Source organism: Camarhynchus parvulus, chromosome 1A, assembly GCF_901933205.1.
Source record: "Camarhynchus parvulus chromosome 1A, STF_HiC, whole genome shotgun sequence".
NCBI classification, from domain to species: domain Eukaryota; kingdom Metazoa; phylum Chordata; class Aves; order Passeriformes; family Thraupidae; genus Camarhynchus; species Camarhynchus parvulus.
The window spans coordinates 70451413-70512360 of NC_044586.1; the positions used below are offsets into that span (position 1 = coordinate 70451413).

At 64.2% G+C, this 60948-nt stretch overlaps 5 protein-coding genes across 5 annotated transcripts in view; 2 read left to right on the plus strand and 3 right to left on the minus strand.

The window, feature by feature from the left end:
- The window catches only part of IMPDH1 (inosine monophosphate dehydrogenase 1), a 10565-nt gene extending 7478 nt beyond the window's left edge, over window positions 1-3087 (minus strand). Inside the window, exons 1-5 of the mRNA XM_030960879.1 lie at window positions 3039-3087; window positions 1671-1766; window positions 1236-1284; window positions 805-906; window positions 311-385 (exon numbers count right to left, since the gene is read on the minus strand). Coding sequence (XP_030816739.1) covers window positions 311-385; window positions 805-906; window positions 1236-1284; window positions 1671-1766; window positions 3039-3058 — 342 coding nt within the window. The 5' untranslated portion in view covers window positions 3059-3087. The remainder of the gene's footprint in view (window positions 1-310; window positions 386-804; window positions 907-1235; window positions 1285-1670; window positions 1767-3038) is intronic.
- A 4197-nt stretch (window positions 3088-7284) lies between these two features.
- Window positions 7285-14923, minus strand: LOC115910623 (cadherin-related family member 5-like). The gene is made up of 13 exons (XM_030960880.1): window positions 14863-14923; window positions 13622-13710; window positions 13445-13555; window positions 12535-12705; window positions 12358-12448; window positions 11266-11372; window positions 10780-10980; window positions 9953-10087; window positions 9594-9672; window positions 8867-9063; window positions 8234-8254; window positions 7660-7729; window positions 7285-7475 (listed from the first exon to the last, which is right to left on the minus strand). The coding sequence occupies exons 2-13, from the start codon at window positions 13643-13645 to the stop codon at window positions 7285-7287; spliced, it is 1398 nt and encodes a 465-aa protein (XP_030816740.1). The 5' UTR covers window positions 13646-13710; window positions 14863-14923.
- Window positions 14924-25828: 10905 nt separating this feature from the next.
- TNPO3 (transportin 3) lies at window positions 25829-52942 on the plus strand. The gene is made up of 23 exons (XM_030960789.1): window positions 25829-26034; window positions 33140-33340; window positions 33927-34000; window positions 34646-34802; window positions 36583-36726; window positions 38748-38923; window positions 39500-39638; window positions 40609-40755; window positions 44290-44397; window positions 44788-44879; window positions 46338-46481; window positions 46544-46734; window positions 47817-47908; window positions 48425-48501; window positions 48721-48781; window positions 49243-49383; window positions 49856-49972; window positions 50411-50505; window positions 50635-50791; window positions 51105-51272; window positions 51403-51515; window positions 52088-52178; window positions 52255-52942. Exons 1-22 carry the CDS (start codon window positions 25909-25911, stop codon window positions 52146-52148), a joined length of 2781 nt encoding a protein of 926 aa, XP_030816649.1. The 5' UTR covers window positions 25829-25908; the 3' UTR covers window positions 52149-52178; window positions 52255-52942.
- A 224-nt stretch (window positions 52943-53166) lies between these two features.
- Window positions 53167-56731, minus strand: IRF5 (interferon regulatory factor 5). The gene is made up of 8 exons (XM_030960881.1): window positions 56561-56731; window positions 55957-56143; window positions 55520-55572; window positions 55397-55427; window positions 55040-55321; window positions 53995-54384; window positions 53589-53707; window positions 53167-53518 (listed from the first exon to the last, which is right to left on the minus strand). The coding sequence occupies exons 1-8, from the start codon at window positions 56729-56731 to the stop codon at window positions 53285-53287; spliced, it is 1467 nt and encodes a 488-aa protein (XP_030816741.1). The 3' UTR covers window positions 53167-53284.
- On the plus strand, window positions 56730-60585 carry LOC115910625. The gene is made up of 4 exons (XM_030960882.1): window positions 56730-56868; window positions 58247-58400; window positions 59828-59948; window positions 60150-60585. Exons 1-4 carry the CDS (start codon window positions 56730-56732, stop codon window positions 60408-60410), a joined length of 675 nt encoding a protein of 224 aa, XP_030816742.1. The 3' UTR covers window positions 60411-60585.
- The last annotated feature ends 363 nt before the right edge of the window (window positions 60586-60948 follow it).

The following is a 60948-nucleotide window of genomic DNA, read 5'->3' on the forward strand; positions in this document are numbered from 1 at the left end:
CAGGGGCATGGGGACATGGCACAGAGTCACCGGGGGCATGGGGACACAGGACAATGTCACCCAGGACACAGGGATATGGGACAGTGTCGCCCGGGAGCACGGGGACATGGCACAGTGTCACCGGGAGGGCTCAGGAAAATGAGACAGTGGCACCTGGGGGGCACAGGGACACGGGACAGCGTCACCCAGGGTCACGGTGGGCTCAGGGACACGGAGGGGACTCCCACCGTGGGTGCTGATGGCCACCAGCCCAGCAGGCGGCCAGCCCACCCCGGGGGACACCGGGGCCACGCCAGGGTCCCCTGCTCACCTTGACCTTGCGCACCTCGCTGGCCTGGAACTCGGGGGTGCAGTTGTGGTGGATGATGCCGATGCCGCCGTTCAGCTGGGGGGCACGGGGGGCACGGGGGGCACGGGGGGCCGTGGGTTCCTGGGCACCCCCGGCCGGGCACCCCCTGCAGCCGTGAGCCCCGTCTGCCCTCGCACCCCTCGGGGACTGTGCCCCCCCTTCCAGCTCCCCCGGGTGTCCCCCCAGTGTCCCCCCAGTGTGACAGAGCTCCCCCAGACCCCCTCCACAACCCCTGGATCCCCCCGGATGCCCCCAAGATGCCTCCACCCATGTGGGTGCACCCCCACCCCTGGGGACAGCCATGTCCCCCTTGGTGACCGTGACCCCCCCATTGTCCCTCCAGTGTCCCCCCTGTCCCCCCCAGTGTCCCCCCTCACTCACGGCCATGGCGATGGCCATGTCCCCCTCGGTGACCGTGTCCCCCATTGTCCCCCCCAGTGTCCCCCCTCACTCACGGCCATGGCGATGGCCATGTCCCCCTCGGTGACCGTGTCCATGGGGGATGACACCAGCGGTGTTTTCAGGGTGATGGTTCTGGTCAGCGCCGATGTCAGGTCCTGGGGGAGGGGAGCACCCCTAAAATCCTGACCCCTCCCTGAGAATGGGGGCCCCCGACTCCACCTGCCCCCCCTGCCCTCCCAGCACCCCCAAAGCACGGGGGCCCTGCCCCCTGCCCATCCCTTGAGGGCTGGGGTGAGCCCCCACACCCCAACCCTGCAGGGACCCCAAGGGCACCCCCAGCCCCATTGGGGGGCAGGAGGGGATGGGGGCACAGGGGGGTCACTGAGGGGGTCCTGAGCTGGGGGAGCGACCCCGGTGGGGAGAACATGGCGGGGGGGTCCAAGGGGGATCTCGGGGGGCACAGAGGGTCCCGGGGGTCACTCACCACCTCGTCGGCCGTGAAGTCGATGTAGCCAGGGAGGATGAGGAAGTCACTGTGGGGGGACACAGGGCTGGGACCCCCCTGCGACCCCAAACTGACCCAGACCCACCGGGGGGGGGGCACCCGAGGTCTGGGGAGGCACCGAGGGAGGGGGATGCGAGAGTTGGGGGGTCAGTGGGTTCCTGGGGGAGTCTGGAGGGGTTTCTGGGGTTCCTGGGGGGTCTGGAGGGGTTTCTGGGGTTCCTGAGGTGTTGGCAGTGGGGGTGCAGGGGGGGTCTGGGATCCCTGGTGGGTTCCTGGGGGGTTCCTGGGGGATCTTTGTGGGGTTTCCCGGGGGGCTCTGGGGGTGCCGGGCTGTGCTGGGGGGGTCTGGAGGCGCCTGTGAGGGTCGGGCAGTGCCGAGGGGGGTCGGGGGTTTTGGGGTGGGGTCACCCGCACTTGTAGGTGAGGCCATCGGCGCAGGCGAAGAGCTGCTGGGCCGTGAGCCCGTCCTCGGGCACGTAGCCGGCACCGCTGATCAGCTGCTGCGCCATGCTGGGGACGGGGGAAGCTGGCACCGGCACCGGGACCCGCACCGGGACCCGCACCGGGACCCGCACACCGGGACCCGCACACCGGCACCGGCACCGGGACCAGCACCGGGACCCGCACACCGGGACCCGCACACCGGGACTGGCACCGGGACCGGCCCCAGGACCCGCACACCGGGGCCTCCCCGGCACCCCCGACCAGCCCAGGAGCCTCCCGGGACTGGGACAGATTCCCCCCTTCCCCAGGACTGGGACTCGCCCCGGATCCCCCCTCACGCCGGGACAGGGACCCCCACCATGACCGGGACCCCCACCCGCAGCACGACCGTCCCCACCCGGGGCCGGGACCCCCGAACCGCACCGGGATCCCCCCCCAGACCCCCCGCAAAGCAGGAACCGGACCCCCACCCGCACCGGGGCTGGCCGGGCTGGGCGGAGCTGAGGGGGGTCCCGGTCTCGGGGGGTCACGGGGGGTTCATGGGGGGGAGTCCGTGAGGGGGTCACGGAGGGGTCACACTTTCGAGGGGGTTCCTCGGGGGGTCCCCGGGAGGTTCCTGTTGGGTCCCGGGGGTCCCCGTGGGGCTGTCCCGATCCCGTGGGGGTCCCGGTGGGGCTGTCCCGTTCCCGTGGGGGTCCCCGTGGGGCTGTCCCGATCCCGTGGGGGTCCCGGTGGGGCTGTCCCGTTCCCGTGGGGGTCCCCGTGGGGCTGTCCCGATCCCGTGCCAATCCCGCGCGTTGCGCTCCCGCAGCGGCTCCGGCGCGGGGCGTGGCCATGGGCGTGGCCGGGGGTGTGGCCGGGGGGGCGTGGCCAGGGCCGTGACCGGCCGCCGCAGCCCCCCCGCTCCCAGCCTGCCCAGCGCCTCCAGCGCGCCGGGAGCGGCCCCAGCGCTCCCAGTGACCCCCAGCGCTCCCAGTGACCCCCCCCAGCGTTCCCAGTGACCCCTCCCGCAGCCCGGGGACCCCCCCATCCCCCAGCAGCCCCTCCCGCATCCCCCGGTAGCGCCCAGTACCCCCCAGCCCCCCCCCACCGCCGGTGCCCCACACCCCCGGTGACGCCCCCGGTGTCCCCTCGCCGCTGCTCCCTCCCGCCCCAGTAACGCCCCAGTCCCTCCCCGTGCCCCCAGTACAGCCCTGCCCTCCCCCTGTGCCCCCCATGTGCCCCCGGTGCCGCCGCCCCGGTCCCGGGGTGCCCCCGGCGCGCCCCCGCAGCGCCCCAGCGGCTCCCAGTGCCCCCAGTGCCCCCAGTGCCCCCCAGTAACCCCAGTAACCCCAGTACCTGGGCTCCCCCTCGCCCATGGCGCTGAGCGCCGCCGGGGGCGGGGCCTCGGGACCACGCCCCGGGACCACGCCCTCGGCCCCGCCCATCCCGGCCCCGCCCCCCGAGCTCCGGGGACACCCCTGAACCCCGGGATGGGGCACCCCCGCTCTGGGGGTCGGGGCAGCCCTGGGCGCCCCTCTATCTGTGGGTACACCCCGCTTTGGGGGGAAATCCTTTATTTTGGGGGCTCCCGTGTTTGGGGCGCGCCCCTCTGTTTGGAGTACCCCCTCTTTTGGGTACACTGCCTTTCTTGGGGAGCAATCTCCTGTTGAGGGTGCCCACCGTGTTTGGGGCGCCCCCCTGATTTCGGGGTGCCTCCCCTTTGGGGCCACGCTGCTCCGCTTTGGGCGTCCCTCGGGGTCCCCCTGCCCCGGGCGGCTCTGGGGACAGCCCGCGCCCCCCGGGGCTGCTCGTGCGGCCCTAACGAGCCCCGGGGGACGGGGCGGCAAAGCAGCCGCACCTGCGAGCACCTGGGTGAGCTCCTGTGAGCTCCTGTGAGCACCTGCGAGCACCTGGGTGAGCACCTGTGTGCACCTGTGTGAGCACCTGTGTGAGCACCTGTGTGCACCTGTGTGAGCACCTGTGTGAGCACCTGTGAGCTCCTGTGAGCTCCTGTGAGCACCTGTGAGCACCCGTGAGCACCTGTGTGAGCACCTGTGAGCTCCTGTGAGCACCTGCGAGCACCTGTGAGCACCTGTGTGCACCTGTGTGAGCACCTGTGAGCTCCTGTGAGCACCTGTGAGCACCTGTGAGCTCCTGTGAGCACCTGTGAGCACCTGTGAGCACCTGTGAGCTCCTGTGAGCACCTGTGAGCACCTGTGTGCACCTGTGTGAGCACCTGTGAGCTCCTGTGTGCAGTGATGTGACACTGTGAGCACCTGTGAGCTCCTGTGAGCACCTGTGAGCACCTGTGAGCACCTGTGTGAGCACCTGTGTGCACCTGTGTGAGCACCTGTGAGCTCCTGTGAGCACCTGTGAGCACCTGTGAGCACCTGTGTGCACCTGTGTGAGCACCTGTGAGCTCCTGTGTGCACCTGTGAGCTCCTGTGAGCACCTGTGAGCACCTGTGCGCACCTGTGTGAGCACCTGTGAGCACCTGTGAGCTCCTGTGAGCTCCTGTGAGCACCTGTGAGCACCTGTGAGCACCTGTGTGCACCTGTGTGAGCACCTGTGAGCTCCTGTGAGCACCTGTGAGCACCTGTGTGCACCTGTGTGCACCTGTGTGCACCTGGGTGAGCTCCTGTGAGCACCTGTGTGCACCTGGGTGAGCTCCTGTGAGCTCCTGAGATCACCTGCGCTCACCCGTGTGTGCACTTGTGCTCACCTGTGTGCCCTGCCCTCACCTGTGTGCCCTGTCCACCCCCCTCAGCGCTCACCCCCCCTGTCCGGGGGTCACCCCCATGCACTCCCGGGGGTCGGTGCCCCCCAAAGTGGGTGCGGGACCCCGCACTGCGCCCCCCGCAGGCAGGGCCGGGCACGGCAGGGCAGGGGGGGCACAGCGCCCCCCCCGGCCAGGACAGCGCTCCCCGCCCCCTCCAAGGTGACCCCCCCGTGTCCCCAGGTGACCGCCCCAGCGCAGGGACCCGCGGGGGGCGAACAGAGCCCACCCGAGGCACGGCCACGGCACGGACCCCCCCACAATGACACACTCATACTGACCCCATACTGACCCCCCCACAATGAGCCCCCCACACTGACCCCCCCACAATGACACACTCATACTGACCCCATACTGACCCCCCCACACTCACCCCCCCACAATGACACACTCATACTGACCCCATACTGACCCCCCCACACTGACCCCCACACTGACCCCCACAATGACACACCCATACTGACCCACACTGACCCCTCCTCACTGACCCTACACTGACCCCCCCACACTGACCCCATCCAACTGACCCATCCCACATTGACCCCCCACACTGACGCCCCGTCACGGAACTTTCCCCCAGCACTGCCCCCCCATCCCAGCACTGCCCCCCCATCCCAGCACTGCCCCCCCATCCCGGCACTAACCCCCCCCATCCCAGCACTGCCCCCCACCCCCCCCATCCCAGCACTGCCCCCCCCATCCCGGCACTAACCCCCCCATCCCGGCACTGCCCCCCATCACGGCACCCCCCACCAGCACGCCCCCCCTCACCCCAGAGCCCCACCCCCGTGCCCCCTTACCTGCCCTCCCCCTGTCCCGCGGGGGTCACCCCGCCCTCGGGGGGCTCTGGGGGCGCTTCCATGGCGGGAGGGTCCCGGGGGTCCCGCTGGTGCCGGGGGGGTCCGTGGGTGCCGCTGCCGGCGGGACCCGGTGCCGTGGGAGGGGGGACGGGGGGGGCGGCACCGACCCCTCGGCTCCGCCCGCCCCGCGGGGTTCGGTCGCGATACGGGGGAAACTGAGGCACGGGCGGAGCGGGGTCCGCCCCACGCTCGCGGGGAGGTCACGGGGGGGGTCACACAGGGGGGTCACACAGGGGGGTCACACAGGGGGTCACACACAGGGGGTTCCCCCGTGCCCACTCTCCGCCCTCCCGCGCCCCACGGGGTGGGGGTCGCGCTCCCAGCCCCCGAGCGGCGCAGGGGGACACGCGATGGTCGCGGGGGGCTCGGGGGGCGCAGCCTGCGCCCCCCCCCCGCCCCCCCGGGCCATTTGCAGCCGCGGCAGCTGCCGGGGATTAACGCGGCCGGGATTACGGGGGGATTGGGGGGCGAGGGGCGGGGGAGGGGCAGGAAGGTAATGGGGGGGCGGCGCTGCTCCGCCCAGCGCTCCCAGTATGGACCAGTATAACCCAGTATAACCCGGCTGTCCGAGTGGGTCCCAGTGCAGCGCACAGGGCTCCCAGTACATCCCAGTACATCCCAGGGCTCTCAGAGCACCCAGCACGTCCCAGTATGTCCCAGTATGTCCCAGTACACACCAGTTTGCCGCGCTCCCAGCGCTCCCCGTGCTCCCAGTGCCCCCAGCGCCCCCAGCGCCCCCAGCGCCCCCAGCGCCCCCAGCGCGCCCCGCTGTCCCCGCAGCCCCCGCGCTGCCGGTGGCGGTGTCGCCGCGCGGTGCCACCCGCCGGAGGTGACCCGCGGTGCCGGTGACCCCGCGGATTAGCGGCAAACTCCCGCTCAAGCCTCTTAGCGGGGGCCGCCCACGGCCGCGGGGTCACGCGTGGGGGAAGGGCACCCCGGGGACCCCCACGGCACCCAGATGACCCTCGGGGACCCCCGGGGCACACCAGGGCCCCCGCGGTACCCAAACCCCGCGGGGCACAGGGACCCCACGGCGCCCTGGTGGCACTGGGGGACGCCCAGGGGACACTCGGCCCCCCGGGCCCCATCACCCTCCCCACGCGGGGCAGGGGGACCCACACCCCGCATGGGGCAGCGCGGGCAGCGCCGCTTAAGAGACGCGGCGCCTTTAAGGGGCGTGGTCATGGAAAAACTGCCCCTAGGGGCGGGGCCAAGGGAACGCGGGAAACGCCCAAATGCGAGCGGGGACGGGGGGAGCGTGACAACCCCCCGGGATAGCCCAGTGACCCCCAGTGACACCCAGCGACCCCCAGTGTCACCGCCAGTGCATCCCAGTGACACCCAGCGACCCCCCCCCAGTGTCAGCGCCAGTGACACGCAGAGCACCCCAGTGACCCCCAGAGTCCATCCCAGTGCATCCCAGTGAGCCCAGTGACCCCCTCAGTGTCTCCGAGTCCCAACCAGTCCGTCCCAGCGCTGCCCAGTTCCCAGTCACACCCCGTCCATCCCAGTCCATCCCAGCCACACCCCGTCCATCCCAGTCCCACCCAGTCCATGCCAGTCCATCCCAGTCACACCCAGTCCATCCCAGTCACACCCAGTCCATGCCAGTCCATCCCAGTCCCACCCAGTCCATCCCAGTCACACCCAGTCCATGCCGGTCCATCCCAGGGCTGCCCAGTCACACCCAGTCACACGCAGTCACACCCAGTCCATCCCAGTCCCACCCAGTCCATGCCAGTCCATCCCAGTCACACCCAGTCACACGCAGTCACACCCAGTCACACGCAGTCCATCCCAGTCCATCCCAGTCACACGCAGTCACACGCAGTCACACCCAGTCACACCCAGTTCATCCCAGTCCATCCCAGCGCTGCCCAGTCCATGCCGGTCCATTCCAGTCCATGCCAGTCCATGCCAGTTCCCGCAGTGTTTCCAGCTGTTTATTGAGCCCCATCGCGGCCCCTCAGCACTCGATGGAGTCCTCGAGCAGCTGCAGCAGCGGGGGCGCCGCTCGGGGGTCGCCGCCCGCCGCCTCCTCCAGGCTCTCCTCGCTCAGCTCCTCCAGCGCGGGCAGCGCCCCCGGCGCCCCCCGCCGCCGCCCCCCGGCCTCGGGGCTGCCCCCGCCCTCCGCGGGCCCCCGGCACCTCCCCGGGGCTGGGGGGCGCGGGGGCGCCGGGGCTGCCGCGGGGGCCGGGGGGGACCCCGCCGGGGAGCCCGCCCCCGGGCTCGCCCCCGCGGGCCGTCCCCGCCCACGGAGTTGGCCTGGGCTTTGGGGGGCGCCGGGGGCCGGGGGCGGCGGCGGCGGCGGCGGCGGCGGCGGCGGCGGGGGGCACCTCGCCCACCTCGCTGTAGCCCTCGTTGGGGTAGTAGAGCCGGGGGGGGCTCGGGGGGGACTTGCCGGCCTGCACCTGCGGGGGGACACAGGGGACAGAGGGGTCAGGGGGGCACCCCCACACCCGACACCCCCCCACGGGACCCCCCCGCGCGGGGGACCCTCCGTGGGAGCCCCCCGGCACCCCCGCCGCCCCATGGGGACCCCCAGTGCTCCAAACCCTGCCCAGATCGGGGACCCCCCGTGGGACCCCCGGGCACCTCGAACACCCCAGCACCGGGACCCCCCCATGGGGCCTCCCCCAGCACCGGGACCCTCACCCGCCCCCCAGTCCCGACCATGGGACCCCCCAGCACCCGGGACCCCCCTGGGAGCTCCCATCACCCCCACTCCCCCCGGCAGGATCAGCACGGGATCCCCCCCCATGGGACCCCCCAGCACCCCGACCCCCCCATGGGACCCCTCCTGATGGGACCCCCCTGGCACAGGGGACCCCGCATCCCCCTTTGGGGGGGCTCGGAGCAGGGTGACCCTCCTCCCCAGCAGTTTTTGGGGGTCCCCTCCCTCGCCCCCCACTCACCGGCTGGAACCACCTCAGGCTCTGTGGGGGGGAACGGGGGGGTCAGCTGGGAAACTGAGGCACGGGGGGGGGCTCCCTCCTTCCCGCAGCCCCTTCCAGCCCCCCCAGGCCTGGGAACCGCCTTCCTAGGGCCCCCCCAAACCAGCAGAGCCCCCATCCCACAGCCCCCCAGACCCAGAGCCCACCCCTTCCTTCCCAGCCCCTCAAAAAGGGGACCCCCTTCCCCCCCCCCCGGAGGGTCCCCGGTCCCGCAGCGCCCCCCTTGACCCGGGGACCCCTCCCTGACCCCAGACCCGGGGGTGGGATGCGGGTGCGGGAGGTTTGGGGGTCTGGAGCGGTTTGGGGGTGCGGGGGGGAATGGGGGAGCATTGAGGGTTCGGGGAGGGGGTTGGAGGGGCTCTGGGCGGTCAGGGGGCAGGTCGGGGGTGCAGGAGGGTCTCGGGGGGCTCCGGGGGTCAGGTCGGGGGTGCAGGAGGGTCTTGGGGGGCTCTAGGGTCTCGGGGGGCTCCGGGGGCAGGTCAGGGGGTGCAGGAGGGTCTCGGGGGGCTCCGGGGGCGCGGGGGTCAGGTCGGGGGTGCAGGAGGGTCTCGGGGGGGAGCAGGTGGGGGGTGCCCGGGGGCTGGGGGCCCCTACCACGTTGGGGTGCTTCTCGATGGCGAGCGCCGCCCGGTCCGCCGTGCGCTGCTGCCGCCGCCGCCGCCGCCGGGCCCGCAGCGCCAGGAGCGCCAGCAGGAGCAGCGCCCCGAGCAGGAGCAGCGCCCCCGCGCCCCCCGCCAGCGCCCCCGCCGGCACCCCCCGCCCGGCCGCCGGCTCCGACGGGTCCCGCGGGGCTGCGGCACAGGGGACGCGTCAGCGACGGGGGACAAACCCCGGGGGGACAGCGATAGGGGGCGGGCGGGACAAACCGCGGCACGGCCCGGGGGGCTCCGGGGGGGACACATCACATCCCGGGGGCGGAGGGGATCCCATCCCGGGGGGAACCCCATCACGGCATGGGGGCGGCCTGGGGACCCCGACACTGTGGGGAGATTGGGGAAAATCCATCCCTGGGGTTCACAGTGCTGGCTCTGGGGAGACCCCATTAACAGGGGGACACAGTGCTGGGGGCTCCTCTTCACCGGGAGGGGCTCTGGGGAGACCCCATTAACAGGGAGACACAGTGCTCGGGGGTCCCTCTTCACTGGGCAGGGCTCTGGGGAGACCCCATCACTGGGGGCAGGGGGTCTCTGGGGAGTGCCCAGTGCCGTGGGGCAGGGTGTCCCCGTAAAGGGTCCCTGGGGGGTGTCCCAGTGCCGTGGGGATGGGGATGGTCACAGAGGGGTCCCTGGGGGGTTTCTGGGGGGGTCCCCCTCCTCCGTACCTGCCTGCCCGGGCCACAGCACCTCCAGCTCCACCGTCGTGTTCGAGGTCTCGCCCGACTCCTCATCCCGCGCCAGCACCTGAGGGGGAAGGGGCAGCGAGGGGACAGGGGGACGTGGTGAGGACAGGGGGTACGCAGGACATGGCTGTGGCACCGGGGGGACACACAAGGGCACATGGAGGTGCCCCCAAGCCTCAGTGTCCCCTCTCTGGTGCCACCCAGCCCTTGGCGCCCCTCTGGTACCCACAGCCTCCAGCCCCACCGTGCCCACCCAGTGCCCCCCAATCCTCCTGTACCCCCATGCCCCCCCATCCTCCCCAGCCTCTCCCCATGCCCCCCAGGCACCCCTGCCCCCTCACCTGCAGGCTGTAGCTCTGCCCGGGCTGCAGCTGATCCGCCTGGGCCACCAGGAGCCCGTTGGGCATCACCTGGAACAGCTGCTGGCTCTGGTTGGTGCCGTGGCCCAGGGTGTAGCGCACCTGGGGATTCAGCCCCTGCGGGCCGGGGGCTCAGCTCCTGCCTGCATCCCCCCGGGCAGGTACCTGATCCCTGCCCACACCTCTACCTGTGCTCCCTACCTGTGCTCCCTACCTGTGATCCCTACCTGTGATCCCTACCTGTATTCTCTACCTGCATCCCTACCTGTGACCCCTACCTGTGATCCCTACCTGCATCCCTACCTGTGCTCCCTACCTGCATTCCCTACCTGCATTCCTACCCGTGATCCCTACCCGTGATCCCTACCTGTGATCCCTACCTGTGATCCCTACCTGCATTCCTACCCGTGATCCCTACCTGTGATCCCTACCTGCATTCCTACCTGTGATCCCTACCTGTGCTCCCTACCTGCATCCCTACTTCTGATCCCCACCTGCATTCCTACCTGCATCCCTACCTGTGACCCCTACCTGCATCCCTATCCACCCCCCACCTGTCCCTCTGCCCACATTCCCTTCCTGCACCTGCCCTCACCTGCATCCCCACCTGCATCCCTGCCTGTATCCCACCTTCATCCTTTCATCCCTACCTCCCTGACTGCATCCTACCTGCCTCCCTACCTTCATCCCACCTGCATCCATCCCTGCCTTCATCCCTACCTGCACCACTCCCCGTGCCCCCCCCTACCTGCGCTCCCTGCTCACACCTTGCCTGCAGCCCCCCCTGCCCGTGCCCCCCGCCCGCTCACCTCGGGGAAGTCGGGGTCGTGTGCGCGCAGGGCGAGCACCTGCCCGCCGAAGGTGAGCAGCAGGGCGGCGCGGCGCGGGGCCGCGGGCACGAACGCGCGGTAGCGGGCGCGGGGGAAGCGCGGCGGGTGCCGGTTCGGGGCCAGCACCCGCACCAGCGCCCGCGCCACCGCGTACTTGGAGGGGTCGTTCACCTGCGAGGCCTGGGGGCACGGGGGGCACGGGGTGGGGAGGGACACACGGGACACTCAGGTGGCACCCACTGCCACCAGCTTCCTGCACCCACGGGCGCTGCCCGGAGCACCCCGGGCAGCTCCCACCATCCCGGAGACCCCATCTCCCTGCGGAGCCCCCAGCCCAGGCCCCCCATCTCCCCGGGTACCCCCCACCATCCCAGCCCCCCCATCTCCTCCTATCCCAGCCCCCCATCTCCCCCATCTCCCCCCATCTGCCCCGTGCCCCCCATCTGCCCCGTGCCCCCCACCCACCATGACGCTGAGGCAGATCTCGGGGGTCTGCCGGCTGCTCTCCACCGCCCGCAGCAGCGTGATGGCCCCGGTGACGTTGTCGATGTGGAACCTGCTGCTCTCCTGACCTGGGGGGGCGCAGAGATGGGGACCCCCGAGATCCCCCCGCCCCCCGGACCCCCGCAGCCTCCTGCCCCGGGGCACTGTGGGAAACTCCCCCTGGGGCAGCCCTGATGTCCCCCCCCCATCCATTCCTGGGCCTTCACGGCGAGGGGGACCCCCCTCATTTTGAAGGTGGGGGACACGTACGGGGAGGGCGTTATTAACCCTTTGAACCCCGGTGTGGAGGAGGTTTAACCCCTCTGGTGCTGGAGCACCCTTGGGTGCCCCAGGGGCTGACCCCACCCCCCCGCGGCGGAGGGGGGATTAGGGCCCCCCCAGCTCAATCCCTTTATTCAATTTGCCCCGGTGGATCTGGCAATTGGATTGTGCTCACTTGGACCCCCGGCACAGGGACCCCTGGCAGGGACACCCCCCTCACCACAGACCCCCCTTCACCACAGACCCCTTCACCACAACCCCCCTTCACCACAGACCCCCCCCATTCACCACAGACCCCCCCCTTCACCACAGACCCCCCTTCACCACAGACCCCCCCCTTCACCACAGACCCCCCTTCACCACAGACCCCCCTCACCACAGACCCCCCCTTCACCACAGCACCCCCTTCACCACAGACCCCCTCACCACAGACCCCCCCTTCACCACAGATCCCCCTCACCACAGACCCCCCCCTTCACCACAGACTCCCCTCACCACAGGCCCCCCCACGGTACAGGGACCCCGGCAGTTCCAGGGACTGGGGGGCGCAGGGCGGCCCTGGGACCCATCCCGGGCACCATGGCCACCTCTGCCCCCCGTGTCCCCACCCACCACACATCCCTGTCCCCATGTCCCGGCCCACGCGTGTCCCTGCTGTGGTGTCCCTGTGTTCCTGCCCACGCGTCTGTGCTTACCTGTGTCCCCGTGTCCCCCACTCCCTGCCCCACTGTGTCTGTGTGTCCCTGACCGCCGCGTCCCCCCGTGTCCCCCCGTGTCCCCCGTGTCCCCTACCTGCCAGCAGGGAGTAGGTGATGGCCGCCCGCAGCCCCCTGTCCCCGTCCTCGGCATAGACGGCGCCGGGGCTGAAGCTCAGGGGACCGCCCTGGGGACAAGGAGGGACAGGAGGTGTCCGGCTGAGCCCCGCGAGCCCCCCCTGACCCCGCGGTGTCCCAGGGCCCCGTGTCGCACCTGGAGCTGTCCCTCGGTGACGTTGGCGGTGTACACGGGGCTGGTGCAGACCGGGGGGCCGTGGGGGGCGCGGGGGGTGCAGGGCAGGAACTGGGGGTACTGGTCATCCCCGTCCAGCACATTGACCCGCACCCGCGCCGAGGCGTTGAACCGCTCCCGGGTGTTCATCTCCTGCGGGAAAAACGGGGCACGGGCCCCCAAAACCTGCTGGGGGGGCGCACAGAGGCACAGGGACCCCCGCGGCACGGGGACACCCTAGGGGTCATGGGAGCCCCCAGGGAACGGGGACCTCGCTGCACGGAGACCCCACAGGCACAGGGACCCCCGTGGGACAGGGACCCTCGTGGGACAGGGACCCCCGTGTAAAGGGGATCTGGAGGGACAGGAGCCCCAGCCCCAGGCAGGAGTCGGGGTCCCTGGGGGTCCCTGGGGGCCCGTGGGGGTGCCGGGGGGGCCGGGGGGGGCGAGGGGCGGGGCGCCGGAGGGGGGAGGGGGCGCAGGTGGCCCATTAAGGAAATGAGGGGGATTGAGGGCAGGTGACGGGATCACGTCACCCCCAATTAGCGGGGCCGGCGGGGACGGGCGGCGGGCGGGGGCGGGCGGGCAGGCTGGGGGACCCCCTGTGCCGCCCACCCGCGGCACGGCTGCGGGACCTGACCCCGAGAGGTGCGGGGGGCACGGGGACCCCAGACCCGCGGGCGGGGGCTCTGCGGGGCTCAGCGGGGCTGGGGTCCTGAGGGTGGGCAGGGGTCCCGCAGGCGGGGGTCTCGTATCAGGGTCCTGCACCGGGGTCCCACAGGTGGGGGGCGCACAGAGGGGACCCCACGTCCGGGTGCCTCGGGTGAGGGTCCCGCGGCCATGGGGAGGGACGGGGGCCCGCAGCAGGGTCCCGGGGCGGGCGGGGTCTCACCACGGCGGTCACGACCACCTCGAGGTGCCGCCGGCTCTCGAAGTCGAGGGCCCGCGCCAGCACCACGCGGCCGCTGTTCGGGAGGTCGATGCGGAAGAAGCGGGCGTCGGGCTGGGGGGGGTCGGTCAGGCCGGCAGATGGCCCCGGCCCCCCCGCGCCCCCCCCCCCCCGGCTCACCGAGGCCGGCTCGATGACGTACATGAGCGCGTGTCCCCGTCCGCGTCCTCGGCCTGGGCGCTGAACACCACCGAGTGCACCGGAGCCAGCTGCATACAGAGCCCACACCCCTACGGGGCCAGCGGACAGACCACAGCCCATACAGAGCCCACAGCCCGTACAGAGCCCACAGCCCGGACAGAGCCCACAGCCCATACAGAGCCCACAGCCCATACAGAGCCCACAGCCCATACAGAGCCCACAGCCCATACAGAGCCCACAGCCCCGCCCACACCCCATACAGAGCCCACAGCCCGACAGAGCCCACAGCCCATACAGAGCCCACACCCCATACAGAGCCCACAGCCCCTACAGAGCCCACAGCCCGGACAGAGCCCACAGCCCATACAGAGCCCACAGCCCGTACAGAGCCCACAGCCCGGACAGAGCCCACACATACAGAGCCCACACCCACAGAGCCCACAGCCCATACAGAGCCCACAGCCCGGACAGAGCCCACAGCCCAGACAGGCCCCACAGCTCCTACAGAGCCCACAGCCCATACAGAGCCCACAGCCCGGACAGAGCCCACACCCCATACAGAGCCCACAGCCCGGACAGGGCCCACAGCCCTACAGAGCCCCCAGGCCGGACAGAGCCCACAGCCCATACAGAGCCCACAGCCCAGACAGAGCCCACAGGCGGACAGAGCCCACACCCCATACAGAGCCCACAGCCCGGACAGAGCCCACAGCCCAGACAGGCCCCACACCCCTAAACACCCCCTACACCCCTAAACACCCACTATGGGCCCCAAATACACCCCGCATCCCCAAACACACCTGAGCTGCCTTGTCGGGGTCGCCGGGGGTCCCCCAACACACCCAGCACCCACAAACACCCCCAATATCCCCATTCCTGCATTTGGGTGTCCCCATCCCTCCTGGGCACGCACCTGGCACAAACTGTCCCTGTGGCTGTGCCCATCACTGTGCCCATGACCCTGACTGTCCCTGTCCCCATGCCTGTCCCCATCCCTGTCCCATCCCTGTCCCCATGCCTGTCCCTGTCCCCATCCCTGTCCCCATCCCTGTCCCATCCCTGTCCCCATGCCTGTCCCTGTCCCATGCCTGTCCCCACACCTGTCCCCACACCTGTCCCCAGTCCATGCACATGGCCATCCCCATCCTGGTGCCCACCCCCATCACCCTGACCATGCACAGGACATGTCACCCCCTGTCCCCAGCGTGTGGCCCTGTCACCTCGCTGACGTTGTGGGTGAGCACAGTGGCCCCCTGGAAGTGGGGCCGGTTGTCGTTCTCGTTGAGGACCTGGACGATGATGCGGAACTCGACCTGCCAGGGCCATGGGCAGGGACACAGGCAGTGACCAGGGTGGCACTGGGCCCCCAGAGCCCCCCGGGTCCCCACCGCGTGTGGCCCTACCGGGGAGGAGCCATCCTCAGCGCACGTCAGGGCCACCATCAGCACCGGGGACTCCAGCTCCTGTGGGACCGGGGACACGGGGTGACATGGGGTGACAGGGGGTGACAGGGGGGCTGCCCCACGGGGACATGCTGACGTCCCCAGCCAAACAGGAGGGTCCCATGGGGTGGGGCAGCATGATCTGGGAGAGGGGCTGCGGGAGGGATGGACACAGCACGGAGGGAGCGTGAAGGGATGGACACGGGATGGACATGGGAGTATGGGATGGACACGGGATGGACATGGGATGGACATGGGATGGGCACGGATGGACATGAGAGTATGGGATGGACATAGGAATGGACACAGGATGGACATGGGATGGGCATGAGAGTGTGGGATGGACATGGGATGGACACAGGATGGACATGGGATGGGCACGGGATGGACACAAGACGGATGGAGCACGGATACAGGATGGACAGAAGAAGGAGGATGAATGGAACATGGACAGAAGATGGCAGACCGCAGGATAGATGGAGGATGGATGACAGACACAGGATGGACGCAGGTGGGTGAGGGATGGAGGATGGATACAGGATGGGCACATGATGGGCACAGGATGGGCACAGGATGAATGGAGGACGGACGCAGAAGGATGCAGGATGGACAGATGGACACAGGATGGACACAGAAGGATGCAGGATGGATAGATGGACACAGGATGGGCACAGGATCAGTGGAGGATGGACACGGAAGGATGCAGGATGGAGGGATGGATGGTGGAGGTAGATGGACACGGGTGGGTGGAGGATGGACGCAGGGTGGATGGGGGTGGATCCAGGACAGACAGTGGACACAGGACGGACACAGACAGACACCCGACGGCCACAGGACGGCTGGAGCGGGACAGGGGCCCGGGGTGTCCCCGCGGTGTCACCTCACGGTCCAGCGCCCGCCCTGCCGACACGTTGAGCCGCACGCTGCGCCCGTCCAGGTAGAACCAGGCGGCGTCGGCGCCCACCAGGCAGAGCTGGAGGCCGGCGCCGCCCCCCGCGCCCCCCGCGTCCCCCGGCGCGGGCAGCCGCGCCACCAGGCTGCCGTGCGCGCTGTTCTCCGCGATCTCCGTGAACAGGTTCCCGAAGCCGCTGCAGCCGTCGCCCCGGGCTGCCGGGGGTGGCACACGGGTGTCCGTGGGGGGTGGCCCCACGGGTCCCCGTGTCCCAGCCCCTGGCCCCCTCTCCAGGTCCTGCCCTACCCGGTCCCTGCTGACCCCCCCGGGATCCCTCGTGTCCCCGCCCCGGTCCCCCCCTATCCCCAGCATTGCCACCTCCGCCCTCGGTCCCCCCGTGTCCCCAGCAGCCAAGCCCCCCTCCCTGGCCCCCAGAGTGGTCGCTCGTGTGTCCCCCAGGGTGCCCAGCCCGAGTCTCGGTCCCCAGGAGACCGGCGGGCCATCAACCCCAGTGTCCTGCACCCGGGTGACATCTTTGTCTCCCCCCAAGGTCCCCTGTGTCCCCGTGCCCTCGGGTCCCACCTCTCACGGCTGCCACTCCCAGGGTCCCCTCCCAGGGTCCCCAGCGGGTCCCTCCCCGCCGCGGTGTCCCCCTCAGGTGTCCCCAGGTGCTCACCTGTGGCCAGGTGCAGCGCCAGGCAGGCGGCCAGGAGCGCCGGGCAGGACGCGGCCGCCATGGGGACACGGGCACCTCGGGGGGCGCCTGCGGCGGGGGAGGGAGGAGCGGGGCTGCCACCCCCGGCCCCGCCGCAGCGTGCCCCCGGCCGGACAGCCCCGGTGACAGCGCTGACACCACCCCGGGGTCCCCTTTCCCGGGGCCCTGTGCCCGTGTCCTCATCCCTGTCCCCCTGCCCTCTCCCGGGGTCCCCAGCGCCGTCACCGCTCCGGGCTCCCGTTCCCCTGGCACTCTGGTGCTCGGCTCTCTCTGCCCGTGTCACCCACCCGGGCCGCCGTCCCCTTCCCCAGGAGCCCAGGGCGCTGTCCCTGTCCCCGGTGCGTGTCCCCAGGGTGTCCCTGTCCCCAGTCCGGGGTCTGCAGGGGGACCCCCGGCGCTGCCCGCGCTCGGCAATGGCAGCCATATGGTGCCCCCCCACCCCCAATTAGCGGCAGGTAATTAATTAGGGCGAGGAAGGGGGGGCGCTCCCCGTCTGCCCCCCCGGCCACCCCCGGCCCCGCGGTGCGGGGTCCCCCGCGCTGCTCCCCGGGACCCTCTCCCTGCTGGGGGCACAGGAGGGGCCGGGGGGTTCCCGTTCGCACCGTGCGCTCCCCGGGTGTCCCCCCGCCCGTGTGCCACCCCCGCCAGGGCCCCCCGTGTCCGGGACCCCCCCCAGCCCGGGACCCCTCCCGGGGGTCACGGCCCCCCCAGCCCCGCCCCCCGCAGCCCCCGGCCCCCCCGGCCCCCGCCCCCCCGTACCTGCCCGGCGCCGCCGCCCCCGGCGCTGCTGCCCCGGCCCGGCGGCACGGGGGGGGCGGGACCGGGCCGGGCCGCGCCGGGGGCGGGGCTGACCCGGGACTGCGGGGCTGAGCCGGGACTGCGGCGGGGCGTCGAGTCCGGCCCGGCCTGGGCCCACCCGGGAGGGGTCTGCACCGCCTGGGCACCGCCCGGGCATCACCTGTATCACCTGGGCACCACCTGGGCATCATGTGTATCACCTGGGCACCACCTGGGCAGCACCTGGGTATCGCCTGGGCATCACCTGTCCTTCCAGAGCATCACCTGCACCATCTGCACTGCCTGGGCACCACCTGGGCATCACCTGGGCAGCACCTGCACCGCCTGGGTATCGCCTGGGCAGCATCCGGGCATCACCCGGGCATTACCTGTGCTGCCTGCGCACCACCTGGGCACCACCTGGGCATCGCCTCTATCTCCTGGGCATCACCTGTATTGCCTGGGCATCACCTGCACCGCCTGCCCAGCTTGGTGCACCCCTTGGGCATCACCTGTCCTTCCTGAGCATCACCTGCACCACCTGCCCAGCCTGGGCACCACCTGGGCAGCACCTGTATCACCTGCTCCACCTTGGGTATCGCCTGCATCCCCTGGGCATCACCTGTCCTGGCTGGGCACCACCTGGGCAGCACCTGTGTCCCCTGCCCTGCCTGGGCATCACCTGTGTCACCTGTATCACCCTCCCTCCTGCACCTCCTGGGTGTGGAGTCTTTGCTTCTTTTGTGCCGGGGTCGTGTCTCAGGTAAAGTTCCGTGTTCTCTTGGGGGTCAGTGCTCGTCAGCACAGAAAGTTCAGAATTCTCAGCAGCCAGGGTTCCAACACCTGGGCATCACCTGCTGGCACCTGCCTGGGCATCTCCTGCCCTGCCCTCAGCCCTCGCTGCCCTGAGCCCAACCTGCCCCACCTGCCGTGCCCAGGGATCACCTGCATGCCCCATCCCTGCCTGCAGTGCCTCATTCAGGACATGTCACCTGTCTGCGCTGCCAGAGCAGCCCCTGTCACCTGCCTGCTGTCACCACTCCTGCCACCTGCCCGAGGGCTCTGCCTGGGGCTTCCCCTGCACACCTGGGCCATCCCCTGCCCACCTGGGGCTTCCCCTGCCCACCTGGGCCCCACCTGCCCACCTGGGCCATCCCCTGCCCACCTGGAACATCCCCTGCCCACCTGGGCCATCCCCTGCCCACCTGGAACATCCCCTGCCCACCTGGGCCCCACCTGCCCACCTGGGCCATCCCCCTGGGCCATCCCCTGCCCACCTGGAACATCCCCTGCACACCTGGAACATCCCCTGCCCACAGTACCTGCCCTGCCTGCCCCGCTGGGCTGTGCATGACCTGCCCGTGCTGCCGGCACAGGTGTGGGCCCAGGGAGGGGGTGTGACCGCCCCCCTGCACACCTGGGAGGGCTGTGACACCCGGCACACCTGGGAGGGCTGTGACACCCCTGCACACCTGGGGCCCCGTGTGAGGCTGGCCGAGGTGCGGCCCCTCCTGCGCACTGGCGTGTCCCCGCTGAGCCAGCGCCATAATCCGCTTTGGGGACAAAGAGGATGAGCTGGGGGAAGGGGGAAGTGACACGGGGGCCACCAAGGGGGGGAGCGCGGGTGTGAAAATGAGGTGAGAGAGTGTGTGCAGGTGTGTGAGACAGCTGTGTGTGACCACGCTCTGTGTGTGTGTGTGTGTGTGTGTGTGTGTGTGTGTGTGTGTGTGTGTGTGTGACACAGGTGTGTGTGACACAGGTGTGTGAGCCAACTGTGTGTGTGTGTGTGTGTGTGTGTGTGTGTGTGTGTGTGTGTGTGTGTGTGTGTGTGTGTGTGACACAGGTGTGTGTGACACAGGTGTGTGAGCCAACTCTGTGTGTGTGTGTGTGTGTGTGTGTGTGTGTGTGTGACACAGGTGTGTGTGCACAGGTGTGTGTGACACAGGTGTGTGCACAGGTGTGTGAGCCAGCTCTCTGTGTGTGTGTGTGTGTGTGTGTGTGTGTGTGTGTGTGTGTGACACAGGTGTGTGTGACACAGGTGTGTGTGTGTGTGTGTGTGTGTGTGTGTGTGTGTGTGTGTGTGTGTGTGTGTGTGTGACACAGGTGTGTGTGTGACACAGGTGTGTGAGCCAACTGTGTGTGTGTGTGTGTGTGTGTGTGTGTGTGTGTGTGTGTGTGTGCACACGGTGTGTGCACAGGTGTGTGTGACACAGGTGTGTGCACAGGTGTGTGAGCCAGCTCTGTGTGTGTGTGTGTGACACGGGGTGTGTGTGACACGGGTGTGTGTGACACAGGTGTGTGCACAGGTGTGTGAGCCAGCTCTGTGTGTGTGTGTGTGTGTGTGTGTGTGTGTGTGTGTGTGACACAGGTGTGTGTGTGTGACACAGGTGTGTGTGACACAGTGTGTGTGAGCCAGCTCTGTGTGTGTGTGTGTGTGTGTGTGTGTGTGTGTGTGTGTGTGACACAGGTGTGTGTGCACAGGTGTGTGTGACACAGGGTGTGTGCACAGGTGTGTGAGAGCCTGTGTGTCTGTGTGTGTGTGTGTGTGTGTGTGTGTGTGTGTGTGTGACACGGTGTGCGTGAGCAGCCTGTGACGGTGGTGTGTGTGTGTGTGGGTGTGTGTGTGTGTGTGTGTGGGACACAGGGTGTGTGTGCCACCGGGTTGGCGGCCGAACTGTGTGTGTGTGTGTGTGTGTGTTGTTTTGTGTGTGTGTTGTTGTGTCTGACACCGTTGTGCGCACACTGTGTGACCTGAGAAACAGGTGACTGTGTGTTCGCAGTCGGTCGGGCCGGTTCTGTGGACACGGGCCGGGACAGTGTGTGTGTGTGTGTGTCCGGGATCGGGGTGTGTGGCACGGGTGGTGTGTTACATGTCAGGATGGGGTCGAGGGCATGACTCGGCTGAGACAGGCACATGTGTGCACAGGTGTTGTGTTGGCCAGCTGTGTAGACTATGCCTGCAGGCACACAGTGTGCAGACCACACAGACGTGCAGCCAGGTGTGTGAGCACAGACCTGTGTGTGTGTGTGTGTGTGTGTGTGTGTGTGTGTGTGGGCACGACCTCGGTACAGACCTGGCACAGAACAGGCACAGACCCGGGCAGACAGGCGGACCCAGGCACAGACGGGACAGATCGGGACAGGCACCGGAAGCCGGGCCAGGGCCAGATCGGGCCAGACCCGGCAGCCGGCACAGACCCAGGCACGCGCTGCCAGACCGGAACAGCGTGCGCACAGACCCAGGCACAGACCAGGCCAGCCAGGCGACCCAGGAACGCAGGAAGACCGCCAACGGTTACAGACCGAAAAAACCACAGCGGCACAAGGGCACAACAGGCACAGACCGGGGACAGACCAGGCACAGACCCGGCACCAGGCACAATCTGGGCAGACCAGCACAGACCCCGGCACAGCCGGCACAGACCGGGCACGTCTGGGAGCACCAGGCACAGTCCCGGCATGGGCACAGACCCAGGCACAGACCAGGAACAGACTTGGCACAGCAGGCACAGAGGCAGCGATCAGACACACCCCAGCCTGGCACAGACTGGAACTGGCACAGACCAGGCACAGACCTGGGCACAGACCTGGCACAGACCAGGCACAGACCTGGCACAGACCCCGGCACAGACCTGGCACAGACCAGGCACAGACCCGGGCACAGACCAGGCACAGACCAGGGCACAGACCTGGCACAGACCGGCACAGACCCCGGCACAGACCAGGCACAGACCAGGCACAGACCGGGCACAGACCCGGCACAGACCCCGGCACAGACCAGGCACAGACCGGGCACAGACCTGGCACAGACCGGGCACAGACCCGGGGACAGACCAGGCACAGACCCGGGGACAGACCAGGCACAGACCTGGCACAGACCCCGGCACAGACCCAGGCACAGACCCGGGCACAGATCTGGGCACAGACCTGGGCACAGACCCAGGCACAGATCAGGCCACAGACCCGGCACAGACCCGGCACAGACCCGGCACAGACCCGGGCACAGATCTGGGCAGAGACCAGGCACAGACCCGGGCATAGACCGGGCACAGACCCAGGCACAGACCCAGGCACAGACCTGGCACAGACCAGGCACAGACCAGGCACAGACCCAGGCATAGACCTGGCACAGACCAGGCACAGACCTGGCACAGACCTGGCACAGACCAGGCACAGACCCGGCACAGACCAGGCACAGACCGGGCACAGACCGGGCACAGACCAGGCACAGACCGGGCACAGACCGGGCACAGACCTGGCACAGACCAGGCACAGACCTGGCACAGACCCGGGCACAGACCCAGGCACAGACCCGGGCACAGATCTGGGCACAGACCTGGGCACAGACCCAGCCCTCATCTGCTCCAGATCGGTAGTGGGAGACCAGCAGGTGGCATTGGTAGGGACACGCTGACCAGGACACATTGGTCAGGACATCCCAATCAGGACACTGCCCAGGACATGCTGACCAGGACACTCTGCCCAGGACACTCTGCCCAGGACACTCTGCCCAGGACACGCGCCCGGGACATGCTGATCAGAACACTGACCGGGACACACTGATCAGGTCACACACATCCAGGCCAGCAGAGTCCCTGAGCTCGCTGAGCTCGTCATCTTTAGGAAGCTGAGGGCTCGGGGCTCAGGGCTCAGGCTGGCACAGAGGGCTCAGGGCTCAGGCTGGCACAGAGGGCTCAGGGTTCAGGCTGGCACGGAGGGCTCAGGGCTCAGGCTGGCACAGAGGGCCCAGGACACGGCGTGGCCCTGCCCACCATGGCTGGGGATCCTGGGCCCTCGGTGCCACCCAGGCAGCATCACCTGCCCTTGGAGAGGCTGGGCCACCAGCTTTGCTTGTAGCCATCGTGGTGCTGCCCACGTGGGTGCTGTGGGCTGGCAGAGCACCCAAACCTCGTTAATGGCTTGATTAGATTGAGCCAAAGGGGAAGATTGCACTGCCTGGACGGTGTGCCCCGACCACCCTCCTGGGAACTGCTCAAGGTAAAGGCCAGTTCCACTCCTGCATCACCAGCCATTCCTGTCACTGACAGCCAGCACTACGGGCCAGAGCTCCAGGCTATCAAAACCACTGCTTCCATTTCTGATTGGTGGTTAATCACTTGTTTGTGCCGTGTGAGCTGGGTGTGATGACCAGGCTGGGTGTTAATTACCACAGCTCCTTCCTGCCTGGCTGAACCTGTGCCCTGGGGGACCCAAATGCCCCGAGCTCCATCCCTGGGAGCTGAGCAGGATTGCCCCAGCTCAGGGTGACACCAGAAGGCTTGCTCTGCTGAGCACCCAAACTCAGCATCCCACAGCAGTGACCTGACCTGTGACCCACCAGCGAAATCGCAATTGCAGATGGACTGACCACGGAATCGTGGAGTCTCACACTGGTCTGAGTCGGGAAAGAGCCAGAGATGGCCTTGTCCCAGCACCTGCCATGGGCACCAGCACGAGGTGACAGGGGGCTGTCCCAGCCTGGGCAGAGGGAGCGAGCAGCACTGGCCTCAGAAGCCACCTCAGCATTATTCAACAGTGATTGTGAGGGAAAGGAAATTAAAGGAGTTTTTCCCCAAAGTCCTTCCCGATCCAGTTCCCCTGCCTGCCGACGCACTGGGGTGGACTCCAGGCTCATCACCAAACAAACATCAAGATGAGGAACAAGGTGGAGTCACGGCTTCAGGGAAACCCCCACCCCAAAATTACTTTGATTGACATGAGGAACAAGGTGGGGTCAGGACTCCAGGGAACCCCTCCATCCCAAAATTACATAGATGGAAACGAGGAACAAGGTGGGGTCAGGGCCCCAGGGAAACCCCCATCCCAAAATTACATTGATCAAGATGAACAAGTTGGGGTCAGGGCTTCAGGGAAACCCCCATCCCAAAATCCCACCACAGCTGCAGCTGGTTTTCTCATCGGGCATTGGGGGCCAGCCAGAGCCCCCTCACATGTGCCCACCCCTCCTGCAGCCCGTGTTGGAGCCCCTGGGATGTGCCCATCACCGCTGGCTGTGGCTGGCACAGGGTTTGGGGACAATTCCTGTCCTGGGATGTGCCCATCACCGCTGGCTGTGGCTGGCACAGGGTTTGGGGACAATTCCTGTCCTGGGATGTGCCCATCACCGCTGGCTGTGGCTGGCACAGGGTTTGGGGACAATTCCTGTCCTGGGATGTGCCCATCACCGCTGGCTGTGGCTGGCACAGGGTTTGGGGACAATTCCCTGTCCCTGTGCAGCTCAGGGGGAGCAGTCCCTCGGCCAATGTCACCCTGTCCCTCCTGAGGCTCCCGTGGGTACAGACCTGTGAAAAACGCCAATCACTTGTTTTTAAAATTTTAAAAGTTTAATAGTAATAAAACGATTATAAAAATAGTAATACAATTAGAGTAATAATAATCTGGACAATTGGGATTAGGACAATATGAGACAATAGAGACAAAGAGTTACAGACAGTCCGGGTAACTTTTCTGGGCAAAATAGGCCTGAAAAAGGACCCACGGTTAACAGAGGATTAACCCTCAAAAACAACAGCCTGTTGCATATTCATACAGCTCATCCATGATGCAAAAATTCCATTCAAACACAGGATTCTGTCTGGGCAGTGTCAGCCTCTTCCTCTGAATCCTGACAGCGTCTCCAGGACTGAGGAGGCAGGAAGAAGTTCGTTTCTCCTGACAATGGGGCAATAAATTGCCTTTCTCTGATAGATTCAGGTGTCCTGTGGTTGCTATCTCTCCGTGAGTTCTCTCTTTAGAAAAAAAGTATCCTCCATACGATAGTTTCTATTTTAACCTTTTGCTTTAACCTAAAGCTATATTCACCACACTACTTAAGAGAATTAATACAGCATAACTTTCTAACACAACACATATAATATTCATTTGAATATTTGCCAAAAGTCAATCATAAAATACGCATTTTTCACAGGGGGAGCCCTTGGGGGCAGCAGGACCCCCGTGGGACAGCCTGGGGGTACCGGTGTGAAAAGTGCATATGGTATGGCTCTGCACAGATATTTACCATGTGTATTTTGATGTATTGATTAGTAGTGCTGTACTAACATTTAAATGTAGTCTTGTAGTTAAAAGGTAACTTTTGTAGTTAAAATAAGAACTATGTAAGTGAGATTTTTTTTTTAAGAAAAGAATGAGGCACTCGCACCAGATAGCAGCCACAGGACACCTGAATCTTTCAGAGAAAAATAATTTATTGCCCTCCTATCAGAAGAAACAAACTTCTTCCCACCTCAAAGGCGATGTTAAGATTCAGAGGAAGAAGCTGACACTGCCCAGACAGAATCCTGTGTTTGAATGGAATTTTTGCATCATGGATGAGCTGTATGAATATGCAACAGGCTGTTGTTTTTAAGGGTTAATCCTCTGTTAACGTGGGCCCTTTTTCGGGCCTATTTTGCCCAGAAAAGTTACCCGGACTGTCTGTAACCCTTTGTTTCTATCGTCTCATTTTGTCCTAATCCCAATTGTCCAAATTATTATTACTCCAATTATATCACCATCTTTATAATCATTTTATTACTATTAAACTTTTAACATTTTAAAAACAAGTGATTGGCGTTTTTCACACCAGGACCCCGCGCTCCGGTCTGAGGGGGGTCTGTGGGGTCCCGGTGTTATATATAAAGTTTGTGAATTCTCTAGCCAATTAAGAATTCCCCGAGCCAATTCGATTAGAACACAAATTGCTTTATTTAGCAAGCAGCGATAAGCAAGGGTCCAGCGCTGGGCGGCGGCCGGGAGTCTCTGCTCCCCGAGGCTCGCAGCGGTCTGAGGGTTCTGAGTCCCCTTTTTATTCGCTTTATCTTCCTGCGTACGTGTTTTTGCTTCTGTGTCCGTGTTTTCTGCTCGGTCTGTTGCTGGGGGTCTTTTTCCTGCCTCCTGGTGATACGACCCTCCTGTTTTTGCAAGCGAGCAGTTCTTTTCTGAGTGGCATTTCCTGCTGGCTTATCGAAGGTTTGTTCAGGTTATTGTTTACGTTTAATGAACAAATTTTTGGTTACCCATAACACCGGGACAGCCCGGGGGTACCGGGACCCCACGCTCCGGTCTGAGGGGGGTCCCAGACCGTTCCCGCCGCGCCGCGTGCGCCCGGACATATTTGGCCGCCGCACCGCCGGAAACCCGTTCCGGGCAGGGCGTGGGGGTGGGGGGCGGTGGGACAAACCGTGGCGGGATGGGAGAGGACGGGACGGGATGCGATAGAATGGAATGGGATGGGATGGGATAGGATGGACGGGACGGGTCGGGATGGGATGCGATGAGATGAGATAGGAGAGGCGGAACGGGGCGGAGCGGGCAGCGGCGAGGGAGGCCGGCGGAACGGAAGGACGCGGAACGGAAGGCGCACGGGCGCGTTTCCGGGGGCCGGCCCGGTGCGGCGGAGCGGCGATGGCGGCGGGCGGGCGGCGCTGAGGGACCGGCCATGGAGCGCGGGCCGGGCCGGCCCAGCCTGCAGCTCGTCCAGCAGGCCGTGCAGGCGCTCTACCACGACCCCGACCCCAGCGGCAAGGAGCGGGCGAGCTGCTGGCTGGGCGAACTGCAGCGCTCGGTGAGAGCCGCGGGCGGCGGGTACCGGGCCCGGGCTCGCGGGGAGGCCTCGGGCCGCATCCGGGGTGGGGCGGGGCAGGGAACGGCGGCCCCTCGGCGGCCTCGGAGAGCCTCTGCACCGCCACTGCCGCTGCTCTGTGGCTGCCCCATCCCTGGGACCGCTCTGGAGAGAGACTTTGGACAAGGCCTGCAGGGACAGCACCCAGGGAATGGCTCCCAGTGCCAGAGGGGAGGCATGGATGGGATCTTGGCAATGAGGAATTCCTGGCTGGGCTGGGATTGCCAGAGCAGCTGGGGCTGCCCCTGCATCCCTGGCAGTGCCCAAGGCCAGGCTGGACACTGGGGCTGGAGCAGCCTGGGCCAGTGGGAGGTGTCCCTGCCATGGCAGGGGTGGCACTGGAGGTGGTTTGCGGTCCTTTCCCACCCAAAGCATTTCGTGGTTCCGTGATTAACGCAAGGAAAAGGGGCTGGGACGTTTGGCACCGTCGTGAGGGAGTTGGGAAGGAGGAATTGGCTCCCGGAGGGACATTTGGGCTTCTCCTGCCGGCTGGGGTGAGAGACTATGAGGGGATGGAGCCAAGGGTTCCTTCAGTCCCCAGAATCCTCAGGACACAACGCCCCCTGGCTTTGGGGTGTTTGTCGGTGTTTTGTGGCCTCATCTGGTCCTGCTGGAGCCGCTTTGTCCCCCCCCTCAGGGGGTGGATGTTTCCCTCCCGGAGCTGGGCAGTGTCCCCTCTGTGCCCCCCTGTCCCCACGCCCTCCCCTCCCCAGGAGCGGGACAAGATTCCGTGCCCCCGGGCCGGGGCGGGGCCGTGTCCTGGCCCTCCCTGCTCCGGGTGTCCCAGCTCCCTCCGGAGCAGCAGCTCCGGCCCCTTCCTGCCCCTCCTTGTTCCCACAAACTCCTGCTTTCCTCATTTTCCCCCTGAATTCCTGCAGTGCTGCAGCCACATCGCAGCTCCCGTGGGAGTTCCCAAGGGAGTGTCCATAGCTGGGTCTGGGGGCTCTGCTGCTGCTGCTGCCCCATTTCCCCATCCATAGCTGGGTCTGGGGGCTCTGCTGCTGCTGCTGCCCCCATTTCCCCATCCATAGCTGGGTCTGGGGGCTCTGCTGCTGCTGCTGCTGCTGCCCCCATTTCCCTGTCCATAGCTGGGTCTGGGGGCTCTGCTGCTGCCCCCATTTCCCTGTCCATAGCTGGGTCTGGGGGCTCTGCTGCTGCTGCTGCCCCCATTTCCCCATCCATAGCTGGGTCTGGGGGCTCTGCTGCTGCTGCTGCTGCTGCCCCCATTTCCCCATCCATAGCTGGGTCTGGGGGCTCTGCTGCTGCTGCTGCCCCCATTTCCCCATCCATAGCTGGGTCTGGGGGCTCTGCCCCCGCCCTGCCCCCATTTCCCCATCCATAGCTGGGTCTGGGGGCTCTGCTGCTGCTGCTGCTGCCCCCATTTCCCCATCCATAGCTGGGTCTGGGGGCTCTGCTGCTGCTGCTGCTGCTGCCCCCATTTCCCCGTCCATAGCTGGGTCTGGGGGCTCTGCTGCTGCTGCTGCCCCCATTTCCCCCTGGGCAGGGGCAGCTGGAGGAGGGAGGTTCCCATTCCAGGGATGGGTCCTGTGCCAGGCTCCCCTGAACCTGGCTGGGACCCCAGAACCCCTGTCCCAGGGCCCCCCAAACCTGGGGTGACCCAGCAGGGCTGGGGGCTGCCTGGGTGAGACCCCCAGGATTGCTGCTGGGTAAAGGGGTGTCCCCAGGTCAGGCCGCCCCATCCCCTGGAGAGTTTGGGCTTTTGGGGACTAATTTGTATTCCCAAGTACCTGGGAATCCCGGGCTCTCTGCTCCAGTTTCTCTGGCTGCTTCTGATAGAATGGTGGTAGTAATAATAGCAGCAGTAATAATAATAATACTAATAACAATGATAATAATAATAATAACAACAACATCAGCGATAACGATGTTGTTATTAACACAGCGTCATTCCTGCTTCTCCCCTTCTGTTGGGTTATGCCCCCTGCTCCTCTCTGAGCGTTGTGTGCTGCTCCCAGAAGGAATCCCAGTTATTCCCAAGTGTCCCAGGCCCAGCCTGGTTCCATCCAGCACCTTCCTCTCCTCGGAGCTGCTGAGTTTTCCCAGCCCTGGCGGGGCACCGAGGTGACCCTGCGCAGCAGGGCATGGCCTGGCAGGGCTGGGATGCTCCACTGGGACCTTTCCCAGCTTGGTGGCACTGGTGGCACTGGCTGGGCACTCGCTGTTTGTCCCTCAGGTGTCCCCGTGCCCTGGTCTGGATGGGGGCACTGGGATTAACCCCCCAAGGGATGTTTGCAGGGATCCTCCTCTGTGCCAAGCCGTGTCCCTGCAGTGCCACCTGCCAGGGGCTGTTTGCTGGCACCCCTGGGCAGGCTGTGCCCCTTCCAGAGCGCCCAGCCCTGCTCAGCTCTGTCCCCTTTGCCTCTGCTGGGACGAGCTCTCAGGGTGGGGTTCCCACTGGTTTCTGCCTTTCTGGGGTTGTAATCAGGAGATCCTGGAGTGGGTTTGTGTGGGAAGGGACCCCAGAGCCCCTGCAGTGCCACCCCTGCCATGGCAGGGACACCTCCCACTGGCCCAGGCTGCTCCAGTCCCAGTGTCCAGCCTGGCCTTGGGCACTTCTAGGCACAAAGTTTGAGGTGATGGGGAGTGGGGCTGCCCCAGCCCGTCCCCAGTGGCACAGCTGGGAGTGCCCAGGTGAGCAGCACTGACAGCCATGGAGTGCCCAGGTGAGCAGCACTGACAGCACTGAGCCATGGGGTGCCCAGGTGAGCAGCACTGACAGCTGTGAGCCATGGAGTGCCCAGGTGAGCAGCACTGACAGCACTGACAACCATGGAGTGCCCAGGTGAGCAGCACTGCAGCCATGGGGTGCCCAGGTGAGCAGCACTGACAGCACTGAGCCATGGAGTGCCCAGGTGAGCAGCACTGACAGCACTGAGCCATGGGGTGCCCAGGTGAGCAGCACTGAGCCATGGAGTGCCCAGGTGAGCAGCACTGACAGCTGTGAGCCATGGAGTGCCCAGGTGAGCAGCACTGACAGCACTGAGCCATGGGGTGCCCAGGTGAGCAGCACTGAGCCATGGAGTGCCCAGGTGAGCAGCACTGACAGCTGTGAGCCATGGAGTGCCCAGGTGAGCAGCACTGACAGCCATGGAGTGCCCAGGTGAGCAGCACTGAGCCATGGAGTGCCCAGGTGAGCAGCACTGACAGCACTGAGCCATGGAGTGCCCAGGTGAGCAGCACTGACAGCCATGGAGTGCCCAGGTGAGCAGCACTGACAGCTGTGAGCCATGGAGTGCCCAGGTGAGCAGCACTGACAGCTGTGAGCCATGGAGTGCCCAGGTGAGCAGCACTGACAGCAGTGACAGCCATGGAGTGCCCAGGTGAGCAGCACTGACAGCAGTGACAGCCATGGGGTGCCCAGGTGAGCAGCACTGACAGCACTGAGCCATGGGGTGCCCAGGTGAGCAGCACTGACAGCACTGACAGCCATGGAGTGCCCAGGTGAGCAGCACTGACAGCACTGAGCCATGGGGTGCCCAGGTGTGCTGAGCAACCACCCAGGGAGCAGAGGGCACACAGGTGCCATGCATCAACATGAGGGCATAAAAGGGTGGGCAAAGAACAGCAAGGCAGATGCCTGCAGCCTTCTGAAGTGGTGTGGTGTTACTCTGGATGGGGTGAAGCCTTCTGAAATTGTATCTGTGGGATACATCCCATGGTGGGGATGAGAAGGCAAAGCCTAAAGCTGAGTTTGGGTGCCTGGGTCACACTCTGGGGGTTCAGGTTTGGCACTGGAGACCCTTGAACCTGAGTGAGATCCCTGCAATTCCCATCACTGGGATCTCTGGCAGGACGTGGGGTTCCCTTTTGGGTCTGGAGGGCTCAGGTTTGTCCCTCAGCTCCCCAGCAGCCTCGTTCTCCCTTTCCTGCTGGCTGTTCCTGGGAAATGGGGCTGGACGTGGCAGAGCAGCTCTGAGCCTGCACAGCACTGGGGAGCTCGGTGCAAGTTGACCTAAATCCCAGAATCTGAGGCTCCTTCAGCCAGCCGTGTGCTGGGAGCTGTGTGAAGGCTGATTGCAGACTAGCTGGGGTTTCCTCAGGCACAGGAGCTGTACCCAGTGTGGGATTGGCCTTGTCCCAGCTTTCCCAGCTTCATGGCTGGAGTTTGCATCCTGTGTCTGGAGCAGAGCCCTGGGAGAATGTTCCACGTGGATCCATGGCTGTGAGCTGAGTGTTGGGGTTCTGGTGTGGATCGAGTGGAGGTTGGAATGTTCCACGTGGATCCATGGCTGTGAGCTGAGTGTTGGGGTTCTGGTGTGGATTGAGTGGAGGTTGGTTTGGGTTTCAGTGGGGGTTCAGGAAGTGCTTTCTGGGAAGGAAATCCTCTGACTTTGTAGAATTCCTGAATGTGCCATGAGGAGTTTCAGGCATAGAAACAGGTTCTTGTAGTCATTGGTGCTCACAGCCCATTAATAATTGTGCTCTTTGCTGAGCTGGGCTCCCAGATGGATTGTCCATGTGCCCTGGGCTTGGTGGGTTTGGGAGGATCTCCTGTGTCTGCCACTGTGTCCATCCAAACTGGGAATTACCAGGCTGTTAACTGAGGGGAAAAAAGTTTACTGAGAGGGTTTGGTGGGATTCTGGTGTGGAGTTTAACTTCTTGTTTATTCCCAGTGTGGGAATTCCCTGTGAGGATAAATAAATCCAGGGGGGACGATAATGACAGCAGTGGCTCCAGGCTTTTCTCACTCCTGTTAGAGTCATTCCAGGCGGGTTTTACACCAGGGGTAGCTGGAGTTACAGGCCCTGTCATGGAGGCAGCTGGGGAAGGAGGAGCAGAGCCTGGAAACAGCAGAGGAGCTTGTCTGAAGGCTCTGCAAGGGCTCTCCTTGGCCATGCTGTGCTCAGGGGTGGTGATGGACCAGCACAAGGGCTCTCCTTGACCACACTGTGCTCAGGGGTGGTGATGGACCAGCACAGGGGCTCTCCTTGGCCATGCTGTGCTCAGGGGTGGTGATGGACCAGCACAAGGGCTCTCCTTGACCATGCTGTGCTCAGGGGTGGTGATGGACCAGCACTCCATGGGGAAAATGTGCAGTGTCCCGTGGGAAGCTGTGGCGAGCTGCTGCCTGGATGTGGCAGGGATGGATCCACTGGCCGTGGGGTTGAACCTGGAGAGGCTGAGCAGCCACGGGGATGTGGCACCTGGGGACATGGGGACAAAGGGCAGTGTGGCCTCGGCAGTGCTGGGGAACTGTTGGACTCGATGGGCTCTGGGGGTTTCCAGCTCAGAGGATCCTGTGGAAAGGAGGAAGGGAGAGGAGAGGGGAGCACGGGGGGTGCTGAGGGTCCCAGCCTCCCCAGCTTGTCCGGGCCCTTTGGGTTCTGCAGTTGGCTCCAGCTGCATTCCAGGCTCCAGTGCCCGTGGAAAGAGCTCCTAGCAGAAATTCTGGGAGTGGAGTCAGGAGCTGTGGAGAGATAGCATGTAAGAGAATAGTGCAGAAGGTAATCTCACACCTGAGCAGTTGCAGCTGTACTAATCACCAAAGATTAGGAACAGGTCTACTCTTAATAGGCTACAGCTGTGTCCAATAAGAAGAAGAGTGCTACAAAAGAGTGGGTTAGCTGGTTGAGGAGAGAGTTGGAGTCTGTTGCTTGTGCTGTGAGGAGAGATGGAGTTTGTTGGTTGTACTGTGAAGAAGGAGTCTGTGCTTTGAGGAGCTGCTCATGCCAAATCACCCAGAAGGTGTGGGACTTCTGCAATAAGATGACAACAAGGAGCTAGGCCCTGTGCTATTGCCAGCTATAATGTTTTCCGTGTGCAGGAGACTGGGTTTTCCTGGGAATCAGCCTGGATCATGCTGATCCTGCCTGGTGTTGCCCTCTGGTTGCCCTGTGCGACGCTGGAGAGCCCTGGGAGCCCTGGCCCAGGGTTTGGGTCTGGAGCATTGGTGGGGGTGGAGCCTCTGGGCACGGCTGTCCTGCCTGGGGGAGAGGTTTGGGAAGGGGATTATTTTGTCTTCCAGGCTGGAACACAGCTGGAAGCAAGGGTGAGCAGGCAGTGGTTTATTACAAAGGGCTGTTTGGCTGTTGGAGTGACTGGCCAAGGATTGTGATGGAATGGCCTTCATTAGTGAGGCTGGGATGAGGGCCAGAGCTGGGCTTTAGGGATGCAGAGGTTTTATTCACTCTGGATTGAGCTCAGGGAAGTCCTGTGGCCCAAAGGCTGTCAGACACAATGGCTGTGAAGCTCGTGGAATTGGCTCAAGCTTTTGTTCCCAGGTTTTCCACAGCTGGATTTGGGATTTTTAACCATGCTGGCCAGGGAGGTTTGGAGTCCCCGTCCCTGGAGGTGTCCAAGGAAGGACTGGATGGCACTCAGTGCTGTGGGCTGGGGACAGGGTGGGGATGGGGCACAGCTTGGACTCAATGGTCTTGAAGGCCTTTTCCACCCTCAGTGACTGTGGGATGCAGTGGGTCTGTTCCCATGCCCCAGCCCAGCCAGGGGCTCTGGAGTCTGCCTGGTGTTTCCCTGGCTCACCAGTGCCCCAATCCCACACTCAGGACAGAGCCTTTGGGTTCAGACCAGCCTGGCATGGGCTGGAGCTGCCCCGAGGCTGGGCAGGCCGTGGGCTCCTGCCTGGCTCTCCTCCAGCTCTCAGGCACATCTGTGTTCAGCTCTGGAGTCCTGGTGTGGGCCCTCATGTGGGCCTGGTGTCCCCAGCCCAGCCAGGCATTCCTAATTCCCAAGATCCCATCCATGCCTGCCCTCTGGCAGTGGGAGCCATTCCCTGGGTGCTGTCCCTGCAGGCCTTGGCCCCAGTCCCTCTGCAGCTCTCCTGGAGCCCCTCAGGCCCTGCTGGGGGCTCTCAGCTCTCCCTGGATCCTTCTCCTCTCCAGGTGAGCACCCCCAGCTCTCCCAGCCTGGCTCCCTGGGAACTGAGGGGCTCCAGCCCTGGAGCAGCTCCGGGGCCTCTCTGGACTCACCCTGGCAGGACAGGGCTGTGTGTCCATTGGGAATTTGGACTGTCTGCAGCACCCTGACCCCCCAGCCCTGCCCACTGAGCACAGCGTGGTTTTCCCACAGGTCCATGCCTGGGAGATCTCGGACCAGCTGCTGCAGATCCACCAGGATGTGGAGTCCTGCTACTTTGCGGCGCAGACCATGAAGATGAAGATCCAAACTTCATTCTATGAACTCCCCACGGATTCCCACGCCTCACTCCGGGACTCTTTGCTGTCCCACATCCAGAACTTGAAGGACCTGTCCCCGGTCATTGTCACACAGGTTGGTGGTGGCAGGGGGGGATGGAGCTGCTCCTGGCAGTCACTCTCCCTGGGCTGCAAAACAGGGAAGGCTGATCCCTGCTCCTGGCCTGGCACAAGATTGATTTCCCTCCTTCATCACTCGGTTCCTCTAGTTACATCCATTACTTCATCCTCGTTTGCTGTTTGGAGAGGAGGAGCAGGGGTTTTCCTGTGCCCTGCCATGGAGACCAAACCTAGCAGTGCCCTGGGTGCTCAGGGGCATTTCCCTGCACCCTTCATTCCCACTATCCATACATTCCTGTGGCACTGGGGGCCTGGCACCTGCAGGCTGAGCCAGGGTGCTCCTGCAGCCCCTGAATGCTGTGGCAGGGAACGTCAGCCCTCGGGGCAGCCGGTGTTCCGCGGTTCACCACAGGGATTGCGCACAGACAGGGATGGGGGAGATGGATCCCAGAGTTCCCACCCCATGAGCCGTGTTGGGAATGATTCCTGAGTTACTTGCTGGCAGGGATGTTGGGGTGGCTTCCAGAGCTGCCTGCCAGCCCTGTCTCTGGGCACATCCCAGCACTCCCCACACTGATCCATGTGTTTTCATTCCCTTCCAGCTCGCTCTGGCAATAGCTGACCTTGCCCTGCAGATGGCTTCGTGGAAGGGCTGTGTGCAGACACTGGTGGAGAAGTGAGTGACTGTTCCTGCCTCTGGCCTAGGCACTGCTCTGTGGGCTGTGTCAGGCAGGCATAGTGCAGGAAAGGGAAGTTTTTCTCCCGTGATGGTTGATTTCAGCTGCCCTGGGTGGTGGCAGGAGGGGCTCTCTGCTGTGCACGCTTCCGTGCTCACAGCCCAACACTCAGCGCTTTTCCTCATCCCTGTTTTGTTAGGGACAATCCCTCTTCCCTCAGCTGTGTCTGTGCTGTGGGATGGAGCAGTGGGGCTGGAGCCAGTCACTCCTGGGTGTCCCCAGATGTCCCCACGGGATGCCACACACTGCTGCACAGTGACAGCAGCAGCCCCTGGGGCTGCCACCACCCTGAATCCATTGGCAACAGGAGGGGGTGGGATTGGTCCAGGCAGTGGCACCTGGATTCCCAGAGCTGGGAAAGCTTCTGGCACTGCTCTGTAGGAAATGTGGGCTGAGCCATCCTGGAGGCTCCTCCTGGCAGGGCTGTGGCTGGACACTGCCTGTCCTTGAGGCAGGACCGTTGCTGAATCCCTGGGATGCGTGGGGTGGGAAGGGGCCTTAGAGCCCTGCCGTGGTCCGGGGTGCCCTGCAGCCCTGTCTGTGCTGCTCCCCAGTGCTGAGGTGTCCCCTGTGCCCCATGGCAGGTACAGCAATGACGTGACGTCGCTGCCCTTCCTGCTGGAGATCCTGACGGTGCTGCCCGAGGAGGTGCACAGCCGCTCGCTGCGCATCGGCGCCAACCGCCGCACCGAGATCATCGAGGACCTGGCCTACTACTCCAGCACCGTGGTGTCACTGCTGGTGAGCAGCCTCCAGCTGCAGCCCGCTTTGGGGCACCCAGCCCGCCCCACGGCACCGAGCCCGCCTCGGGGTGCCCAGCCTGCCCCACGGCGCCCAGCCCGCCTCAGGGCACCGAGCCCGCCTCGGGGTGCCCAGCCCGCCTCAGGGCGCCCAGCCCGCCTCAGGGCACCCAGCCCGCCTCAGGGCACCCAGCCTGCCCCACGGCACCCAGCCTGCCCCACAGCGCCCAGCCCACCTCAGGGCACTGGGGCCTTGCCAGGGCCACCACTGACCGTGTCCCCGAGTGCCACTTCCACACGGCTCTGAAATCCCAGCAGGGATGGGGACTCCAAACCTCCCTGGGCAGCTGTGCCAGGGGTGGACAGCCCTTTCCAGGAAGGAATTTTTCCAGTATCCAACCTGAGCCTCCCCTGGCACAGCTCAAGGCTGCTTCGCTTTATCCTGTGTCCAGAGATGGAGCTGAGCTGTGCCCTCTGCCCAGCAGCTCAGGTGTTGCTGGACAAGCCTCTTCCCTCATTCCATGTTTATCCCAGCAGAGTTCCCTGCCAGTGCCACTGCAGCCATCAGGGCAGCCCAGCTCCTTCTGGGAGAAGTTGTCTGAGCAAGTTCTTGCTCACTGTGAAATTCCTTCACCTTCCTCGAGTCCCCTTCCAGGGCCACCCTGCCCTGCCAGCCCCAGCTTTTCCAGGGACATCTGGGAGATCCTGGCTGGAGTATCAGGAGTCCCCCACACCGTGCTGTCCTCTCCAGCCCCATCTTTTCCTGGGACCCCTGGGATATCCCAGCTGCCACATCAGGGGCCCCCCACACTGGGCTGTCCCCTCCAGCCATGTCCAGCCCCAGCTTTTCCCAGGATCCCTGGGAGATCCTGGTTGACATGACATGCTGGGGACACAGGCAGTGTCACCTCGCTCTGGTGCTTGCAGCTGCTCAGAGCTGACACAGGATCACCAAGGGCTGGCCCTGTCCCTGCACATTCCTGCTCCCTCTGGACCTGCCTGAAGCTTTCCTGAGCCTTTCCTCGTGGTGCCAGCGTGGGCATTTCCTCCACGTACCTGAAGAGCCAAATTTATATTTTCTGTGTGGGATTTAAGTGCCAAATTCCCATCTTCAATTACAAAATGCAGCATTCCAGGGACTGTGATGAGGTCCAACATTCTGTCTTTAGGACTGAAGTGGCAAGTGAGATCTCTGGAAGCTCTTGTGCAAGGACTCCTGGGCCAGTCCAGGGGGTCTGGGATCTTTCTCCATGTCCTGCCTGTCCACCTCTTCTCCCTGTCCCTGTGCCAGTCGAGGCTGGGGCTTTGGGCAGGGCTGTGCTGGGCACTGGGCCACAGCTGGAGCACTGGCCAGCGCTGGGAATGAGCTGCTGCTGTCGCACATCTCGGCACATCCTGGCTTGGACACTGGGGTGGCATGTTTGGAATGTCCCTCGGGACAGGTCTGGCTCTCAGCACTAGCTTCTCTCTGCAGAGGTGGTTTTTTGGGAGAAGGGTTAAACTGGGATTTGTCAGGTGTGAACATCCCTGATGGCTGTGCTCCACTGGCCCAACACAGGATCCTGCAGGAGTGGGGATGAGGGAGGTGCTCCAGCTGCTCTTGCTGCTCCTGTGGGCTCTGTCCCTCCCTGTCACTGAGTCCAGGGCTGTTGGTGACAGGGATACTGGGAGCAGCCAGCCTCTGGAATGTTCTCATGGGGACTCCAGAGGATGTTACTGGTTATTTCTCATGGATCACCTGCTGGAGTCACATCCTGACTGGCTCTGCTGTGTCCCTGCAGGTGACATGTGTGGAGAAGGCAGGCAATGAGGAGAAAATGCTCATCAAGATCTTCCGGTGCCTGGGCAGCTGGTTCAACCTGGGTGTCCTGGACAGCACCTTCATGGCCAACAGCAAGCTGCTGTCCCTGCTCTTCGAGGTGCTGGTGAGTGTTTCCCAGGGGCTAGGGGGGCTCCAGGGTGGGGCACTGGGCAATCCCAGCAGGACTGAGGCGTGGGGCAGGGCGTTCATCCCTCCTGTGTCACACAGGGACTCTCTGGTTCCCTCTGGGCCAGATCAGCTCCACAGAGTGGGCAGTCCCTCTGCTGGGAGGTGCAGGCAGGGAAGTGCCACTGCCCACGAGGTGCCAGGTGAGGTTTGGCACACCCAGGGGTGCCTGGTGAGGTTTGTCATACCCAGGGGTGCCAGGTGAGGTTTGTCACGCCCAGGGGGTGCCAGGTGAGGTTTGTCACGCCCAGGGGGTGCCAGGTGAGGTTTGTCACGCCCAGGGGGTCCCAGGTGAGGTTTGTCACACCCAGGGTCCCAGGTGAGGTTTGTCACACCCAGGGGGTCCCAGGTGAGGTTTGTCACGCCCAGGGGATGCCAGGTGAGGTTTGTCACACCCAGGGGTGCCTGGTGAGGTTTGTCATACCCAGGGGTGCCAGGTGAGGTTTGTCACGCCCAGGGGATGCCAGGTGAGGTTTGTCACGCCCAGGGTCCCAGGTGAGGTTTATCATCCTCATGACTGGGCATCGGAAGCCTCTGTTGGGGTTTGATGGTCAAATCAGGGGGGTTGAGGTTATTTTGGTTTCTTCCCAGATTGTCAGTGAAGCAGTATTCCTCTTCTGACCCTTTCTCCTTGGAAGATCCCCTCCTGGAGGAGTTGGGGTGTTTGTGTGGCTGAGTGTGGCAGGGCTGGGGGTGTGGAGAGTCCTGTGCCACTGAGCCAGGACAGGCAGGGAGTGGAGCCAGAGCGAGGAATTGAGGAATTCCTGGAGGATGGAGGTTTCTGCTGCAGAGATTGTCTGTCCCTCCTCCCCCTCTCCTGTGGGATCCCTCATTTGCATTATTCAATCAATGACAAATGCAGATGAGGGCTCCCAAGGAAGGACATCCATGCAGGATCCTGAATATCCATGTGGGATCCTGCTTCAAGTGGAGCTGTAGCAGGAGCTGCTCCCAGGACAGGCTGTGGGGCTCACCAGCCTGTTTGGTGGTTAATGGCACTTTACTTGGGGTGTTCTTCCTTCCTCCCCTTCTCCCTTCAGTGGCACCAGGAATTGTTTCCCAAATCCATTGAGATCTCAGTGTTCAGTAGGGCTCACAGAGTCTCTGCTCATTTGTTTCCTCCCTGCTTGCTCTCTCCTGGTGCTCTGTATGTCCTGTCTCCTCCCCTGTGAATCCCCCTCACTCAGTCACCATCCATGGAATTCACTGACCCCCAGACCATCCCTGGTCAATATTCCACACATGCTTGTGGAAACCTCGTCTCCATCCCCACCAGGGACTCCCCAGCTCCCACCTGTCCTCCCAGTGGGAGTGATGGCTCTGTGTCCAGCCAGGTGATGAGCAGCATGGTGGTTTCCTTCCGTCCAAGCTGCCCTGGGTTCCAGCTGGTGTTTCCCCTCCTGTGCTTGCCAGGGAGTTTGCCAGGGTCCCTTGGGGAAGGGTCAGTCTGACCTGGAGTGTCCAGGGAAGGTTACGAGGCCAGTGGGGGGTAGTGGGGGCTGTGGCTGTGCAGGACCTCTGTGAAGTGTTTCACAGTATTCTTTGGGTTGGAATAGATCTACAAGATCAAATCCAGCCATTGTGGGAACAAGAACAAAAACCTGGTGGTTTCATTCCTGTCTGATTGCATGATACAATTGGGGCAGTGGAGGGGCAGCTCCCATCTCTGCTCTGGTGAGTTACAGGACCCAGGGAATGGCTGGAGCTGTGCCAGGGAGGGTGAGGCTGGAAAGCAGGAAAGGTTCTGCCCCAGAGGGTGCTGGGCACTGCCCAGGCTCCCTGGGGAATGGGCTCGGCCCCGAGGCTGCCAGAGCTCCCCTCCTAGGGATGCAATCCCCTCCCTGGGATCATTGGGGTGTCTGTGCAGGGCCAGGAGCTGGATCTGTGATCCCTGTGCTCCCTTCCAGCTCTGGATGTTCTATGATTCTTTGATAATTGCTGGGCTTTTGTGCCTTGCAGCAACAGGACAAGACCTCATCCAACCTGCACGAGGCTGCGTCGGACTGCGTGTGCTCGGCCCTCTACGCCATCGAGAACGTGGAGACTAACCTGCCCCTGGCCCTGCAGCTCTTCCAGGGCGTGCTCACCCTCGAGAGTGCCTATCACATGGCTGTGGCACGGGAGGACCTGGACAAGTGAGGGACAGGGACCTTGCTGTGGCCGGGAGGGACGGGCAGGAGAGCGCTGACCCAGCCACATCTGCCTCCAAACGGAGATACCAGTGCCAGGGCATCAGCAGTGCTGGGGGCACTGGGGCTGGGCAGTGCCTGTCCCTGTGCTGGGCACTCATGGGGTCACACCCAAATCCTGGGGGCAGGTCTGGGCCCCTCACTGCAGGAGAGATCTGGAGGGGCCAGGGGCTGGGCTGCACTGGAACCATGCCCTCACTGGGCTTTTGGAGAAGTTTGAGATCAGTATTTCAGCAGATTTGCTTATTGGAGCCCAGTGTTTGCACCCACTTCCCCTGCTGGAGCGTCTCCCAGCTGCTGGCAAAGCAGAAGTTGGGGTTTCTCACTCTGGCCAAGGCCCTGGGCACATTTTGGCCCAGCCGTGCCCCACACTGGGGTAGAGCCCACGAGGCTGATCCAACCCCTGTCCCCTTGTCCCTCTGCACTGGGTAAAGCCCCTGAGGCTGATCCAACCCCTGTCCCTCTGCGCTGGGGTAAATCCTGTGAGGCTGATCCAACCCCTGTCCCCTTGTCCCTCTGCAGGGTGCTCAACTACTGCCGTGTGTTCACCGAGCTGTGCGAGACCTTCCTGGACAAGATCGTGTGCACGCCGGGCCAGGGCCTGGGCGACTTGCGCACGCTGGAGCTGCTGCTCATCTGCGCGGGGCACCCGCAGTACGAGGTGAGCTGCAGCCAGGCACGGGGGAAACCTTGCTGCTGCTGCCACAGTCATGGCCCTGTGGGCTCTGGAATCCCTGCTCTGCACTCATGGGCTTCACGTTTCCTTCTGGGTGTCCTGGGACTGCCAGCACAGCTCTGAAACCCCTGTTAGTGCTTTCCCACACGCTAAAGTCGAGCTCAGTGGGGATTTGTGGTTCTGGGAATTTTGCCCTGTGAGTGACTGAAATGCTGGTTCATATCAAAGTGCCCACCCACCTGCCTTAGGAGCAAAACTTGTCATTGTTTTGGTCTGTTTTTATCCTTTATTTAATTCTTTATAATTTTATTCTTCCCAAACCTTTAAGTGCCAGTAGCTGATCCCTGCCTGTGTTCAGTGGATGGAAGCTGCTACCTGGCTGGTTTGCCATGGGTGGCTGTGCTCCAGCAGGCTCCATACATTCCTTGGGGTCCCTGGGACCCTTTTCCTCCCTTCTCAGGTCTGTTAAGCTCAGTTTTCCTTGGCCACGACCTCATACATCAGTGCCATCAGTGCTGAGGGGGACATGGAGCTCTGCAGCTGCTCCTGACTAAATCTGCACTCATGGTTTTTGTGCAATAACCACACAATAAATAAAAGAACCCACCACAAAGGGGCTGCATCCACTTCCAGCCCAAGCCGCTCCCAGAGCCCCAGGCCCCACTCGGGTTGTTCTGGGCTGCAGAGGCTTTGGCTGCCAAGGGCTGGGGCAGCTCTTCAGTGTCACTGGGGGATCCCAAGCCCTTTATTAACTGACAGGCAGAGAAATCAGTGGATCTGGGGCAACCAGTCCCCGTGTCACCACTGTGTGGCACAGCAGCTCTGACGCACATCTGTGGTGCTGCCACTGCTGCCACCCAGGGCCAGGGTTTCTGTTTCTCCATCGGGACCACTGACACAGTGGGGAAAAAACATTCTGTTGGTAACAAAATGCTGTATTTTTCTTTCCAAACAGGTGGTAGAAATTTCCTTTAACTTCTGGTATAGACTGGGGGAGCACCTGTACAAGACGGACGATGCTGTGATCCACAGCATCTTCAAAGCCTACATCCAGCGCCTGCTGCACGCGCTGGCGCGGCACTGCCAGCTCGACTCCGACCACGTAAGGGCCTGTGCAATGGGCAGGGGGTGTGTGTGTCCCTGTGGAACAGCTGGGATGTGTGTGTGTGTGCCTGGGGAACAGCTGGGCAGTGGGATGTGTGTGTCCCTGTGGAACAGCTGGGATGTGTGTGTGTGTCCCTGTGGAACAGCTGGGATGTGTGTGTGTGTCCCTGTGGAACAGCTGGGATGTGTGTGTGTGTGTCCCTGTGGAACAGCTGGGATGTGTGTGTGTGTCCCTATCGAACAGCTGGGCAGTGGGATGTGTGTGTCCCTGTGGAACAGCTGGGATGTGTGTGTGTGTCCCTGTGGAACAGCTGGGATGTGTGTGTGTGTCCCTATGGAACAGCTGGGATGTGTGTGTGTGTCCCTATCCAACAGCTGGGCAGTGGGATGTGTGTGTCCCTGTGGAACAGCTGGGATGTGTGTGTGTGTCCCTGTGGAACAGCTGGGATGTGTGTGTGTCTATGGAACAGCTGGGATGTGTGTGTGTCCCTATGGAACAGCTGGGCAGTGGGATGTGTGTGTCCCTATGGAACAGCTGGGATATGTGTGTGTGTCCCTATGGAACAGCTGGGATGTGTGTGTGTGTCCCTGTGGAACAGCTCGGATGTGTGTGTGTGTGTGTCCCTGTGGAACAGCTCGGATGTGTGTGTGTGTCCCTGTGGAACAGCTGGGATGTGTGTGTGTGTGTGTGTGTGTCCCTGTGGAACAGCTGGGATGTGTGTGTGTGTCCCTATGGAACAGCTGGGATGTGTGTGTGTCCCTATGGAACAGCTGGGCAGTGGGATGTGTGTGTCCCTATGGAACAGCTGGGCAGTGGGATGTGTGTGTCCCTATGGAACAGCTGGGATGTGTGTGTGTGTCCCTGTGGAACAGCTGGGCTGTGTGTGTGTGTCCCTGTGGAACAGCTGGGATGTGTGTGTGTGTCCCTGTGGAACAGCTGGGCTGTGTGTGTGTGTCCCTGTGGAACAGCTGGGATGTGTGTGTGTGTCCCTATGGAACAGCTGGGCTGTGTGTGTGTGTCTATGGAACAGCTGGGCTGTGTGTGTGTGTCCCTATGGAATAGCTGGGATGTGTGTGTGTGTCCCTGTGGAACAGCTGGGATGTGTGTGTGTGTCCCTATGGAACAGCTGGGCAGTGGGATGTGTGTGTCCCTATGGAACAGCTGGGATGTGTGTGTGTGTCCCTATGGAACAGCTGGGCTGTGTGTGTGTGTCCCTGTGGAACAGCTGGGATGTGTGTGTGTGTCCCTGTGGAACAGCTGGGATGTGTGTGTGTGTCCCTATGGAACAGCTGGGATGTGTGTGTGTGTCCCTGTGGAACAGCTGGGCTGTGTGTGTGTGTCCCTGTGGAACAGCTGGGATGTGTGTGTGTGTCCCTGTGGAACAGCTGGGCTGTGTGTGTGTGTCTGTGGAACAGCTGGGCTGTGTGTGTGTGTCTATGGAACAGCTGGGATGTGCCTGTGTGTGTCTATGGAACAGCTGGGATGTGTGTGTGTGTCCCTATGGAATAGCTGGGATGTGTGTGTGTGTCCCTGTGGAACAGCTGGGATGTGTGTGTGTGTCCCTGTGGAACAGCTGGGATGTGTGTGTGTGTCCCTGTGGAACAGCTGGGATGTGTGTGTGTGTCTATGGAACAGCTGGGATGTGTGTGTGTGTCTATGGAACAGCTGGGCTGTGTGTGTGTGTCCCTGTGGAACAGCTGGGATGTGTGTGTGTGTCCCTATGGAACAGCTGGGATGTGTGTGTGTGTCCCTGGGGAACAGCTGGGCTGTGTGTGTGTGTCCCTGTGGAACCGCTGGGATGTGTGTGTGTGTCCCTGTGGAACAGCTGGGCTGTGTGTGTGTGTCCCTGTGGAACAGCTGGGCTGTGTGTGTGTGTCTATGGAACAGCTGGGCTGTGTGTGTGTGTCCCTATGGAATAGCTGGGATGTGTGTGTGTGTCCCTGTGGAACAGCTGGGATGTGTGTGTGTGTCCCTATGGAACAGCTGGGCAGTGGGATGTGTGTGTCCCTATGGAACAGCTGGGATGTGTGTGTGTGTCCCTATGGAACAGCTGGGATGTGTGTGTGTGTCCCTGTGGAACAGCTGGGATGTGTGTGTGTGTCCCTGTGGAACAGCTGGGATGTGTGTGTGTGTCCCTATGGAACAGCTGGGATGTGTGTGTGTGTTCCTGTGGAACAGCTGGGCTGTGTGTGTGTGTCCCTGTGGAACAGCTGGGATGTGTGTGTGTGTCCCTGTGGAACAGCTGGGATGTGTGTGTGTGTCCCTGTGGAACAGCTGGGAGTGTGTGTGTGTGTCTGTGGAACAGCTGGGATGTGTGTGTGTGTCTATGGAACAGCTGGGATGTGTGTGTGTGTCCCTATGGAATAGCTGGGATGTGTGTGTGTGTGTCCCTGTGGAACAGCTGGGATGTGTGTGTGTGTCCCTGTGGAACAGCTGGGATGTGTGTGTGTGTGTCCCTGTGGAACAGCTGGGATGTGTGTGTGTGTCTATGGAACAGCTGGGATGTGTGTGTGTGTCTATGGAACAGCTGGGTGTGTGTGTGTGTTCCCTGTGGAACAGCTGGGATGTGTGTGTGTGTCCCTGTGGAACAGCTGGGATGTGTGTGTGTGTCCCTGTGGAACAGCTGGGATGTGTGTGTGTGTCTATGGAACAGCTGGGCAGTGGGATGTGTGTGTCCCCTTGGAACAGCTGGGATGTGTGTGTGTGTCCCTATGGAACAGCTGGGATGTGTGTGTGTGTCCCTATGGAACAGCTGGGATGTGTGTGTGTGTGTCCCTGTGGAACAGCTGGGTGTGTGTGTGTGTGTCTATGGAACAGCTGGGCAGTGGGATGTGTGTGTCCCTATGGAACAGCTGGGATGTGTGTGTGTGTCCCTATGGAACAGCTGGGATGTGTGTGTGTGTCCCTGTGGAACAGCTGGGATGTGTGTGTGTGTGTCCCTGTGGAACAGCTGGGGTGTGTGTGTGTGTCTATGGAACAGCTGGGCAGTGGGATGTGTGTGTCCCTATGGAACAGCTGGGATGTGTGTGTGTGTCCCTATGGAATAGCTGGGATGTGTGTGTGTGTCCCTGTGGAACAGCTGGGATGTGTGTGTGTGTCCCTGTGGAACAGCTGGGATGTGTGTGTGTGTCCCTGTGGAACAGCTGGGCAGTGGGATGTGTGTGTCCCCTTGGAAGCTGTGTTGTCCCTGCTTGAGGCAGTTTTATTGGGATGAGGATGGCATGGCTTACTAGCCCCAGCTGGTATCTTCTTCCATGCACTCTGAGATGGTTTGTTCTCTCCTCCCCTCCTCATCCCCTTGCTTCCCATCCCTTCCTCCACTTGTTGGAGCAGGAATACACAGTGTGTGCTCAGGCTGATCATGTTTTCCTTGGGCACAGCTCTGCAGACCCTCCAGCAGCCTGGTCTGCAGCAGGAGGGCAGGAATGCTGGATCTCCTTGAAATGGAATCACTGGTGTTCTCCTGGCTGTGGCTGAGTGGGAGCCTGAACTCCCCTGAGCTGCCCTTGTGCTCTCCCTCCTCTCCCTCAGGAGGGAGTCCCGGAGGAGACCGATGACTTCGGGGAGTTCCGGATGCGTGTCTCGGACCTGGTGAAGGACCTCATCTTCCTGGTGGGCTCGGTGGAGTGTTTTGCCCAGGTGGGTTTGTGGGAGTGTAGTGAGGTGCAGGCAAATGCCAAGGGAGGTCACCAAGCCCTGGTGGCCTTTGGGACTGGAGGAGGTGACACATATCCCGTGCACAAGGAAGTGTGTGGTGGGAACTGTTCTGGGAGAGCAGGAGGTGTGGGAGCATCACGAGGTTTCTGACATGTTGGGGAAAGCCACTGTGGTCCCACAATGTGGAATGTGGGGTTTCTGTGGGCCCACAGCTGGGGCAGGAGTTTGGGGGTAGGATGGGTGAGGGGGGGGAGTTTGGGGATGGGGTGGGTGAGGCGTGGGAGTTTGGGGCTGGGAGGGGTCAGGAGCAGGGCCTTGGGGCAGGGGTTGGTGATGGGGTTCGTGGCCCCTCGGTGACCATCCCTCCTGCAGCTCTATGCGACGCTCAAGGACGGGAACCCCCCCTGGGAGGTGACAGAAGCCGTGCTCTTCATCATGGCCTCCATCGCCAAGAGCGTCGACCAGTGAGTCCTGCCTGTGTCTGGGGGGCTGGGGCTGCCTCCGTGTGACACGGACACCACAGATATCCCAAGGACATTCCCATCCCTGGCAGTGCCCAAGGCCAGGTTGGACCGGGCTTGGAACAACCTGGGACTGTGGAAGGTGTCCCTGCCATGGTGGGGGTGGCACTGGAGGGGCTCTGAGGTCTGTTCACACCCAAACCATTCATTGGGGATCATTCCACATCCAGGTGGAGTTTTCCTAGGTATCCATAGGGAAGGTTAAGTCCCTGAAAGTGTTTCCTCCTATGTTACTGGCGGTGGAAGCATGGACAGGTGACACCCAGGGTGGTGAGCCCACAGCGAGTCCTGTGCACTGCCAGCAGTGGGACAACCCAGCTGACCTTCCCTGGGCTTGGAATGCTGTCCCTCCCACCCCTGAGACACTGGGATCCCCATCCCTCTCTTCCCTGGGAGGCTGTGATTGCTGTCACTCCTTTTCCCAAGGAGGCTGGTAACACCATCCCTCCTTTCCTTGTGAGGCTGGCAATCCTATCCCCCTGCTCCCCAGGCACCTGGAGGAGTCACTTCAGTCCCTTCACATCACCAGCTCCTGTTATCTGTGTTGAGGCCGCTCCTGCTCGCTTTTCCAATGCCTTGTTCCCAGGAGTGCTGGCTGGAAGCACTGGGGCTCTGCCCCCACCAGCCCGGGATCACCCATCACAGCCTCCTGCAGTGGAGGAGGCACTTCCCAAATAATGAACGCCCCTGGTTCTCATGTCCCTCTGTAGTAGTGGGGCTCAGTTCCCAGATAATAACCCCTTGCTTCTCGTGTCCCCCAGCAGTGGTGGGGCTCAGTTCCCAGATAACAACCCCTTGCTTCTCGTGTCCCCCAGCAGTGGTGGGGCTCAGCTCCCAGATAATGAACCCCCCTGGTTCTCGTGTCCCCCAGCGGTGGTGGGGCTCATTTCCCAGATAATGAACCCCCCTGGTTCTCGTGTCCCCCAGCAGTGGTGGGGCTCAGCTCCCAGATAATGAACCCCCCTGGTTCTCGTGTCCCCCAGCGGTGGTGGGGCTCATTTCCCAGATAATGAACCCCCCTGGTTCTCGTCCCCCAGCGTGGTGGGGCTCACCCAGATAATGAACCCCTGGTTCTCGTGTCCCGCGGTGGTGGGGCTCATTCCCAGATAATGAACCCCCCTGGTTCTCGTGTCCCCCAGCAGTGGTGGGGCTCAGCTCCCAGATATTGAACCCCCCTGGTTCTCGTGTCCCCCAGCGGTGGTGGGGCTCTCCCTGGAGGCATTCAGTGTTCCCTGTCCGTTCCCTGCTGTGGCACTGGTGTCCATGGGGCTGAGCCCCAGGCCCGCAGGGTTTGTCCCGGTGTGCTCCCAGTCGCATGGCACGCTCAGAGTCTCCTGTGTGGCGGAGGGTCCGGCAGCCCCTCCCAGCCCCTGCGGGCACTGAGCCGAGGCTGTCCCGCAGGGAGAATAACCCGACGCTGGTGGAGGTGCTGGAGGGCGTGGTGCGGCTGCCCGAGTCGGTGCACACGGCCGTTCGCTACACCAGCATCGAGCTGGTGGGCGAGATGAGCGAGGTGGTGGACAGGAACCCGCAGTTCCTGGGTGAGTCCCGCGCCCCCACGGCCCCGCCGTGCCCCCGCAGCCCCCACTGAGCCCCTGTCTCCGCAGATCCGTGCTGGGCTACCTGATGAAGGGGCTCTGTGACCGGCGCCTGGCGTCGGCCGCGGCCAAGGCCATCCACAACATCTGCTCCGTGTGCCGGGACCACATGGCCCAGCACTTCTCGGGGCTGCTGGAGATCGCCCGCGCCCTCGACTCCTTCGCGCTGTCGCCCGAGGCCGCTGTGGGGCTGCTCAAGGGTGGGTATCCCTGGGCTCTGGGGGTTATCCTGGGACCTGCTAGGGGGTCCGTGGGAACTGCTGCCCAGGGTGCTGAGCCCATCCTCATGGGGTTTGTCCTCATGGGCCCCAAGTCCCATTCCACATGCAGAGCATCCTCAGGAGTTCCCTTGGGGCTGGAGCAGAAATAAATCCTCGATTGGTAACTGTCCCCATCCCTGAGACAGAGCTCAGGGGCTGTCCTGGGCTGGATACGTGGGAAGAACGTGTGGGAAATGCTGAGAGCCAGGCTGGCAGTGGGTCACTCCTCCATCCAAACTCTGGGAATCACCTGCTGGACACAGAGACTGGAGATTTGGAAGTATTGGTCATTTTAGAGAGTTTGGGCTCAAGAATGGAGATTTTTAACTCAGACTGTTGGTGTCTCACTGAACTGTTGGGCACCATGAGCCTCCTCAGCCACGGCTGGTTTTGGGATGTGCCTTAAAGATTTTTAGTGAATTCCAGTGCTGCTGGAGCTTTTACCCCAGAGCCAGGGAGCCTTCCCTGCAGTCGTGTGCTGCCATGGGAGACAAAACTCCCCTTGTTCCACTGGATGCCCCAGCACTGGCCGAGCTGCTCCTCTCCCTGCCAAAGGGTTTTCTCCCCCTCCCTTAGAACAAGGCAGGAATTCCCGAGCCAGGGAGGCTTCCCCCCGGGGTGGTTGGCACCACAGCCAGATCCTGGCTGTGCCAGAGCTGGGAGTGAGCTGCTGCCCGTTGGGAGTGGGAGCAGCTCAGTGCTCCTCGTGTTCCATGGCTGGGAGCCCCGAAGCGCCTTCCCTGGAGATTCTCAGCATCTCATAGTGCTGCTGGACTGGGATGGGGACACTGGGGACATGTGGTGGGTCCAGATGTGCTTGTGCATCTGTTGGCCTGTCCCTGTCCCTCACACCAGTGTCACTCCCTGCTGGGACTGAAGTGTTTCGGTGTCTGGTTCAGCCAGAGCCAGGTTCAGCTGCAGGGAAGCTCTCCCAGGCCCTGCCCCTGTCCTGCAGCCATTCCATCTGGGAATGTCATCGCCCCTCCGCCCTCCCTGCTCCTGAGCCGTGTGTGTCCTTGCAGGCACGGCGCTGGTGCTGGCCCGGCTGCCCCTGGAGAAGATCTCGGAGTGCCTGAGCGAGCTCTGCGCCGTGCAGGTGCTGGCGCTCAAGAAGGTGCGTCAGGATGGGGGAACAGCAGCTGGGAGGGGACAGTGGGGACAGTGGCCAGGCCCCAGCCCTGCTACAGCAGCTGCGTCCTCAGAGCCAGAGGTGTATCCTAGAGTAATGGAATTGTTGGGGTTGGAGAAGCCCCTGGAGCCCCTTGAGTCCAGCTGTTCCCCAGCACTCCCAAAGCCACCACTAATGTCCCCAGGTGCCACATCCACACAGCTTCTAAATCCCTTCAGGGATGGGGACTCCACCCCTGCCCTGGGCAGCTGTGCCGGGGCCAGGAATAATTTCCCCAGTATCCAACCTGACCCTCCCTTGTCACAGCTTGAGGCCATTCCCTCTCATGCTGTCACTTGTTCCATGGGGGACAGGGCCCAGCACCCACACAGGACATGGCCAGAACTGAGCCCTTCCCTAATCCCGCCTGAGGAGGTGCTGCTGGTGGGGTCAGTGTTCAGGCAGTGTCTGCCCAGGGCTACCTGTGCTCCTGAAATCCTGTCCTTTTCCCTTATTTTCCAGCTGCTCTCCCAGGAGCCAAGCAATGGCCTCTCCTCAGACCCTACAGTGCCCCTGGATCGACTCGCCGTCATCTTCAGGTGAGGAAGGAGCTGGGGCACTGCTGCTCCCCCAGAGCCCGACTCTGCGCCCCCTCCTTCTCCCCAGCCCTTGGGGAGTGGGCCGGTGGAAGTCTCTGCTTCCCCACGTTCCAGCTCCTGAGGTGTCCCCCAAGCCAGTTCCTGGTCCACTTCCCACAGCTCCAACCTTTTCCTTGTCTTTAATCCCAAACCCCCCTTAACCCTTGGCTGTTCCCACAGACACACCAACCCCATTGTTGAGAACGGCCAGGTCCACCCGTGCCAAAAAGTCATTCAGGAGGTGCGTGGGAGAGGGCTGAAATTTGGGGACAGGGTTCTGGTGGGGGGTTCTGGGGTGGGGGTTTCCAGGGTTTAAGTTTATGGGGGTACCTGGGGTGTCGTACAGAGTGCCAGTCCCTGCCTGCCAGCAGATCCACGTGTCTGCCCAGGGCTGCATGGGAGGGGAGCTGTGGGGCACCCTCCTGTGCCTCCTGGAAGCAGGGATTGTGGTGTGGAGGGGGAAATCTGAGGCGTCAACCCTCTGGAAGGGGCCCTGGCTCTGGGAATGCCCCAGGTGTTTGATTTCCCTGCCCGTGTCCCACTTGCCATGCTGCACTGGAGGGGATAAACCCCCCCAGGCTCCCCAGAAAGCTTTTCTCCCCCATCTGCCATCCCTCACTGGGATCTGGGTGCCCTGGGGACCGGGAGGGGGCAGGCGGTGTCCCGGGCCAGGTGTGACCCCTCACACGTGTCCGTGCCCAGATCTGGCCGGTGCTGTCGGAGACCCTGAACAAGCACAGTGCCGACAACCGCATCGTGGAGCGCTGCTGCCGCTGCCTGCGCTTCGCCGTGCGCTGCGTGGGCAAGGGCTCGGCCGCGCTGCTGCAGCCCCTCGTCACACAGGTGGGGACACAGCTGGCCCGGGGGCTCGCTCAGGTCGCTGTGGCTGCCGCGAGCCTTGCAGGGGTGGCTGTGGGCATGGGGAAGTGCTGCAGTGAGTCCTGGCAGTCTTGGGAATTCCAGCATAAACCCTTGGGGAGGAGAGAGGCTTTGGGGTGGGGGGTGCAGGGAGGTTGTGGATCCCGCGTGTGTGTGTGTGAAACCCTGCATGGTGCAGCTCCCTGGGGAGGTAACCCAGCCTGAGGGAAGGATCCCTGAATCCCAGAGCTGGGTGTTCCCTGTTCCACTTGGCTCCCGCCAGGGTCCAAAGGGAAGCTTCCATGGAGAAGTGCTGCTGGCTCAGGTGGCCTCAGCACAGAGATGATCCCAGGACCTGAGCGAGTCCGTTGGGATGTCCCTGCCCACAGGGGACAGGCTGGGGATGTGGGGTCAGGGCAGATGTGGCGGTGCCTGTGCAGCGTTCCTGTCTCCCCAGATGGTGAATGTGTACCGGGAACACCAGCACTCCTGTTTCCTCTACCTGGGCAGCATCCTGGTGGATGAGTACGGCATGGAGGAGGGCTGCCGGCAGGGCCTGCTCGACATGCTGCAGGTGGGGCCCACCTGCCCAAATCACAGTGGCACTCAGGGTGGAAAATCCTCTGAGCCCATCGAGTCCAACCGTCCCCCAGCACTGCCGAGGCCACCACTGACCCTGTCCCCAAGTGCCACATCCACACAGCTTTTCAGTCCCTCTGGGGGTGGGGGACTCCACCCCTGTCATGGGCAGCTGTGCCAGGGCTGGACAGCCTTTCCAGGAGGAATTTTCCCTAATATCCAGTCTGTATAGAATCTCAAACTGGTTTGGGTGAGAAGTGACCTTGAAGCCCATCCATGGGCAGGGACACATTCCACTATGCTGGTTGTCCCCAGCCCCCTGCAGCCTGTCCACACTTCCAGGGATGGGGCAGCCCTGGCCTGTTCCATGCGGGAGAAGGGCAGCTTGAGGAGTGATCCCACATAGTTGCTGATGGGTCCCTGTTCTCCCCAGGCTCTCTGCATCCCCACCTTCCAGCTCCTCGAGCAACCCAACGGCCTCCAGAACCACCCGGACACCGTGGATGACCTCTTCCGCCTGGCAGCCAGGTGCCACCTCCTTGCACAGGCCACCCAGCCCCTCTCCCCTCCTGGAGGGTCTCCGTGGGAGCACCCACAGGAGCAGTGGGGCGGGGAGAGGCAGGCCCTGCCCTGATGTCCGTCTGTGTCCCCGGGCAGGTTCATCCAGCGCAGCCCCATCACCCTCCTGCGCAGCCAGGTGATGATCCCCATCCTGCAGTGGGCCATCGCTGCCACCACCCTGGACCACCGGGACGCCAACTGCAGCGTCATGAAATTCCTGCGGGATCTGATCCACACCGGGGTGGCCAACGATGTGAGTGACACACGGGGATGTCACCGTGGAACTGTGGGATGGGCTGGGTGGGAAGGGACCTCAGAGCCCCTCCAGTGCCACCCCTGCCATGGCAGGGACACCTCCCAGTGTCCCAGGCTGCTCCAAACCCTGTCAGCCCCACCATCCTGATCTGCCCTGTCCTGTTGTCCCCACAAGCCACCCTGGTTTCTCCACCACTGCTGGCAGAGAAGCTCTGGGGGTTGCCTGCAGAGCGAGGAGCTTATCCCTGTCCCCAGGACCAGTGTGTCCCTGTCCCCAGGCCCTGCCCACCCCCTTCTCCTTCCTCCCACAGCATGAGGAGGACTTTGAGGTGCGGAAGGAGCTCATCAACCAGGTGATGACCCAGCTGGGGCAGCAGCTCGTGAACCAGCTCCTGCAGACGTGCTGCTTCTGCCTCCCGCCCTACACCCTGCCCGATGTCGCCGAGGTGCTCTGGGAGATCATGCAGATCGACCGCCCGGTGAGGGGAGGGACCCAGAGGGACAGGGTGGGCCCCAGGGGCAGGGCTGGGACCCCCAAGCTCTGCCGAGGGAGGGCCCGGGAGCCAGGTTGCGCTCCACATTCCGAGTTGCTCCCTTTGCCTGGCACAGACGTTCTGCCGCTGGCTGGAGAACTCGCTGAAGGGGTTGCCAAAGGAAACCACGGGCGGAGCCATCCAGGTGACACACAAACAGCTCACCGACTTCCACAAGCAGGTCACCAGGTGAGTGCCGTGGGGTCTACAGCTGGCACCAGCTCCCTCCTTCAGGCTGGCCTCCAGCAGCCGCAGCCCTGTCTGTGCTGTTGGTCCTGCTGGGATGTGCCATCTGCCTGCACGGGGCCCTGGGGCCGTGTGGCGCCTCTGCCATCACCCAACGGGTTTTTCTGCCTGGCCCAATTCCTGCGGAGCCACGGGCCCTTCTGAGCCACCTCCTCATCCCCGTGAGTCACTGGTTCCAGCTGCCAAGCCCTGCCCAGGCCTGTCCCTTCCCAGGGCCACCAGCTGCTTTGGGAACATCACCTCCTTCTGCCTGGCTCCACCTTGTCCCTCGACAAATCCCAGAGGCTGAATGCCTGGGGGCAGCTGGTTCCTTCCACCCAGCCACCACTGTGGTGGCACACAGGTCTCCTCCAGGGACAGTCCCGGGGGCTGCCTACCTCGTTCTGCCCTGATGATTGTCCCTTCATCTCTCCCAACACCTTGGAGCTGAGCTGTCACGCTCCTAGCTCCCATCCCTCGGCAGGATACCTGCCCTTCCTTGGGGTCACCCCCCGGTGTCCCCCCTTGTCTTGCAGTGCTGAGGAATGTAAACAAGTCTGCTGGGCTCTGAGGGACTTCACCCGCCTGTTCCGATAGCTCCGGCTCCACGTGGCACCTGTCTCCCAGGTAAGGGCTGGCTCTGGGGTCCCCCACCCCACAGGCCATCGGGGACAAAGGGCTGAAGCTGCCTTCCTCCTGCCAGGAATGTCTCTAAGGAGAAGACAGGAAACAGCAACCCAAGAATGTGTCCCACAATCAGCCGAGGGCTCTCGCCCGCTCCAGCGCGTCCCGGAGTCCGGAGCCACGGGAGGGAGGAGGGCTCGGGGGTCCCGGCGGCCCCGCCTGCCCGGGGCTGGGCCACCCCTGCCCGGGGCTGGGCGCCGCCCGAGCAGCAGCCCCGGGGCAGCACCTCCGACCCGACTGCAACCCACCAGGCACCGGAGCCACGCCGAGCCACTCGGCTCCGCCCGGCAGCAAAAGAAGTAGAAAAACTTTCTGTGAAATGGAGACAAAAAAGAAGGAAAAGAAACAAACAAAAAACAAACAGTACAAATTGTTTAGGAAGGGGGGGGGTCAGTCTGGGGGTCCTGGGGCGCTGCCCCCCTGAGCCCACCGTGGCCTGCCTGCTGCCGACTCCCAGAGACGACACAGGCGGGACGGACTCTGCAAATAGAGATTTATATTTTATTTTGTTCTGCTTTTTTTGTTTGTTTTCTTGTTTGGTTTTTTCTCTTTTTTTTTCCCTTTTTCGGGGTTTTTTTTGGTTTGATTTTGGGGTAGGAGGCGGTGGCTCGAGTGCGGGCAGGGCGGGCGCATGCGGTTCCCTCCGGGGGTGTGTAGCCATCTCGAGAACAATAAAAAACAACAAAAAACTGAAAAAATAAATTAAAACCTCCTAAGGTCCCTCTGGTTCTCCTCCCAGGGCTGGGGCTGCTTTGTGCCCCCCCAGCGCTGGGTACCCCCCATCCCTGGCGTCTCCAGGTCCAAGGTGGCCCCAGCCCTGTTTTCTTGCTGTTTCCCCCAAAAATCCCAGGGCCATTATCCTGGGCAGTGCAGGGAGGGGCGCAGGGTGGGGGGGTCACGGTCCCCTTCCCCTGCAGAGCCCCCTGGTGCTGGTCCCTGCCAGCTCTGGGGGGACAGGCATGGGGACAGGGGTAGGGACAGGGGTGAGGACGGTGCTGGCCACGCAGTGACTCACCCCGGCCGGCAGTGCCACTGTCCCCGTGTCCCTGTCAGTGGGGCAGGGGGCCGGGTGGCAGCGCCCAGGGCCCCGCGGAGGGGCCGGGCGGGGGCTGCGCCGGCGGCAGCCGCTGGTGGCTCTGCCAGAGCTGGTGCAGCTCCTTGAACTGCTCCACCATCCTGTCCTTGAGGTCGGGGTGCGAGATCTGCAGCGGGATGCTGTCGGCCGACCAGGACAGCTCCCCGGAGAACATCTCCAGCAGCAGCCGCGCCGCCACTGGCACCACCTGCGCCGCGGGGCGTCACCGGGACAGGGACCCCACTGTGCCCCAGGCCAGCCGCGGGCCAGCCCCTCACCTGCACCGTGATCAGCTTCTTCTCCTTGGGCTTCTGGTCCGGCCACTCCTCACCGAAGCAGAGGAAGATCTCGAAGGGGGGCGGCGTGGGGGTCTGCCCCTTCTGGAACTGGATGAGGCCTGCGGGGCCCACACCGAGGTGAGGGACAAGATGGGACCTCATGGCTGCCTGGGCCACCAGCATGCCACTGAGGGCAACCCCGAGAGCCAGCTGGTGACCCCATCCCAGCTCTGTCCCCCCACTCCACCAGGTTCCCATGTGCCACCTGGTGTCCCCAGCATTCCAGCTGGTGTCCCCATTGCACATTTGTCCCCTGATGCCACCATGTGCCTGGTGTGCCCCCACCCCAGCTGGCCTCTCCATCCCAATCCATTGCTCCCAAGGCCACCCCCCCTTCCCCTCTGACCGTTGAGGAAGCCCTCGAGGCTGAAGAGCTTGGTCCTTGTTTCCCTCTGGATGGGGTTGGGGCCGGGCTGGGGCACGGCACAGGGCCCAGTCCAGAAGACCTTGCACTGGCAGAGCCGCAGGGCGAAGAGGTCCTGGCCCTGGAGCTCCAGGATGAGCCCTCGGTCCAGCACGTCCAGCAGCTGGTGGGTGTAGAAGCGCTGCTTCTCGTTGGGAATGGTGTCGGGAGCAGGGAAGGGCACCTGCTCCAGCGTCAGGGGCCCAAAGAGCTCCTCCTGCTCCCGCGTGGGCTCCAGGCTGCTGTGGAACAGCCGGCAGCCGTGCGGGTTGCTGACGGTCAGGGCGCACACCTGGCGGCCCCGGTACTGGAACTTCAGCTCCAGGTCAGTCACTGCCGGGGGGACGCGGGGTCAGCGGGGCTGGGAGCACCCCAGGGCCACCCCATGCATCCCCTGGCCACCCTCATCCATCCCACAGCTCCCCTGTGCCCACGGTCACTCCAATCCAGCCATCTCAATCCAGCCACCCCCTGGCCACCCTCATCCATCCCACAGCCACCCTGTGCCCACGGTCACCCCAATCCAGCCATCTCAATCCAGCCACCCCCTGGCCACCCTCATCCATCCCACAGCCACCCTGTGCCCACGGTCACCCCAATCCAGCCACCCCATGGCCACCCACCCGCGACCCAACCCACCCCATCCCACAGCCCCCCTGTGCCAGTCCCACAGCCCCCCATGGCCACCCTCACCCAGCGACCCATAGCCACTCCCATCCACCCCATGGCCACCCCACCCCCCATGGCCACTCTGTCCCATCCCCCATGGCCACCCCACCGCCATGGCCACTCTGTCCCATCCCCCCATGGCCACTCTGTCCCACCGCCATGGCCACTCTGTCCCACCCCCCATGGCCACTCTGTCCCATCACCCGTGGCCACCCCACAGCCATGGCCACTCTGTCCCACCCCCCGTGGCCACGGCAGTCCTTGCACCCAGCACACTATGACTGCCCCAGGCAGCTCCCCAGGCCCCAGCCCTGCTCACGCGGCAGCATGTGGGGGCTGACGAGCAGGTCGGGGATCAGGTGCTCTGTCGGTGCCACCGGGCAGCTGGACGAGGGTCCCGGGGGGCACAGGGGGGGCCCCATCTCAGCGAGGGTACCGGGGAGCAGCTCAGGGGCTCCGTGGGTGCCCCCCGCCTCCCCCTGGAGCAGTGCCGGGGGGGGAGCCCCAAAGGGCCCCCCCGGCGGGCAGTGGCTGGCAAAGGGGGGGGCCTCCTCCTTGGGCCAGGGGTAGGGGGGCAGCAGGTCCCCCCCGTGCTGCGTGTCTGGAGCAGAGAGGGGGGTCAGAGGCTGCACCCCAGCCCCCCTGAGACCCGGCCCACCCCAAGCCCCCCGCTCACCATCGATGCTCAGGGATGTCATCTTGTGGAGCTGCAGGGCAGAGTGGGTGTTACAGGGACCCCCCAGGCCCTCTGGGGCACCCCTGGCTTGGGGATCCCCCCACCCCGAGCCCCCCCAGATACCTGGCTGACATCTTCCTCCCCACTGCAGCCATAGTCATCCTCGTCTCCCCCGTCTGCAAGGGACAGAGGGGCTGGGAAATGCAGAGGGAACTGGGGGTGCTGGGGGGGATATTGAGGGGCACTGGGGGCTCATGGGGGGGATATTGAGGGGTTCTGGGGACCCATAGGGGGATATTGAGGGGCACTGGGGACCCATGGGGGGATATTGGTGGGTACTGGGGACTCATGGGGCACTGAGGCTTCACAGAGGGTGGGTCCCTTGGGGGGGCAGGTCTCTGGGGGCGCTGGGTCCCTGTGGGGTGTGGGGGGCTGCTGGGGGGCTGGGACCTCACGGGGTGCCGGGCTTTGTGGGTGTGGGGGACTTGGGGGATGTCAGGTCTCTGTGGGGCGCTGGGCCCTCGGGGGCTGCTCCAAGGCCTCCCCAGAGCCCCCCGTACCTGCGCCCCCGGGAGGCTCCTCGCAGAGCTCGTAGATGCGGAAGGGCTGGGCCGGGGAGCCGCGGGGCCCGTCCAGCAGCAGCCGGAACTCGCGGCTCTTGTTGAGGGCGCAGCGCAGCGTGGCCTTCCAGCGGGGGGGGTCCGGCGGGTCCCCGGCCCGGAACCGGCCCGTCTCCTGCGCCCACGCCTGCGCGGGGGTCAGCGCGGCGCCCCCCGCCCCATGTGCCCCCATCATCCTGGCCACCCCCATCCTGTGTCCCTGTCACCCATGTCACTCCTGTCCCTTGTCCCCCATATCCCAACTGTCACCCATCCCCTGTCCCCACTGTCACCCCATCACACATCACCCCATCCCATGTCCCCACTGTCACCCCATAGCCCCCACCCCATGTCCCCATTGTCACCCCATCACCCCCATCCCATGTCCCCACTGTCACCCCATAGCCCCCACCCCATGTCCCCACTGTCACCCCATCGCACATCGCCCCCACCCCATGTCCCCACTGTCACCCCATCACACATCACCCCATCCCATGTCCCCCAGGTCCCCACGTCCCCGTCCCACGTGCCCATTGTCGCTCCCGCCCCGAGTCCCCGGTGTCACCTTGAAGATGGTGTCGTGGTCCTGCGGCCCCGGGGGGTTCCTGGTGGCGTGTCCCCAGGGGATGACGAAGCGGCGGCGCTCGGGGTCGAGCCAGCGCAGCCCCGGGAAGCGCCGGCTGCTCACCTGGGCCACCAGCCAGGGCTTGAGGCGCACCCGCCGCGGCGGCTCCATGGCCCGGGGGCACCGGCGGGCGCCGCCCGCGCTCCCGAAAGAGGAACCGGCCCCGCACGGCCCCGCGGGGCAGCCCCGGTTCCGCTTTCGGGGCCGGGAGGCTGCGGGAGCCCCCCCGAGCTCTGCCTGCCCCGGGGGTGTCGGGGGCGTCGCCCGCAGCCGAAAGCAGAAGCTGCGGTGGCTTCGGGGAAAGAAAAGAGGAGCTGAGAAGGGGAGGGGACACGAGGGACACGAGGGACAGGGGACACACAGAGGGGAGAGTGGGACACGGGGAACGTGGGATGTGAGGGGGACGGAGGGGACACGGGACAGGGCACACGAGGGACAAGGGGAGGGCACGGGATGGGAGACACTGGGACGCAGAGTGGACAAGGGGAGTACACAGGGGACACACGAGGGATGGGGGACACCTGTGGCGACACGGGGATGTGGAGAGACACGGGAAACGTACGGGAGACAGGGGACATGGAGAAGGGACACGGGTAACGTGAGGAGAGAGGGGACGCGGGATGGGGAGGACACGGTCAGAGGATGAGCGGGGACAGGGGACACGGGGACAGGGGGTGGCACACGAGGGACGGGGGGACGCGGAGAGCACATGGGGGACACGGGGACACGGGAAGTCCCGACCGCGGTCCTTGGGCAGTCACAGGAGCCCCGCGAGGGGAGCGCCCGCGGGTCCCCGCCGGTCCCCCCTGGCGGGGCAGCGCCCACGAGTGTCGCACGGACGGGCCCGGCCGCGGCCACCGGCTCACGGACCGGGCACTGTCCCCGCGTGTCCCCGCGGCTTTCCCCGGCATCTCAGCATCGCCCTGCCACTGCCGCGGCCCCCTGCCCACGGCCCCCTGCCCACGGGAACCCCCCGCGCCCGTCGGGAGCGGTCCCGGCTCTCACCTGCGCTCGGGGCCGCTCCCGGGGCCGCCGCCCGGCGCTTCCTCACGCGGGGCCGGGCGTGGGCGTGGGGCGAGACCGGCCGGGCCCGCCCCGGGACGCGGGGCGTGGAGCGGGGTTCCCGTTGTCCCCACGGGACGCCCCTCGTGTCATCCTTCTCGTGTCCCTCCGCCCCCTATCGTGGGACCCGCGCCCCCACGTCTTCTCCCCCATGTCCCCCCTCCTTGTCCCCCTGTGTCCCCCCCCGGTGTCCCCTCCCGGATCCCGCCCCGTCTGCCCGGCTGTCAGCCCGCACGGCTGGCAGACCCCTCATTAGCATATGATTTGCATAATTTGCATACACAGCACCCATTTCTTCTCCACGAGACACGCGGGGATCTCCGCTGTGGGCGGGAACACCGGGGAGCCTTTGCAGGTTTTGATTGGTCACACTCGCTGTCATTCATCTGTGGGCGTGCCCGCGCTCCCGCCCCCGAGCCCCGCCCCGAGCCGGCTGTCTGTCAATGAGGGGGCGCGGTTTTGGGTGGGCGTGACCAAAGGCGGCAATAACGTATGGAAATGGGCGGGGCCTGACCCGGGGCGGGGCCTGTCCCGGGGCGGGGCTGCCCGCATGGCAATGAGCAGGGGGCGGGGCCTGTCCCGGGTCGGGGCGGGGCCTGTCCCGGGGGCGGGGCTGCTCGCATGGCGCCGGGCGCGCCCCGCCGCACGCCGGGCCCCCCGGTGCCCCCCGCGCCCCCCCGGTGCCGCCGCCCCGCCCCGGGAGGAAGAACCGAAGGAGGTACCGGGACTCGCCCTGCCCTGGGCGCCGCCGGTGAACGGGAGCCCGACAGGGTGCCACGCGGGGACGGGGTGCGGATGTGCCCCCGGCGGTGCCGGTGTCGGCATGTCCCCGGGGGGACGGAGGGGACTCGGGGGCCCCGGCGGGCTTGGGCCACTCTCGCCCCGTTTGACTCGCACATCTCAGGGGTTTAATGTTATTTTTCGCCCCGATCCCGGTGCGACCGCTGGGAACGGGAGCGGGGCTTTCTGGAGGGGAGCGCAGATCCCAGGGAGCGCTCGGAGGAAGGAGCGGATCCCACTGGATTCAGGGTGGTGGTGGGGGAGCAGAGCTCCGCGGATTCCCGGGAGAAGAGAAGCTCAGATCCCGGTGGATTCCCAGGGAAGAGGCTCAGACCCCTGTGAGTAGGGGGTAGGAGCGGAGCAGGCGGATTCCCGGCTGGATTCCCGGCTGGATCACTGACTGCTCGGCAGCTTGTCCCACCGCTCTGCCTGTTCTTGCCCTGTCCGTGCTTTTCCCGGGATCCCAGCTGATCCCGAGGGACAGCTGCAGCCTGTGTGAGTCTGGCCGCAGGCCAGGGGCTGATCCCGGATGGGGAAAGGCACCCAAGGCACCGGTTATGGGGTGCTGAAGGGATGTGTCCCCAGGACCCCGGGGGGATCTGCTGCGGCCTCACTGGGGGCTTCTCCGCAGCGGGATCCTGGGCGGGTGAGCGGCAGCATGGATGGAGCATCTCGGCGGGGATTCTGGGAAAAGGGGGGTTTGGTCACGGGGACAAAATGGGGGGAAACCTCGGGGTTTGGGTCATCCTGCAGTCGTTCCTTCCGCCCCAAACCGGTGCTGCTGCCGATGCATTCCCGGATACGCTGGTGCTCCGCTGGGTTGGGGTTTCCTCCCCGCCTGGCACAATTCACACTCCTCACTCGGTATTTTTCCGGAAAAAGAAACCGGAATAAATCTCCGGATCACCTCGTGGCAGTGGCCATGAGAGGGAGCCTCAGAACTGCCCACGCCGGAGCTGCTCCGGTGGTGTTGGATGGGATTCCCGTGGAGCTGGGCTGCGGCTCCCCGGGCCAGCCGCTGCTCTGGGTGCCATCCCCAGGGACCGGCTTTTGGGGCTACTTCAGGCGGGTTTGGGCCATACAGGGAGAGCCCGTGGCAGCATGGCTCCAGCGCCTTCTCCTCCCTGATTTGGTGGCTGGGAGCTGGGATGTGCTGCCGAGGAGCTGCCTGGGGTGCCGGCTCTGCTCCGGGATGGAGGTGCACCCATCCGCTCGGCGGGCTCCGGGATGGAGGTGCACCCATCCGCTCGGCGGGCTCCGGGATGGAGGTGCACCCATCCGCTCGGCGGGCTCCGGGATGGAGGTGCACCCATCCGCTCGGCGGGCCGGCTCTCCGGCTCTGACGCTCCCTCCTCTCCACGGCAGCTCCGAGTGGCCGGTGCAGCGGAAGCTGCGGGAATTCTTTGCCGTCCCGCGGTGCCTGGTCAGCGTGTTCAGCCTGTTCCTGGTGGAGCTGATCCGCTTCCTCGGCGAGGCCGTGGTGCAGGTGAGCCGCCCTGTTCCCGCAGAGCCGCGGCCGGAGCAGCTGCTGGGCATGGCAGGGTCCCTCAGTACCGGGAGCAGGAACCTCCGCTGCTGCTCCTCCGCTCTGTTCCCCTCCCGTAGTGGGATTTTGGTGCCTCAGCCCATGTCTGGTGACTCCTGCTGGCAAGTACCCCTCAAACACAGGGTTTCATGCCCAGTGCAGGTGCTGGTGGTCGGTGTCCTGACAGCCATCGGTGACCACGTGCTGAAGCCGTTCCTGGCGGCGTTGTTCCACAGCCTGCTGCAGCCGCTGCTGCTGTTCCTGCTGAAGGTGCTGGGCGGCGTGCGGGACCTGGCGGAGCCGCTGCTGGACGTGGTGGCGCGGCTGTGCTCGCAGCTGGCCGTGCTGCTCCGCGCCGTGCGCCTCGTGGAGATCCGCCTGCGCCCCGACCTGCGCGCCGGCCCGGCCGACGGCGGCGCCTGAGGGCGGCCTCGGGTGCCCAGATAAGATAAGGAACACGAATTCCTGGGAATTGCGGAAGAGCGGGACCAGCTGCGGTCCAGGAGGCTCTGGAGGGGCCGTTGTCTCCATGTGTGTCCGGGCAGGGGGCATCGCACGGTGTGCTGGGAGGCGGTTTGGATCTGCTAGTTCTGCAGATATCTCCTTAATTTAATTAAATTCCAATTTTATCCATTGGAGCATTGCTCCAGTGAGGTGTTTTTCCTCTTCCTGCCTGGAAAACTCAGCTTCTCACTGAGTAGGACCTCCCTGTGCAGTCTCTTGCCACCAGAGGGGCTCCACGGCTGGGGTGGTGCCCAGGGCCTGTGCCTCGGGCACTGCCGGGAGGGGACGGCTTCTGCCAGCTTCCAGCTCTCTGGAATGGTCTCCGGAGCCGGTGCTATGGGGCACACTGGGATGTGGGGGCAATTGCAAAACAGGGATCACAATATAACGGAATAAGCACCTCTGTGTTCCTAACACCTGGTTCTGGTGCGTGATTTGGGTCGCGTATTCCCATCGG

Coding starts and splice junctions, on each gene's coding strand:
- LOC115910623 (XM_030960880.1), bottom strand. CDS start 13,645: ATGTACGTCATCGAGCCGGCCTCG. Junction 10,981..11,265: donor AGATCTGCCTCAGCGTCATG/GTGGGTGGGGGG, acceptor CCGTGCCCCCAG/GCCTCGCAGGTGAACGACCC. Junction 8,255..8,866: donor TCGAGAAGCACCCCAACGTG/GTAGGGGCCCCC, acceptor TCCCCCCCACAG/AGCCTGAGGTGGTTCCAGCC.
- TNPO3 (XM_030960789.1), top strand. CDS start 25,909: ATGGAGCGCGGGCCGGGCCGGCCCAGCCTGCAGCTCGTCCAGCAGGCC. Junction 38,924..39,499: donor GCACGGGAGGACCTGGACAA/GTGAGGGACAGG, acceptor GTCCCTCTGCAG/GGTGCTCAACTACTGCCGTG. Junction 39,639..40,608: donor CGGGGCACCCGCAGTACGAG/GTGAGCTGCAGC, acceptor CTTTCCAAACAG/GTGGTAGAAATTTCCTTTAA.
- LOC115910625 (XM_030960882.1), top strand. CDS start 56,730: ATGGCCCGGGGGCACCGGCGGGCGCCGCCCGCGCTCCCGAAAGAGGAA. Junction 56,869..58,246: donor GAGCTCTGCCTGCCCCGGGG/GTGTCGGGGGCG, acceptor GGCAATGAGCAG/GGGGCGGGGCCTGTCCCGGG. Junction 59,949..60,149: donor TCGGCGAGGCCGTGGTGCAG/GTGAGCCGCCCT, acceptor TGCCCAGTGCAG/GTGCTGGTGGTCGGTGTCCT.
- IRF5 (XM_030960881.1), bottom strand. CDS start 56,731: ATGGAGCCGCCGCGGCGGGTGCGCCTCAAGCCCTGGCTGGTGGCCCAG. Junction 55,428..55,519: donor GGGAGGAAGATGTCAGCCAG/GTATCTGGGGGG, acceptor TCTGCCCTGCAG/CTCCACAAGATGACATCCCT. Junction 54,385..55,039: donor CAGCCCCCACATGCTGCCGC/GTGAGCAGGGCT, acceptor TCCCCCCGGCAG/TGACTGACCTGGAGCTGAAG.